This window comes from Aotus nancymaae, unplaced genomic scaffold (genome assembly GCF_030222135.1).
Source record: "Aotus nancymaae isolate 86718 unplaced genomic scaffold, 86718_ANA_hifiasm-v0.15.2.pri h1tg000117l, whole genome shotgun sequence".
Classification (NCBI taxonomy): Eukaryota; Metazoa; Chordata; class Mammalia; order Primates; family Aotidae; genus Aotus; species Aotus nancymaae.
Window position 1 is genome coordinate 995806 of NW_026988532.1, and position 72089 is coordinate 1067894.

Consider the following 72089-nt stretch of genomic DNA (forward strand, 5'->3'; position numbering starts at 1 on the left):
GCGAGAGAGCAAGACTCTGTTTCTAAAAATAAATAAATACATAAGAAACTTTATACGAATGGACCTCTTTTCCCAGAAAATTTCATTAAAAAGTGAGCAGCTTTTGCTTTCAGAGTGTGTAGAACCTTTGAAGCTTTTTGAAGGAAAGAAAATACATTTTAACCATTTCATCCTATTTTGGATTTCAGGTTATTAGTTTTACTATTTTTAACATACTGTATAATTTACTTGCTTATAGTATTCATTGTCTATTTCTACCTGCTAGAAAGTGTTTTGTTTACTGCTCAAGGTGTAGCATAATATTTCCCTATTAAAGATGGCTCTTAAAAAGATTATGTATGGTAGGACAATATTCTTAGTTATTTGCAGAGTTCCCAGAAGGTTTGAGCCCCATTGAAATCTTCCAAGACTAATTTCAAGGTGGGTTCTGGCTGAGCCTCTATATTCTCAAACTCACAGTTCAAAAAGTTGCTTAGAGTATTTAATAAAACTTTAAAGGTTTTCTTTTCTTTTCTTTTCTTTTGAGAAAGAGTTTCGTTGTCACCCAGGCTGGAGTGAAGTGGTGCGATCTCAGCTCACAGCAACTCTACCTCCCAGGATCAAGTGACTCTCCTGCCTCAGCCTCCCAAGTAGCTGGGATTACAGGTGTACACAAGCACGCCCAGCTAATTTTTGTATTTGTAGTAGAGACAGGTTTCACCATGTTAGCCAGGCTGGTCTCGAACTCTTGACCTCAAGTAATCTGCCCACCTTGTCTTCCCAAAGTGCTGGGGTTACAGATGTGAGCCATGGCACCCAATCTAAAGGTTTTCTTTAAAACTGCACTTTTGTATAATACCTACTTAAGTTTAATAATCCTTATTTAAAATGAATCAGTGGTGTGTGCATGTTCCAAAATCAGTTAGCTTGTTGAGGATTGTCTATAGAAAATACAAAAAAGTTTTAAAGAGTAAAGTAGAACTGAGCAAAGAAAATCATTCTCCACAATTAGTTTCCTTTTCTGCTTTCATAGGTAAAAAAAATACCACCTATGTAGCAGCTGGAGCCCTGCTTCTTATATAATTAATAAAGGTGTGGGTTCTTCATGATTTTTTTTCCAGGGGCCCTAAAAGTTCTAGCAATAGCATTTATAACTGCTTATAATTTTCTTCTTTGCAGAATGCCAATTTCAGAGAAAAGTAAAGGGATATTATCTGTCTTGTAACAGCTGTAGTTACAAGAAAATAAAAAAGTGTAAAATGTCTTTCTATGTTATCTAATTACTAGTCAAATATAATGACTCTTTATGTATGAATTCTGTTCTCGTGAATTAATTCTAGGATTCAAAAGACTTCCAGAAGTAATTTTGGACAGACTTACATTGTCCAAATGTAACTATGGGGTGTACAGGCTTCAATCTCTTGCTCCTTCAACTGGTACTTATTGACACCTTGTCATGGGCCAGGCATTTGCCAAGGAGATCACAGTAAAGAGGATGACAATTACCCTGGCCTCATACAGTTTATAATCTAGTAGGATCCTGATATGCAAAATAACTATACAAATAAACTAACTGTGAGTTAATATGTGCTACAAAAGAGAACAGAGAAGAAATGTCGCAAGTGACATTGGACTTGACACACTTAGGAGGATCAGGACAACCTCCCTGAGCAGTGATGTTTAAGGTAACATCCAAAGGATAAAAAAGGAATTGGCCTAGTGTGGGGAGACTGGTGGGCAGGGAGAGAGTGTTGGTAAGAATATTCTTGCAACAAAACAAGGTACACCAGAATGTGCACATTTAGAAAAGCAAAAGAAGTCTGCTACGACTAGGGAATAAAACATGAGGAAGTGAGAGGAGCAGGAGACAGAAGTGGAAAGTTGGCAGAGGGTCTTAGCGGCCTTGTTAAATGTTTTGGACTTTTAAAATTTTCGTTTATTTATTCATTCAGAGACAGAATCTCAGCTCTGTTGCCCAGGCTGGAGTGCAGTGGCATGATCTCAGTTCACTGAGACCTCTGCCTCCCTGGATCAAGCCATTTTCTCACCTAAGCTTCCCAAGGAGCTGGGACTACAGATGTGTGCTATCATGCCCAGCTAATTTCTATGTATAGATTTATTTGAGGGGGGAGGGCAGGTAAAGATCGGATTTTACCATGTTGTCCAGGCTGGTCTCAAACTCCTGGGCTCAAGCAATCCACTCACCTTGGTCTCCCAAAATGCTAAGATTATAGGCATGAACCACCGCATCCAGCTCAATATTTTGGACTTTATACTAAAGACAAGCAGGCTGTAAAGGATTTGTGGCTTTTTCTTCTTCTTCTCGGAAAGGAACACTTAATAGGGACCTACAAACAGAAGCCATGATGTCTGGGTAGCCACAAAATGAGATGGCAGATCCCCACACCATTACCCATCCCACCTCCCCTAGACAGAGGGCTTAATACCATAGGAGAAGATCTAGACACAGAGGGCATATATACCCTATGAGAAGAGAGCTTATATACCATATTCTTTTTTGTAGCACATTAGACATTTCTGCAATTGAAGCAGGATTCCTTTGAGATTTTCATTCATCAGAGATGGGTTCTTGCTATGTTGCCCTGACTGATCTTAGAGTCTTAGTACAATTGAAGTATACTTTTTAGGAAAGAATGCTATGTGAATCTGCCTAAGGGCAGGATTTACAGTAAGTAAGTACATGCTCTTACACAAGGAACAGTAGATAAAATAGAAATCTCAGAGGCCTTCCCAGAACAGGGGTTAATAGAAGTCAACATGGTGGATTAGCATCCAAGATGGAGTTGCTTTAGCCTCTACGCTCCATCTCACTAACACAGCTCTTGCAGTTTACATGCCCTCTTCTTCTGCAATGGTTCCTGAGCCCTTAGAAGGGTGCTTGATATTGTGTAGTTTTAGCAGCAGTATACTGGCAATGGAAAACAGATCTGGCCCAGTGGTATTTCAAATGAGGGAGATTCATGGGTTTGGTTGAATCATCTCTAGTCTTTGAAACTTTGGTTTTGTTAGAAGAAGTAAAGCAATGAAAGACACACTGCATTAATAATTTGATATAATACACACAAATATTATATTCAAAAAAGACTTTGTATGCAAGAACAACAATAAAAAAGAACCTATTCCATTAGAAAGCCAACTAAAAGCATTGTTAAATGAAAACCAATAACTAAAACCTGATTCTTCTTTAGAGATTTCTTATAGTAAGGAAATAATTCAGGATTTAGCCCACATTAGAGTCAAAAAATAGAAACTGAAAAACAATAGTCAGGGCTAGAATCTAAATTTTTCTCTGTCCAGTTTCCCCATTTATACCAAGGATAAATCATAGTAGGACCAATTTATTTGCAAAATAAATTTTAGTCTGTTATACTTGGCCTGATTATTTGTATAAAGCATAGCAAGAATAATTATGGGTCATATAGACTTTAAAGTTGGCCTTGCTGGAACTTTTATAAAAAATTTTGATTTCAACTTTTTAAAAACCCCAAGGCTAGAAGCCAAGTTAAGGACTCACATCAGACTGTGCTTATAATACCTGTATGAATTCCTGTTTTCTAGTGGTCCCAAAATATCTTGAGCTTCCTGGGCTGGAAGGTGACATTCTTTGCTTATCACAGGTCAGGAACTTTGTAGGGGAACCATGTAGACAAGGTACCAGGCCAGTCTTTCTATGGGGATTCTTATTGGCGCTTTAAAGACGATTGGAGCTTCTGGATAGGTGAACACACGGAGGTTCCTGGAGGGTGGCACACCCCAGAAGGAAGTGGAAGCTCCACATTCCTTCCCCCATACCTTGCTCTGCATGTCGCTTCATCTATATCTTTTGCAATGCCCTTTGTTATAAGCCAGCAAACATAAATGAGGTGTAGATAACTGTTCCAAGTTAAGAAACTTGTCCAAAGACCCACAGCTGCTAAGCAGCTGGGCTAGAACTCAGGATTAACTCTGCATGACTGCAAAGCCATGCACCTCCATAGACCACACTACTCATGTAGCTTCCCAAGGCTTTTGAAGTTCTGGAGTGTGACATTTCTGCAGTCGAAGCAGAATTCCTTTGAGATTTTCATCCATCAGAGACGGGTTCTTGCTATGTTGTCCTGACTGGTCTTGAAGTCTTGAGTGCAAGCGATCCTCCCACCTTGACCTCTCAAAGTGAAGGTGACTATTTTTCAAATGTCTAAATCTCAACAAGAATCACAAGGCATGCAATGAATCAGGGAGCCAAAGCCCAAATGAAGGAATAAAATAAGTCACTAGAAATGAAATCTAAATAAATAAAGTCAATCTCAGTTTCTCAAAGTAGTCTGACCATATATGAAATTATGCCATTCTAGTCAAAGCCTGAGTAATAATCAGTGCTTCCAATTGTGTCAGACAAAAGCCGTTATGGTCCATGAGAGGAGATGGCAGATCCCCACCAAATTTTGTTTTTTTTTTTAATATTATGTTTGAGATGGAGTCTTGCTCTGTCGCCCAGGCTGGAGTGCGGTGACACCAGGCTCACTGCAACCTCCACCTCCTGGATTACAGGGATTCTTGTGCCTCTGCCTCCTGAGTAGCTGGGATTACAGGTGTACGACACCATATCTGGCTAATCTTTGTATTTTTAGTAGAGGAGGTTTCACCATGTTGGCCAGGCTGGTCTCAAATTCTTGACCTCAAGTGATCGGCCCACCTCAGCCTCCCAAAGTGCTGGGATTACAGGTGTGCACCACTGTACCCAGCCCAAATTTTGCTTTTAAAAGCTCCTTCTGTTAGAGGATTGACACTACCAAACTTCAAGACTTACTGTAAAGTAGCAATAATTGAAATAGTAATATTGGTGAAAGAATAGATAAATACATCAATGGAACCAGACAAAGAGCCCAGAAATAGACCCACATAAACATAGTCAACTGATTTTTGACAAAGAAGCAAAGGAAATTCAATGGAGCAAAAATATTCCTTTCACCAAATAGTGCTGCAACATCTGCACATCTGCGTGCAATAGTATGAATCTGGACACAGAACTTACATCATTCAGAAAAGTTAGTTCAAAGTGAATTATAGGCTGAAATATAAAACACAAAACTATAACATTCCTAGAAGATAACAGAGGACAAAATCTAAGTGACCTTGGTTATGACAATGACTTTTCAGAAGCACCATCCAAGGTACAATTTATGAAAGAAATAATTGATAAACTGGACTTTTAAATCAAGAACCTCTACTATGGAAAATACGATGTCAATAGAATGAGAAGATAAGACACAGACTGGGAGAAACTATTTTTGGAAGACATGTCTAATAAAGAACTATTATCTGAGATATACATAGCTCTCTTAAAACTCAACAATAAAACAAACAAGCTAATTTTAAAATGGGCTAAAAGAGCTTCACAGACACCTCATCAAAGCAGACATACGGAATGCAAATGAGCATAAGAAAAGGTATCCAGCCTCATCTGTCATTAGAAAATTACAAATTAAACCAACAATAAAATGCCACTATACACCTATTAAAACGGCCAAAATCCAGAACACTGACAATGGTCAAATGCTGGCAAAGATATGAAGCACCAGGAACACATCCTGGTAGGGATGCAAAATGATACAGCTACTTTGAAAGATAGTTTGGCCATTTCTTACAAAACTAAACATATTCTTATCTTATAATCCAGCAATCACGCTCTTTGGTATTTACTCAAATGAGCTGAAAACTTAGGTCCACAGAAAAACCAGTACGTGGAAATTTATTTATAATTCCCAAAGCTTGGAAGCAACCAAGATGTCCTTCAGTGGGCGAATGAATAAATAAACTCCAGACAACGGAATATTATTCAGCAATAAAAAGAAAAGAGCTATCAAGCCATGAAAAGACATAGAGGAACCTTAAATGCATATTACTAAGTGGAAGAAGTCAATCTGAAAAGTTGACATTCTGTCTGATTCCAACTATATGACATTCTGGCAAAGGCAAAACTATGGAGATAGTAAAAAGACAAGTGGTTGCAAAGGGTTAGAGGACAGAGAGGGATGAATAGGCAGAGCACAGAGGATTTTTAAGGCAGTGAAACTGTTCCATACAAAACTAGTTGTTAGATACAAGTCATTATACATTTGTCCAAACCCATAGAATGTACAACACCAAGAGTGAACCCTAGGGCAAGCTACAGACTTTGGGTGACGAGTCAGCATAGGTTAGTAGTCATTTGTAGCAAGTGTGCCCCTCTGGTGTGGAGGTCAATAATGAGAGAGGCTATGCATGGTTGGGGATAATGGGATGTATGGGAATTCTGCGTACTTTTCACTCAATCTTGCTATGACTGTAAAACTGCTCTAAAAAATGAGGTTTATTATTTTTTTAATGGGATTACTAAGTTAAATAATTTTTTTTAAAGCTCTTTTCTGGCTCCTGAGTGGAGAATGAACCACTCAGCAGACATAAGCAGGAGTGGAAGGTGAGGAGGTCACTGCAGTAATTCAGTGAGAGGTGATCATGGCCTGGACCCAGGGTGGGAGTGGAAAAAGAGACAAATGGACAGACGTGAGATGTGTTTTGATGACAGGACTGATGGAACTTGCTGAAGGATCAGATCTGCCAGTACAGGAAAAGGGCAATCAATAATGACTGCAAATATGTGTTATTGAGAACAGAAGATGGGAGTGAGCGGTGGGTGGCTGTGAAGCCCAGGGGTTTTTGGAAGGGGAAATCATAAGTTCTGTTGTTGAGTTTGAGTTGTCAGATGTCAAGGGGCGATACCAAGTAGATTATTAGTGTTTGTCTGCTTTTACTGCATAGCAACAGCAAACTTACCTCTGTAAAGCTACCGACTTCTCAAAAGTGACCTTTCTTGATTTGGATTTAAGATTTTTCATTTGTATAACTGAAGGGCCCATTTAGAAAGTTATTCAAAGACAAAAGAGTAATTTGACTCAAAGAGTATTCAAGTGTCAAATTCTCGAGAAAACTGCTTGCAGTTTTGAAATGAATTTTTCCAGCTCCATTGCTATCCCCACTGAGGTTTCAATAATTTTGAAGCCAACTTTCAGACAGCTCAGCCTCAGATAAGAAATTCTCCCTCTAGGAGCCTGTGGAAGAACACTCTCAGAACCTGTGTGCCTGAGAATGCAAGCTCAGCTGGGGTGCAGAACTTTCTGCTGGGTGGTGCATATATATTTATTTCTCAGGCATGTCTTCTACACTGTAAACATGTTAGGGACGTAGGGACGGGAATTTTATGTCCTTAGTATCAGCATATGTGCAGTGCTAGATATTTGTGAATTGGATTATTATAAAGATATATCTTTTTTGATGTCATAAAACCTGTAACTCATTAGTGAAGCACAGAAATTTAAATGTGACAGGGAACTGGGTAGTCCAAGAAGAAAGCCAACTTTGAGCCACTGGGTTTTCAGTTAGAGATCCAATGCTGTCTTCTTACCCGAAGCCAAGTTATTGTTGAAAAAAAATCACCAAGCAACCAGTTAATTTCTCTATGCAATGGCAAACAACCAGTTTGACTGATTTCTTGCACTGAATCAACTGAATTTAATAACTTGGTACTAATTTAAGTAAGGCTCATACAGTATCAGTGTTAGGTATACCTTGAGTATATCCATAAATACTTTTATATAAGTTCTAGATTTTACATTGGTGATTCAGAGGCTTTGATGCTTTCTTTTTGGCTTTTACTGAGAGGTGTTTTTGTTCAAATTGGAGAATTTTCGCTTTCTAAATTTAAAAAAATCATGGGATTAGGAGAAAGAAATATCACTGATTTTTGTGATTTGAACTCACTCAGTCAACAAATATTTGAGTTACTGGACTCTTCTGGGTCACCAACAAAACAATTATCTTCTAGAATTTGCACTCTGTGGGAAATTGTTGACAAATTTCAAACAAATCGTTTGTCGGGTGATAATGTAAGTGTGCTAAAGAAAAATAAAGTACGCCTAAGAAGATGGAGTGTAGAGGGGATGTGTGCAATTTTAACTAGGAGTCAGGGATGGCCTCTCAGAGATGACATTTGATCTGAGACTTGCATGAAGTGAGGGTGTGAGCTATTTGAGAAAAAGAACATTCCAGGCAGAGAGAACAGCAAGTGCAAAGGCCTCATCTAAGATTGGCACACAATTATTTATTAGTGTATTTAAATCCACGAGCTTCAATTATTTTCCCTTTTATTACTTAAGGCAGACATTTGCATTTTGAATAAGCAGGACATCAGGAGAGTAATTACCATATAACCTTCTGAAATTCCTCAGTGTTTAGCAGTTCACATGCAGTGAGAGAGATAAAACTCCAGCAATTGGCAATGCTTGTCTGAATTGTGGGAACGTAAGCAAAGCACTTCATCTGTTTGTTTATCCCTTGGTTTTTCTCTTCAATTGTCAATGCCTCTCCTGCCACAGAAAAGAGATTTTAAAAATGCAGACAATGGAATATATAAGAATTAGGATGAACATGGGGACAGAATAACATGTGAAGACAAAATTTAGTAAGCCAGTTGAGTCTAAACAATACTTAAATGATACTTAAAAGACTTAAAGGGCTCTGAGTAAGCATGTTAAGATTCCTTAAGCACTCGAGAAGCATTTGTTTATTTTACATTTACGAGAGCTGGTTTTGACCCATTTCTTTCATTCGGTTAAGGCTATCTCCTCAACAATGCTTGATTACACTCATTCTTGTAATCCAGGGGATTGTAAAGAAATTAGGTCAATTTTACTTTGTAAATACTTTCCATTTTAGATGTCTCACTTATTTAATTTAGCGTTTGCCAGGTAATAAGATCTAATGTGATTTTTCGATGTTGATTTGAACAATTAAATTTTCAGGGACCATAACATTTATAATTTATGTAAATAAAATTTTCTATTACTTCATCATGCAGAATTTTCTGGCTAATTTTTTTTCAAACTGGGAGGATATAATTAGGATGGTTTGACTTAAAATACATAGAAGGACCTGAAGGGCCGCAGAAAGACTGGATAAGCCTCCTTCAGTGCAACTGGAACAATGAGACAAGGAGAGATAAAACTTCTGGCTACAGGAGAATAAACTATAGACTGAGGCAACAAATGATGCCTCTGTTGTTTGAGATTCAATCAAAAAGCAGAAAGACACTGTGATGTATCATCTAGCTGCTCTCAAATGGTCCACTCCATTGGACATACTTCAGGATGAGTATGAGAAACATTTATTTATTTATTCATTAATATCTACGTACCAGGGACTGCACTAAGTACTAATATATGTATAGGATACAGTAATAAAAGAGATAGACAACATATCAGCCTTTATGGAACTTACATTCTAGTCGGGGTCAGAGAATAAACAAATAGGTAAGGATTACAGAAGAATGAATATTTGTTGGGGATTCCTCCCTCCCTTCCTCCCTGCCTTCCCACCACTTTTTTAATTTGATCTGCTTTCTGAGTGCTGGTGAGAAGCCAGGAGCCTATAATTCGTTATCTGGCTCAGCTATAGATTCAGTATGTGACCTCTGACAACTCACCTTCCATCTTAAGGGGTATTCCCTGTAAAACATAACGACAGTCCCTACCTACTACTTACCTGAGAAGATGAAATAAATTTAAAGCTATGAACTTGCTTATAGTAATCCTTTCTATTTGCCAACGAAAGTTGTGATATTAAAATGCCTTTATATTTCTTACCAATTAAAAGCGCTTCTTTTTTATGTATGCACAATTCAGTCAATGTATTTATTTATTTATTTTCGAGATAGAATCTCATTCTGTTGTCCAGGCTGGAGTGCAGCAGCACAGTCTCGACTCACTGCAACCTTTGCCACCTGGGTTCAAGCAATTCTGCCTCAGCCTCCTGAGTAGCTGGAATAACAGGCATGTGCCACTATGCCGGGCTACTTTTTATATTTTTAGTAGAGACAGGGTTTCACCATGCTGGCCAGGCTGGTTTCAAACTCCTAACCTCAAGTGATCCGCCCGCCTCGGCCTCCCAAAGTTCTGTGACAACAGGCGTGAGCCCTGCACCCGGTCTCAGTCAATCTTTTTAAATACATACATGTGACAGCAATCACTGCTCTTTCCTGCACATGGGCTGGTTTGCTGGATGATGCAGAATGAGATGCTCTCTTTATGCTGATAGTCCCAAGGGGGCCTTAATTATATTAGCAATTAGTATGAATAATTGGATCATTTCAGAGACTTGTGAGGATGACATAATAAAATAGAATAAAAATGCAAAAGACACAAAATTTCAGGCCTGTAAGACAAGTTTGGGAACTTTAGAAAGAGGGAAGCTATAGAAGATAAGGCCTGTTGGGGAATAGGTCTCCAATCTGTTTCCAAAACAGCTAGAGAAGTGATTCCTTAGAAAAATCATCTATTGAGCAGATTTTCAAAGCTGACAAATTTGATTTATTTTGTATCTATACCAAAGTTTCTTCTGGTATTTGTATTCACCATGAATTTGTGTGTGTGTGTGTGTGTGTGTGTGTGTCTGTGTGTCTGTGTCTGTGTCTGTGTGTGTGTATAAAGAGTAATTTTTGTTCTTTTCCCTCATCCTCTATTTTAAAAAGTTCAGTCATGAATACTTAGGTTTCACCAACATGTTAGTTTAGACATGTAAATGTAATTCCACAATTGGGCAGAAATTACTTCCAAAATTTGCCCGAAGAGAAGGTGAAATTTAATGTTAGGGCTGCCCCCTGGGGTTCCACTGACTGACAGCTGTGGCTAGCAGGTGAAGGAGCCACAGCCAGCTCCAGGCATCTGCCACCCCGTGCTCTGGCTGCTTGGAACTCTTGCCCCACTGGCCAAGCAAGGCTCCATGATAAACAGAACAGAAGCCCAGCCAGGCCTTTTAATTTCAGGCTCTGAGATTGAAGGAAATCATAAATTGTGGGGAATTGAGGGAAGCAGGGCCCAGGAAGGCAAGTAACAGTGTGTTAGGGGCAGAAAGGGCTTTAGCAGCCCAGAGAAGGGGAGACTTGCCCTAGGCCACTAAATGATTTCCCACATAGGCCTCAGGGTGCTTGCCTCTAAGTTCCCCTCGCTAGGCCTGCTGCCTCTCAGGACAGGGCAGAGTCTTTCTCGGGCCTTTCTGATGCTGTGCCAGGAAGCCCTGAGCCCGTCGTGGTACCTCAGCATTCAATGCCATCTGCTTGGCAAGCCTGGTCACCCAGAGGAATGACTCAGGCAATCATCCTGTTCCAGCTCTCAGCATTGTACTCATTGTCATCTGATATTTTCTTACACATTTATTTGCTTATTCATTTGTCTTCTTTACAGGAATATAAACTCTGTGGCATCGGGAAACTTATCTGTCTTTTTCATGGCAGCAGGCCCAGTTCCTAGAGGAATGCCTGCTAGTTCACAGTAGGTGCTCAGTAAATAATTGTTAATAAATAAATGAGGCTGGGCGCGGTGGCTCACGCCTGTAATCCCAGCACTTTGGGAGGCCGAGGCGGGCGGATCACGAGGTCAAGAGATAGAGAACATCCTGGCCAACATGGTGAAACCCTGTCTCTACTAAAAATACAAAAAAAATTAACTGGGCGTGGTAGTGTGCCCCTGTAGTCCCAGCTACTCGGGAGGCTGAGGCAGGAGAATTGCTTGAACCCAGGAGGTGGAGGTTGCAGTGAGCCAAGGTCGCTCCACTGCGCTCCAGCCTGGCGCCTGGTGATGGAGTGAGACTCTGTCTCAAATAAATAAATAAATAAATGTCCAGCTCATCACTAGAATTTCAGAATTGCTTTATCTTAGTTTCTCATTGCTCCTTAATCACCAATGCTTTGTAATATTACAGCTTTTACCTTTTCCTGTCATATGTGTATTGATCTGCAAACATATACATGAGATGTTGTTTAAGGAACCTTGCTATTTTTTTGTATGTGAGGAGCCCCTTCCTTCCTAAGACTTGGTTGTTTAGAGTCACCACCTGTCAATCCTAAATAAGTAGAATGAACAGATCTTAAAAAGGTATTTAGAAAGACAACTCTGAAGGTGACGTGGCAGATTAGAGCTGAGACTAGTTAGAAGGAAGCTGTTATGAAGAGCGGGTAAGGGCCTAACAAGGATAGTGGGAAGGTGATGAGGAAATAAAATCAGAAGGCCCTTCATAGAACAACAGTCTTGGCAGTGAGTTTCAAATAGGAGGTGAGAGACAGTGAGCAGTCAGCACAAACCCTGAGTGCTCTAACTTTCCTGTGGAGGTGAGTGGTGATGCCATGAACTGACATATACGTAAAACAAAGCAGGCTGTTTTGAGAAGAAAGAGTGGTGAAAATGACATAGTTGGACATCAGATATTTTGATTTTGAGGTATTTGTGGGATATGCAGATGAAGGTTTCCAATAAATATTTGGACATCGAGTTTTGGAGCTTAGAAGAAAGGTAGGACTGAATATGGATAGTTCAGAGTTGTCTCAATATCGGTATATGTGAGAAATTAAGCCCTGGGAGTAGATGAGAAAATCCAACAACGTGAAAACAAATAAGAGGAAAAACTAAAAATGTGGCATTTGTAGAGGCCATGGGCACAGTTGCAACAAGCTGTGAGACTTTGGACAAATTACTTAGTTTCCTGTGTCCCTGGTCTCTTCATTTGTGAAATGGGTTATTTAATAATACCTACCTGAGAACTGCCTGGTCTTTTCATTGCTTCTGTCATGTGAGGACATAGTGTTCTCCCCTTCCACCATGTGAATACTTAGCCATAAGGTACCATCTTGTAAGTACACTTAGATTGAGATACCCATCTTGGAAGCAGAGAGTAGCCTTCACCAGACACAATCTGCCAACACTTTGATCTTGGATTTATCAGTCTCCAGAACTGTAATCAATACAATTCTTCTGTTTATAAATATCCAGTCTGAGATATTTTATTGTAGCAGCAGGAATAGACTAAGACAATCATGACATGAGCTCACAAGGTGCTCACATGCACAGAAATGAGAGTGAGGGGGCAGCGGAGCGGGGGAGGGGTGTCATATAAGCCTTTTTTTTTTATCTAGCCTTGGAAGCCAGGTAACATCATTAATAATCATTAACATCTCACTCTGGTTACAAAGGTCCACCAGGTTCAAGTAGAGGCAACATAGATTCCAGCTTTGACGGAGGAATATTAATGTTATCTTGTAAGAAGAGCATGTAGAAAAGGGACAGAAAAAAGCAATTAAAGCAGCCTACATAGAAAGAATAAAGAATCAGAATGGCATCAAAGTTCTTAACAGCAACACTGGATGCCGGAAGACAATGGAAAATGCCTTTTAAATCCTCAAGAGAAGTAACTTCTAACCTAAAATTCTATATTCAGTCAAACTATGAATAAAGAGTAAAGGCAGAATAAATATATTTTTATACATTCAACTTCTCAGGTAATTTATTTTCCATATTATATTAACCAGGAAATTTACAGAAGCTGTGCTTCATCAGTAGAAAGACTTAAACGAAGAATGAAGGAGATCCAGGAAATGAAACCCCAACCAGGAGACAGGTGAAAGCAACCCCCAGGATGGAAATTGTGTAGCAGCTGGGACTGGAGAGGAAGACAGAAAACCCAGGAGTGATGTGTCCCTGAATTTGTTGTATTTTCTCATGTGTTTGAATGCTCCAAGAAGGTGTGGATGAATTGTAATAAGTACATAGAAGACTGAGCAAACAAAGAAAAAAATAACAAAAAATACACATGAAAGTAAATACATCATAGTACACACATGGCCAAACTGATAGTAAAATCTGCAGAGTCACAAGAATATATAAATTGATATTTAACCTATATTTAAAGAGTGGGAAATTATTGTGTTTGGAGGAAGGGTCAGAAGTATGAGTTTTTTTGTTTTTTGTTTGTTTGTTTTGATTTTTCTTCATCTCCTACAGGAAAGAAGTGGTGTGTTTAAGAGAGCTAAACCCTAATATTCAAAGGACAAAGTCAACACATAATATCTAAAATTGAAAAAATTTAAAAAGTGTCAACATAATTAGAAACAAGGGAATTAATACATGAAGGAAAAGTGAAAGAGGTAAAAGTAGTCATCACTGGGGAGCACACGTGGTGGGGCGGGAATCATTCTTTCATAAGTTTTATAGAAATATTTCATTTAAAATCACTATTTCAGGAAGTTATAAATGCATATTTCTGCCAAAACATGGAGGTAGGAGAGCTAGATAGAAGTTTATGCAATTGGTGATAGAGAAACTTCACTTAGAAAAACAGTACAAAATTAGGTACGAAAGTGAATATAGTTAGAATAAGAAAAGATCACAACAGATGACTAATTTTAAAAAGTGAACAAAATCATGAATCATACAAATAACAATATTTTAATTAATTGCCTTAAACATTTAACGACTTTTTTCCCTTACATCCTTGGCTACATATCCTTCAGTCTCCTCTTCAGAAAATAAAATAAAATGTAATTTTTTTAGAGAGAGAATGGAAAGGTAATTTGGTCTTCCTTCTCTCATGTTTGGTTAAAACTTGTTTTTTTAAAAAATTGATGGCTTAAAAAAGTTTCTTTTAGCTTCAAAACTCATTGTTGATAGCATCATGGTAAGTTTTTAGGACTGTTGCAAGATTTAGGAAAATCCCTGACTTTTTTTCGTGGATAAATGATAACATTTCGATGCATTTCAAGTTTTCTCATGCTCTAATCGTAAATACACTTAGATTGAGATAATTATTAACCTATCTGTTACTGATGTCTTTATGTCATACTGAGATATTTTGAGCTTTACAGTGATTTTGCTCATGTCAGGGTTTTTCTTTGTGTCAGATCAGCAGATATTTATCTTTTCCTTCTTATGATTACTTGTTCTTCATCGTATAGGTTATTAACAAGCCAATCACATATGTTTGCTGTTTCTATTCAAAACATGCATCTTCCTTTCAATAATGTGTCATGCTCTGGATGTGATCTAAAGTCAGAACAATTACTATTTATTTATTTAATTGCTCATTGTTATTGTTTTTGTTTCACATTCTATGAAATTTTAATATAAATTTTCTCTCAATCCTTCAATAACTGTATAGATAAAATATTCTTCATATAAGGCTAAATGAGGAGTCTGTAATTTCTCACATATTTCATTGAAATAATCCTAAATTTATACCCAAATTATAATAGTTATAGCATACAACTATAAGAAAATTTCAATTAATCTTTTTTTATGTGATTCCATTAAAAATGGGGGGAAGAAAGGCCGAGTGCAGTGGCTCACGCCTGTAATTTCAGCACTTTGGGAGGTCAAAGTGGGCAGATGACTTGAGATCAGGAGTTCCAGACCAGCCTGGCCAACATGGTGAAACCTTATCTCTATTAAAAGTACAAAAATTATCCAGCTGGTGGTGAATGCCTGTAATCCCAGCACTTTGGGAGGCCGAAGAGGGTGAATCACTTGAGGTCAGGAGTTTGGGACCAGCCTGGGCAACAATGGTGAAACCCCATCTCTACTAAAAATACAAAAATTAACCAGGCGTGGTGGTGTGCACCTGTAGTCCTAGCTACTTGGGAGGCTAAGGCAGGAGGATCACTTGAACCTGGTAGGTAGAGATTGCAGTGAGCCGAGATCATACCACTGCACTCCAGCCTGGACAACGGAGTGAGACTCTGTCTCCAGGAAAAAAAAAAGGAAAACCAAGTGTGATGTGTTTATAATTACATATACTGAGTTAGTAAATATATTCTAAGAAGAAGAGAACTTCTGTTTTATTTATGTGTCAATGAGAATCAAATCCTCAAATTATTATTTGCATATGGTATTTTGGATGAATTTACCCCAGACTAGCTCCTGGCTCAGTTATGTGAAATTAGCTCTGCACTTTTGTATCATGACAGCCATAGAGGGTAGGTGAAGTAATCTTATAAACCAAAAATACCTTCAGCAACTCCAAAAGCACTCCTACACAAGGGAAAATGAGATGGAGGGGATGTCCTAATGGAAGAAGGTAGTGGTCTGTGTCAGTCGTAGCCAATTTTGGTTAAAATACGTTGCTTTTAATATTTTACGAAAACATATAACCTTGGGGACTTATTGCTGGGTTCCTTCCAGGACTTGGAAGGGAAGGACTCGAGTTTAAACTATGTTAGTTTCAAAGTTAATTTGCCTCTAACAATAGCAACAAAGTTTTAGAAAACAAATTGTGTGTAAGTAGCTTGACCAACCAGAGGAAGTTGAGACCTAAGCCCACAGCAGGATCCTAGAAGCAAATCGAATTCCCACTACAGATCCTCAAATAAGAGGGCTTAGAAATTCCAGGTATTTATGAAAATGGCAATAAATGCTGATCTGAAAATAGGAAGCCTGATTATAGAGTATCCACTATAGTAGTGAGAAAATGTTTAACACCCACCCCACCACCTCTCTCTAGCTCTATTGTACTCATTGGCTTCATTAGTTTACTTTCTGTCTATTTTCCTGTTTGATATTTTTTCCTTCATGTCAGATGGGTAATGTGCTGACATCGTAACAAGGTTCAAGGGTGGCACATCTCACAAATGTGTGTGAACACCCAGTATTCACACTCATGAACTACAAAAGGATTCCTTTTTAATTTTTAAATATAATTATTCTAATTAAAATAAGCAGCCAAATATCCAGCCCTTCATCTCCAACCTGTACAATAGGATAAATGTCAGTCCCCCCATTCCAGCAGAAGACTGGAGGTTTCTTCTCTGAATGAGTTAAATCAGAGGGTCACTGGACTCCGAGACAGCTGATGGAGCTGAGTGTACAGTGGGGGTTCCCATCATGGTGATTCAGTTCAAATCCAGATATCAAATGGTGAGGTGTTCCCTCCTTCTCTCTCCCACTTTTCTTTCTTGGTTCACTCTGGAAAATGCTAGAAGGTAGACAAGAGATTTTAGAATTCCTGTCTGGTGAAACTGACCTGTCCAGAACTTAAGAACTCCAGATATTGACAATCGGCATCCTCAACAAAAGTGTTTATCCTCATCATCTACCACCTGTCCATTGACAAGTCCCTATACAAAGTTTTAAATTAACTTTTTGATTTGCCTCTATTTTAGCCTCTGTTTGAAATATAAATGGACAGCCAGAGATCATCTGACAACTGGGAAAGCCAATGACACAAAGAACTGAGAGCAAAACGATGAAGAAAATGTGACAACAAAGAAAATAGGAGAAAATGTCAACAATAACAATGCTCTGATATCCTCAGAGATAAGTAAAGATGTGCTATCCCTAACATAAGACCAGAGTTCTGTACAAATGTAACATTCAGAAAAGAAAAGGAGAGCACTTAGAAATTAAAGTGTGGCAGTGAAAAGAGAGCTATTAGCTGAAGGATTGAAAGCACCAAAAGGAATATCAAATAGAAGGAAATTTAAAAATCAGCCTAGATAGTCCACAATCTGAAGAGTAGGATTTCCAAAAAGGGAAAACAGAGAAACCAGAGAATATGAAGTGATTAAAGAAATAATTTCAGATACTTTTCAGAACTGCAAATGACTTAGAAAATCAAAGCATATCATCATGTCACTCTGGAACACTGAAGAGATAGAGAAATTTCTAAAAACATCCAGAGACAAAGAATAGTCAGATGTGAAGTTTTGAAATCAGAATAGCTTTATACTCTTTATCAGTGGCCCTAGAAATTAAAAGACAAGAGAGTAGTGCCTTCAAAATTCTCAGGGGAAATTATTTAAAACTTTTAACTTGATACCCAGTCAAAATATTATTCAAGTATAGAATAGAATATTTAAAATGCCAGACATGCAAGAATTCAGAAAGTTTATAACATAAGCATCCTTCTTCAAGTTAATTAATACTCCTTCAACATGGCAGAAAATCTATATTGTTATAAGATTCATAATGAAGAAATAGAAGTATAAAACATGAGATTTTGAGTTTTGCAAGTTGCCACCAGAAGAAAATCAACAAGACTTCACAGTGATTGGAAAGATTGGAGAACCGGGGAACCTCTGAGCACTAATGCTCCTCTTTGCAAATTTTGTACTGTTTGATCTTTTTAAAAATGATGTGCACATATTATTTTGACTTTAAAATTTCATTGGAAAATTTAAAAGGAAAGTGAATAAAAAGATGGAAAGTGGGTTGATGAAAGCAATGATTATACTTAAAGATAGTTAAAGATTGAGTTGGTGGGTGGGTGAAGCATCTTCTCTGTAGTGTAGGAAATTCTCACAGGTATGTAGCTCCTTAATCCTCACAATGACTGAAAGAGGCAAATATCATATCATTTTAGAGATGAGGAAACTGAGGTTCAAGGAAGTTAAAAGAACTTGCCTAAAGTCACACAGCTGAGAACTGTCAATATCAAAGCTGAACCTAAGTGTCTGTTCCAAGGCTCAGTCATATTTCACTAATTTTGAATGTTGGCAAATAAGAGGAGAAAGAGATATCGGGACCTAGGATGAAGGGAAGAAAGAGTTTTTGGTAGAGAAAACACATAAACATTCATGTAAGTTGAAAAAAGAGTCCTCAGAAGCTAAGAATTGAATACTTGAGCCAAGTCTCAGAAAGTTTGGAGGAAGCAGCATGGTGACATGGGCAAGAGTTTGCCTTGGAAAGGAGTAAAGTTGCTTCTACTTCTGAAACAGGTGGGACCGACATAAGGGTGAGTGAAGATGCTATTAAGCTGGAGCTTGGAGAGGAGGGAAATTGAGATGGTCATACTGTTTCTTCCATGACATAAGAGGCTAGTTATTCTCCTATGAATAGACAAGTAAGGGAAAGCCTGGATCTTTACCAGTGATTGGGTTGGGGAAGGGAAGAAGGGAGAAAAAAAGAGTTGGAAAGCGACTGGGACAATTAGGAAAGAGAGTAACGCTCAGGCTTGTAATTCCAGCACTTTGAGAAGCCAAGGTGGAGGAGCACTTGAGCACGGGAGTTCGAGATCAGCCTGGGCTACAAAGTGAGACTGCTGTCTATACAAAAAATAAAAATAATTATTATTCGGACGTGGTGACTGTGGGAGATCAAGGCTGCAGTGAGCTACGATTTCACCACTGCACTCCAGCCTGGATGAGCCAGATCCTGTCTCAATTGAAAAGAAGAAAATAAAAAAGAAAAGGAAAGAGAGTAGGGTTGTCATATGAGCAAATATAAAATGCAGCTCACAGCCGAGCGCAGTGGCTCACACCTGTAATTCCAGCACTTTGGGAGGTCAAGGCAGGTGGATCTCCTGAGGTCAGGAGTTCGAGACCAGCCTTACCAACATGGTAAAACCCTGTCTCTACTAAAAATACAAAATTGCAAAATTAGCCAGGCGAGGTGGTGCATGCCTATAATCCCAGCTACTTGGGAGGCTAAGGCAGGAGAATCACTTGAACCCAGGAGGCTGAGATTGTGGTGAGCTGAGATCACGCCACTGCACTCCAGCCTGGGGAATAGAGTGAGACTCCATCTCAAAAAAAAAAAAAAAAAAAAATAGCTCACCCAGTTACATTTGAATGGCAGATTAATGACAAATTTTTGTTTAGTGTATGCTCCAAAGATTGTGTGGTATTTTATCTGGAAACTCTTAAAGAGAAACACTAAAGCATGCGTAAAGAACAACACAGCCACTTTGGAATCAGAAATTGGAAATGAAGCAAACTTAAGGTAGGAACATTGGGCTTGGCTTCTAGGCAGCAGCAGAGAGGGAGTTGTACTAGCAGTCAGGAGATAGCTTGAGAATGCAATTCTTAGGGCCTCTCTGGAGAGCAATGGAAAGAGACTTATATGGGAACTAGAGACTTGGAATTGGCCAGGATGCCATTGCTGGAAACAGTTTTGCCTACTTCCTAATTTTACCTGAGTAGATCGTCTACAAGTTATATCTCATAGGTGTGTACTAAAGATGAATATTATTAAATAATAATCTGCAAAGTATTTGGACTCTGTAAAACACTGTATCAATATTGAATGTTTAAAAAACAGTGGTCTTCACAAGAAAACGACTGATATCCCCAAGGAAATTCTTGGACCTGTTTGAGGTTTAACATAGTGGTCTGGAGTAGTGGTTAAGAGCCTGCAGCCTGTCCCACATTGACCAAGCTGCTTAATATGTCTGGGAGTCAGTTTCCTTGTTTGTAAAATTAGAATAATTATAGTACGTAACTTGTAGCATTAAATGAATTAATATGCATAACACTGTGCAAATATTAAAAGTACAATCTTACATTAGCTATCATAGACAATGAGAGGTTTTGGACAACATGTATTCGTATACATATGTGTACACTGTATGCATATGTACAAAATGAGTAGTTTTAAAAGGACATTCATTAGCATACTTTTATATGCATTTTGTAGACATGTACAGTCAGGAATGCATGCAAATTTAAAACTTTAAATCTAAAAGTCTGTTTCCCTCTAGAAACATATATTTCAATACCTTAACTGTTTATTGACTGTTAGCATTGGAGCCACAAGACAAGGCATTTGCAGTATTTAGGTTTTGGAACCCAGCTCTGCCACTCACTAGCTGGGAAATCTACCTAGTTGATAGATTTCTACCTAGTTGATAGATAGAAATCTACCCAGTTGAAGTCATTCTAGTTGTCTGAGTGACACTTCTTGCAACAATAAAATGGCCAGCAATGCATTTGCTTACTTCACAGAGCAGTAAGGTTAACTAACCTAGCACATGCTTGATACAGACCACGTGTGAAATTTCACTTTGATTCCTTTGGCTTTAAAGAATGCATAAGTTAATGTGAGTGGGGGCGGGTGAAGGGGGGATGTCAAGTCACGCGTTTTGTTTTGCTTGGTAGACACAACGTATCTCTTCCCCTTTAAGTGAAATAAGTTCTCAAATCCAACTAGGATCTATTCTGGAGTCTTCGAGGACCGTTATCTTAGTTTCCACATTGTACGCACTGTCCTGTTGTTGAAGTTGTGGCTACGTATTGGGGGCGTCGCCGTTGATGAGGGCTTTAAAGCAGCTGTGAATTAACTGTCACTTCATTTTTTTTTTTTTTTTTTTTTTTGGCAAACAGAAAATCCCAGAAGCCAGGGGTCTGTTGTTTATTCATTCTGCCTCCTTCTGAGTCATTCAGGTACAGGGTGTGTCTGCCAATTGAAACTGCAGAGCGGAGGAAGTTTTTGAGTTCACATCTGCCGGGATGGGAAGGCAGTGCGACCAGGGACTGGGTGGAAACCTTTACAACGGTAGGACAAGGGCAGAAGAGTCCTGAGCTTGTCACGCAGGCAGATCTTACCAAGGCCGCTTCTCAGCCTCGCGTTCTTAAGTAGCATCTAAGCAAAAGAAAAGGGTGGGTGGGCAAGGTGCTAGTCATGAGATTTGAGGTCTCTGAGTTGACTTCCATGTAGAATAGGAGAGAAGGGTGCCGGCCCCTGCTGGGCAGCTGCAGTCGCTCCGCAGCGCCGGGCCAAGAATCTCCACCTTTGGAAATTCTGGAGCTGCTCCAGCTTTTTTAATCTCTCAGGACTCGGCAGCAGCCCACTTCCTCCAAGACCTCTCCATTGGCCAGGATCTGGGACACACAGTCTGACTTTGTGCCCAGCTGAGTGAGGGAAACCCCTAGCCCAACACCCAAATCGGCGCTGGTTCATTTCTCTGCGCACTCCGGGAAAGCCACTTTCTGCCCCCCAAGACGGAAGTTTCGAGGAGCACCAGGATCTGGGGTGGCTGGGGGAGTACAGGAACTTCCCGGTCCATTCTCCCTCCCGGCTGCTTGTCTCCTCCATACCTCTCGCAGCCCCTTCCCAGCCTCTCCTCCCCAGAGCGCCGCGGAGACTCGCTGGGCCACGGCTCTGGTTTTCCGCTGCCCGCGCGAAAGTGGCCCCGGAGAGTTCCCGGCCAGCAGCTCAGCACACCGATCCTCCTGAGGCTGCGGGGAGTGTGGGACCAGGGCGGTGCGCTACGAGACGCCGGGCAGTCCTCTGCCCGCTCAGACTTTTTGGGAGAAAAGTTTCCAAAGTCTCTCCACCTCCGTTTTTGTTTTCCAGGGGCTCAGGAGAATCCACCGCCTGGGATCAGCGAGTGTCTGGGCGAGGGCAGTGATTTATACATTAGAATCCAGGGGTGATCAAGCTCCGCCCCTTCTCTCTCTCTCTCTTTCTTTTTAATTCTTTCATTTGTTGTTTGGGGAGGAGGGATTCTTTTTTTTTTTTTTTTGCTTCTGCCCCTGATCTTTCCTGGACAGCGCGTCTCAACCTTTCAAATCCGGGGGCCCCCAGCTGGCAAGAGGGCGTGGGGGGTTAAGGCATTAACCCCTCCCAGCCTCTTCCTGAAGCAGCCACCCAGCCTTGGCGCGGCGCTGGGCGACTTCGCCTAGCAGGCAGGGCGCTGGGCGACTTCGCCTAGCAAGCAGGGAATTGGCCGCGGCGAGCGGGACTGGCCATTGGAGTGCTCTACTGCGGAGGGAGGAGACCCCGACTCGAGTAAGTTTGCTAGAGCACGACGCAGTCAGTCGGGGCCGCAGCAAGATGCAGAGCGAGCCGCGCCGATCCGGGGCTCTCCGAACGCAACTTCGCCCTGCTTGAGCGAGGTAGGGGGCGGCAAGTGGCGCGGGACGCGGGCGCCGGGAGCCCAGCTGCGGGAGGGCTTAGGTGTAGAAACGAATTTTTAAGCCGAACGAGGCAAACAAAAACTTTGAAAACATGCATCTCTGGACGCTGAAAATGTGCTTCTATGGGCTACTAGGAGCCCAACTCGATCGGATTGTTCTTGGGCACTGCTGATTTATGGAGTTTGGAAAAAAGGTTAATTCCCAACTGTGGAACCTACGGGGGTAGGGGCAGTGAAAGCTGCAGTTGGTCGGAGGAGTAGAAGGGAAGGAGCTAAATTTTGGAAATCCTATAGACAAAGATTATGGTGGGTGATGTGGGGGGTGGGTAATGGCTTAAACTTGCACTGCCTAGGAGCAGGGTATAAAATTAGTTGGGGGAAATGCGGAGCTTCTTGGTGTGAGCAGCCTCTGCTGTTCGCGGAGTTGCTGGGTTGGCCGTCATCTCTATTACCTCATCTTTATTGCACTGCTGCGTTACCTTGAAATATTCAAGCAACTTAGAAGTAGACTTCTGCTGACCAGCGTCGTCTTAGAAAGTTAGTTTCTTTGTAACTTTCTAGTCCTAGGAGAGGAGGCAACGGGTTGGGGGACGGGAATGAATAAAACGGCCCACGCGAATTTAGCAATGCACCAGGGAGCAGTTTAATGTGAGTTTCTGAAGAGTAGTTTTGCACTCGAAATTAGAAATGTGGTAGCATGTATTGTTGCTGTCATGAGTAGTACGCTTTCTCTCTTTTGTGTGTGTTTTGGTTAAACTAAACAAAGTGAAAAATATTTACGCAATCAACTAATGTACGAAACTTCTGGGATTTGCTGCGATCTCTTATGAATGGTTTTAACCGAATACCTTTAAATTTACTTGCCCTGGCGTGGGGGCGGGGGAGGCGGGGAGAAGAAGAAGCAGAAGAAAGAAAGGGCTGTCGCTTCACAGAGGCGCTAAGCTTTCCTGTTTACTGCAAGGCGGGGCGGGCCTGGCTGCCCACACCTCACTGCGCCCTTGGACCCCAAGCACACCTGCTCCTAGAGAGTTATTAATAGAGCCCCCAAATGACTTACGCTTTCAAATGATTTTCCTGCAAATCTAACTTCTTGCATGGCAATTAGGAGGTGGTGCTCGTCTCTTTGAACTGGGGGGTTGGGGGTGGGCATGGGGGTACAGAGGTGTGTGTCTCCGCCCTCAGACTGGCAGTTGAGTCTTTTCCGAGGAGAGACGTGGGCTGGTATTGAGAGTGCAGCTGAGCTGGTGACTGCTTCAGAGAATCTCATGGCTGGAAATCCGGGTGTGGGGTGGTGAGAGGGCAGGAGTGGAGTTAAAGTGGGGTGTGCTCCTCTAGGTTTTCCATTTCCCCACTTCCTGTTTTCCTTTTCTTTTCTTTTTTTTTCCTTTTTTTTTTTTTTTGTTAACCCACAGCCAACATCATAATTCCCATTTCCCTTTGAGTGAATGTGGCCGTAGAGTTTCTCCCTTTCTTTTTATTCCCCCTCTTCCCTTTTTGCCAAAAAAGGAAGAAAAAAAGATAATTTGATTAAAAAAAATCCCTCTCCCTGACCCAAATTTCTTTGAAACAAATCAACAGTAACACAATTGGAGCAGTGCTTTAGCTAGAATGAATTATGCCAGTATGCTGTGGCTCTTTCTCTGATTCTGTCCTCTGACTTGTTTAAGGTTGCGGTTTCCGAGGCCCTGTCCAGCCAAGGAAAAGCTGCACAAAAAGCCTGGATCACTCATCGAACCACCCCTGCAGCTAGTGAAGAAGGCTCTCTCGCCTCGCCCTCTAGCGTTCGTCTGGAGTAGCGCCACCTCGGCTTCCTGGGGACACAGGGTGGCACCATGGGGTCCACCAGCGTCCCGCAGGTCAAGGCCCTCCGTAGCCCGATCTCTGACTACGTCAACTATGATATCATCGTCCTGCATTACAACTACACGGGAAAGCTGAATACCAGTGCGGACAAGGACATTAAACTGACCTCGGTGGTGTTCATTCTCATCTGCTGCTTTATCATCCTAGAGAACATCTTTGTCTTGCTGACCATTTGGAAAACCAAGAAATTCCACCGTCCCATGTACTATTTCATTGGCAATCTGGCCCTCTCAGACCTGTTGGCAGGCGTGGCCTACACAGCTAACCTGCTCTTGTCTGGGGCCACCACCTACAAGCTCACCCCTGCCCAGTGGTTTCTGCGGGAAGGGAGTATGTTTGTGGCCCTGTCTGCCTCCGTGTTCAGTCTCCTCGCCATCGCCATTGAGCGCTATATTACGATGCTGAAGATGAAACTCCACAACGGGAGCAATAATTTCCGCCTCTTCCTTCTGATCAGCGCCTGCTGGGTCATCTCCCTCATCCTGGGCGGCCTGCCCATCATGGGCTGGAACTGCATCAGCACGCTGCCCAGCTGCTCCACCGTGCTGCCGCTCTACCACAAGCACTATATCCTTTTCTGCACCACGGTCTTCACTCTGCTCCTGCTTTCCATCGTCATTCTGTACTGCAGGATCTACTCCTTGGTCAGGACTCGGAGCCGCCGCCTGACCTTCCGCAAGAACATTTCCAAGGCCAGCCGCAGCTCCGAGAAGTCGCTGGCGCTGCTCAAGACCGTGATCATCGTCCTGAGCGTCTTCATCGCCTGCTGGGCACCGCTCTTCATCCTGCTCCTGCTGGATGTGGGCTGCAAGGTGAAGACCTGCGACATCCTCTTCAGAGCGGAGTACTTCCTGGTGTTAGCTGTGCTCAACTCCGGCAGCAACCCCATCATTTACACTCTGACCAACAAGGAGATGCGCCGGGCCTTCATCCGGATCATGTCCTGCTGCAAGTGCCCGAGCGGAGACTCTGCTGGCAAAATCAAGCGACCCATCATCGCCGGCATGGAATTCAGCCGCAGCAAATCGGACAACTCCTCCCACCCCCAGAAGGACGATGGGGACAACCCAGAGACCATTATGTCTTCTGGAAACGTCAACTCTTCTTCCTAGAACTGGAAGCTGCCCACCCACCGGAAGCGCTCTTTGCTTGGTCGCTCGCCACCCGTGTTTGGAAAGAAAATCTCTGGGCTTCGACTGCTGCCGGGGAGGAGCCCCTGCAAGCCAGAGGGAGGAAGGGGCAGAATACGAACAGCCTAGTGGTGCTGGGTGTTGGTGGGTAGAGTTAGTTCCTGTGAACAATGCACTGGGAAGGGTGGAGATCAGGTCCCGGCCTGGAATATATTTCCTCCCCCCATGGAGCTTTGATTTTGCACTGAGCCAAAGGTCTAGCATTGTCAAGCTCCTAAAGGGTTCATCTGGCCCCTCCTCAAAGACTAATGTCTCCATGTGAAAGCGTCTCTTTGTCTGGAGCTTTGAGGAGATGTTTTCTTTCACTTCAGTTTCAAACCCAAGTGAGTGTCTGCACTTCTGCTTCTTTAGGGATGCCCCGCGCATCCCACATCGCACCCTCCCTTCCCCTCATACCCCTCCTCACAGTTCTGTTACTTTATACTTTAACTACCTGACAGTTACCAGAGCTGGGGTTGTGGAGTGATCGGTCATGTATAGCAAATAGGCTGTGTTGAGTACGTAGGCTGTGGGAAGACAAAGATGGTTTGGATATGTAAAACAATGTCCTTCGCTGAGGCCAAAGTTTCCATGTAAGCGAGATCCGTTTTTTGGAATTTGGTTGAAGTCACTTTGATTTCTTTAAAAAAAATCTTTTCAATGAAATGTGTTACTGTTTCATAGCCATCGCAGCAGAAATCTGCATAAGGAAGTCCACTTTATCTAAATGATATTAGCCAGGATTCTTAGTGTCCTAGGAGAAACGGACAAGCAAAACAAGGTGAAAACTGATGGAATTAACTTTCACAAACCAAGGGAGATTTATTAGCAAATGAGTCTAACAAATATGACATCTGTCTTTGGCACTTTTGTTGATGTTTATTTCTGAATGTTGTGTGATTCATTTCAAGCAACAGCATGGTTGTATTTTGTTGTGTTAAAAGTACTTTTCATGATTTTTGAATGTATTTGTTTCAGCAGAGGTCATTTTATTGGATTTTTCTAACCTGTGTTAACACCATTGAATGTGTATTTCTTAAGAAAACACCACTCTCTTGTGCCCTTAAAAGCATTACTTTAACTGGTAGGGAACTCCAGAAACTTTTCAGTCCAGATATTCATTAGATAGTAATTGAAGATATGTATAAATATTACAAAGAATAAAAATATATTACTGCCTCTTTAGTATGGTTTTCAGTGCAATTAAACCAAGAGATGTCTTTTTTAAAAAAAAAAATAGTATTTAATAGGTTTCTGACTTTTGTGGATCATTTTGCACATAGCTTTATCAACTTTTAAACATTAATAAACTGATTTTTTTAAAGATCCCTTTGTGAAGAGCGTTCTTGAAAATAATTATTGAGTCACTCTATCGGATTGTGTAGTTATTTGGAATCAAAGTTAAGGACAGATTTCTGTTATTCTTTAAAGGATTATTACCTTAACTAGGGTGCGAAAAAAATGTGGTTTGTTTAGAAACCACTCTATCTTTTTCAGGAAGAGAAACTTCAATAAGTTAACACTGAAGAGTAGTAAAGAGTGAGATAAAAACCACCATCTTTCTGAATACCACATGGACTAGTAAGTAGAATTGTTTGAGTTTTAAATAGTATTTAAGCCAAATAAATTAAGTACAATATTTCTGTCATCAAATATGTGTGTTTAAAGAAATTACACACAAAAATGTGGTTGTAAATCTAAATTATGAGACTAAATCATGATTGAAACCAATCAAAAAAGCATATATTCTTGGCTTTCACCAGTGTGCTAGGGAAGTGGGGATATGGATATGGATATTAAATCACTTTTTTTTAAGGACACTGTCTTGGCTTCTCCCAGCCTATCTTCTGAACCATATGAAGTATACAGTATCAGTGAAATAGCTGGCTGTAAAATGTGGGCTGAGTGGTATCACACTTTCATCTGAAAACCTTCAATTCATAGTATCTGAAAGCATTAACATTCTCAGTCATTAATTTTTCCAATTACAAAGTGAAAGGAAGGCACTTTGCAAGCATCATAGACTTACTGTAATAGTTAACTCTTGTTTGAGATTATTGTCATCCTTGGGGAGATTAAAGTATTTTCGTGTGTTTGGCGCTCTAATCCTATTGCTACTTTCAGAATTTGTGCTTTCAAGTGTCATTGAGTATGCACAGGACACAGTTGGGACATGAAGATAAACCTCACCTAATAGAGTTGCTGTCATTTCTGGGTAAGGTTAACTGTGGGAAACAGAAATGTGTTCACTAAGGAAACCTTAGGTCACAACCTCCAGTTTCCTGAAGGAAATGCCAAAAACGCTCCAAAGACAAAAGGCTGGAAACGAACTGGAAAGTCTCTCTCCATCTGTCTGCTAAGGCGGAAGGAATGATTTCATGTTACATTCATTTCCTAGAGCTTTCGTTACAGAGTCAAGCATAATGGAAAAGTATGTCCATTTTGTGTTTCTGTGGAAGATAAAATGTTCATATTCTCGGACTTATCTTCATAAGCACAGCGGTGATTCATGACATGGGGAAAGATGGGCTAGGGTGGCTGGCCTCGGGAAATGGGGAGCTCTTTGGTGACATTTTCCCCCCATGAGCACATTATCCAGTGATTAGATGTGCTTTCTTGCTGGAAACTCCAGACTGGGCATTTCATTCCAAGAAAGCTGGGTAGTCATGGACTGTGGTTTTCCTGGGCACATGTGTGGTAGAACCCCAGATCTGACCAAGAAGCAAAGACTTAAGATGAAGTAATCCTTGGTTGTTTCCCAGCATGAATATCTAGTTTTAATTCAGTATATTCTGAGAAGTGAGAATGAGAAAACAATCTTAGTATTGTAAACATATAAACTTACATATATGTAAGTTTATGTATATGTAACTTACATATATGTAAGTTTACATATAGTTTATATGTTTATAAACAGTATTTATAAACATATAAACTATATGTTTATACTAAAATATACACCTATAAGGCTTTGATTTAAAAATTCTAGTTTTTTTCAAGAGATATAAAACAGCCTGGACAATACTTGACATATTCTTGTAAAAAGTACAATGGACTCAAAATAGGAAAATTATGAAATAACATCATACAATACTTCATCCCCAACAACATTCAATGTGATTACAATTTTACAGAATATTCAAATCAAAATGTTATGTAAGACAAATTATTATTCTGCTTTTATATCTCCTTAGAAGAAGAAAAAATTGTTTTAAAAAGTTTCATTTTATTTTTTAGAAATGAGGTCTTGCCCTCTTGCCCAGGCTAGAGTGCAGTGAATCATAGCTCACTGCAGCCTCGAATTCTTGGGCTCAAGTGATCTTCCTGCCTCAAGCCTTCCAAGTAGCTGGGACCACAGGCATGTGTCACCAGGCCTGGCTAACTTCTTGTTTTTTGTTTTTTTATTTTATAGAGACAGGATCTCAGTATGTTGCCCACGCTGGTCTCTAATTCCTGGGCTCAGGTGATCATCCCACAGATTCGTCTATGTCTTCTCTAAATAGGTTATAAATACCTTGAGGGAGGGATCACAAATAACTAAAAGAAACTTTTGTGGAGATTATCAAGAGTATTATTTCCCTGTGCACACAGTAAATGTATGATGAAGAGAAATTGTAATAAACTGCAACATTTTCTCCAACCTTCCTTCCTGCTTTTTTGATATGTACTTCCCGTGGTCCAAGAAAAGGGAGTCAAAATACTTTTTAATAAACACTATTGCCTTCACTGCCATACTAATTGGAACTAGAGTTGTCTTTCAGAGCATTCAAACAAGAAACGTTTACTTAAATACCTAAAGGCCTTACGTGGATTGTCTATAAAGAAAACGGATTTTAAACCTGTGGTGTAAAAAGCTAGGAGAGAGAGGAGGAAGAGCACAGTGACGGGGAGACCTGCGTTTATTTCAGTCTTTCACCATCTTTGAAAGGAGCCAAGACCCAGAGTAGTTTGGGTTCACGTTGAAGATATCTCTCCTAATACATCCTCTCTCTTGTCCCCTGCACTTTCTTCTTGGATTCAGACTCTCAAGCACGGTCTGTTTTTCCTGTGCTCTCTTTGTAATCCCTTTGAGGACTAAAGGATTAAAAATTAGACTTAGCTCTGGTTATAGTCATAGACTACATAGTCATGGACTTGGCAAGAGCCAAGTGTGGACTGCGGACCTCAGTCAACAGGAATTGCTACATTTTATCTATATCCAACCTTGATATATGGAAATATGAAGTATCTTCATATATCCAACCAGAAGCTTCCATATTAGTAATGTATACATACACTGTGGTAAATTAATACAATGGAATATTATTCAGCAATGAAAAAGGACCTACTACTAATCTTGCAACCATTTTTATGACTCTTAAACCCCTTATGCAACCACAAAAGAGAACGTACAGCACGATTCTGTTTATGTAAAATTCCCAGAATAGGCAAAACTAATATACAGAGGTAGAAATCTCAACAGTGGTTGCCTAAGGTAAGAAGATAAACTGGAAAGGAACATGAGGGAAATTTCTAGGTTGTTAGCAAAGCTCAATATCTTAATTTTTAGAACATTGGTCACTCAGATGTGTATATTTGTCTAAACTTATGTAATCATATTCTTACGACCAATGAAATTTAAAAATATCATTATGTTAGACTTTCACTTCTGAGTATAAGGGCTTTATGAGACTTTCTCTGTGAAATTGTGGGAAGGTTCCATGACGTTCAATAGAAAGTGGCAGCCAGGCACAGTGGCTCACACCTGTAGTCCCAGCACTTTGGGAGGCTGGGGCAGGAGGATAACTTTGAGGTCGGGAGTTCAAGATCAGCCTGGGCAACATGGCAACACCCTTTTTCTACAAAAAAATACAAAAAAAAAAAAAAATCACTGGGTATGATGGCTCACACCTGTAGTCCCAGCTACTTGGAAGGCTGAGTCTGGAGAATCATTTGAGTCCGAGAAGTAGAGGTTGCAGTGAGCCAAGATCAGGCCACTGCACCCCAGTGCACTCACTCCAGAGTGAGACTCTGTTTCAAAAAAAAAAAAAAAGAAAGAAAAGAAAAGAAAAGAAAAAAAAAAAAGAATGTGGAAAAGGTCCCAAAGCGTTTCATAAAAGGGAAATACGCTTTTTAAGTATTATCCCATGACTCAGAACTAAAACTTTAGAATGCTAAATAATGGTGTCCTGATGATACTCTTTGCTTCCATAGGATGAGAATTTGGCTTAGTATTGGTATTTATAATCCCTGAAGAATTTCTGTGTCTTGAGTCTAGAGATGTAATGAAACTGTCGCAATAAAAGTTTACTGACATTCAGATTTCAGTTTTAGGAATATATGATGGGTTGTAAATAACCTCATGAAGCATGGACCTTGTATACGTTGTAAGGATATGTCAACATGTTAGTATTGGAGACACACAAATTGGAGTGTGCCCATTTCTTACCATGGCCACCTGACCAAACCTACAAAAGGCATTCAGTCAGATAATAACATTCACCCTGGGTGTAAGCACAGCATTGTTAGAAGAAAAAGGCAGAGACACAAAGGATATGGAAAACAGGCTTATGTTCCTGTGGGTTTTATTATTTTATTTTTTAATAATTTCAGCTTTTATATTAGATTCAGGGGGTACACGTGTAGGTTTGTTACGTGGGCATATTGCTGTCATGTTGAGGTTTGGGGTATGAATGATCCCGTCACTGAGGTAGTGAGCATGCTGCCCAACAAATAGTTTATCAGCCATTGTCCCCCTCCCTCTCTCACCCTTCTAGTAGTCACCAGTGCCTATGGTTCCCGTATTTATTTTTGAGGGTCTCACTCTGTTGCCCAGGCTGGAGGGCAGTAGTATGATCATAGCTCACTGCAATCTGGAACTTCTGGGCTAAAGCGATTCTCCCACCTCGGCTTCCGGAGTAGCTGAGACTATAGGTGCATGCCACCACACCTGGCTAATTATTTATTTTTGGAGAGACAGGGTCTCACTTTATTGCCTAGACCGTTCTCAAACTCCTTGCCTCAAGCAATCCTTCCAGCTCAGCTACCCAGTGTGCTAGAATTACAGGCGTTAGCCATCATGACCAGCCCATTTCCACCTCTATGTCCATGGGTACCCATCCTGTGAGTTTTACAAGCTTGCAGCCAGGTACACTGTTGACTGCACTCCCCTGTCTAAGGGTTCTTTCTTCCTGCCAGTTATGGGAATAACTAGACAGAGAAGAAATGCCTCAGGTGCTGCACTGGTCCTTGGACAGGCTGATCAAATACAAAGCAGAAATAGAAACAGGAAAGAAGGGGCATTGCTACCCGAGCTAACGAGGAGCAGGGAGAGGTAGGAAGCTGTTTATCCATTTCCCTAGAGCTCTGCTACTATTATTACTCCACTTTTCTGGTGCTTTGCTGATACCCGGGCAGAAAGAAAAACCTTGGAATAAATTACTGGTGTGGGTCATGCTTCCTACTCCCATTCCTCTTGATAGGTCCACACACTTACCCACTCATCCACTCGACAAGAATGCTTGCCCTGTGCTGTGTGCTGTGGATCTAGGGGCAAATATAAACAAGGGCCCTGCCTTCCTAGAGCTTGCAGGAGTCCCTCCTTCAGCTCTGGCACTCCTGCGGCTCCCTCCCTTTGGGGTCCAGGGACCTTGATATGGCAAGAAACAGTTCTTTCTTTCTTTTTTTTTCCCCTTTTTTTTGAGACAGAATCTCACTCTGTCGCCCAGGCTGAAGTGCAGTGATGCAATCTTGGCTCACCTCAACCTCTGCCTCCCAGGTTCAAGCGATTCTCCTGCCTCAGCCTCCTGAGTAGCTGGGATTATGGGCGTGTGCCACCATGCCACACTAATTTTTCTGTTTTTAGTAGAGATGGGGTTTCACCATGTTGACCAGGCTGGTCTCAAACTCCTGGGCTCAAGTGATCCACCTTCCTTGGCCTCCCAAAGTCCTGGGATTACAGATGTGCACCACAGCACCCAGTCAAGAAACAGTTCTTTCTTTCCCATGAGTTTGTTCATTGTTGTACACTTCCTCTAATATATTGAGTTCTTTAGTGGTGTAAAATAATTGCATTTAACAAATACAATTAATATTGGCAGCTTTTCACCATTGACTTTTATTTAATTCCTATCTCTAAATTACTTAAAATTAAATAATGAAGAATAAACTCATATTCTGAATGGAGGTTCCTTATGTTATTGGTTGTTGTTACAAATATCAGTATTTGTATTCTATTTTTCAGCTTCTAGGCCCCATGTGATAATGAAGCAACTTTGTGAAATAAAAGCATTCAACATCATCTTTAGTTTCTCTCTCTCCTTAATTTGTGTTTTTCTTCCTAGATCCCTACTGTGAACTGTCTTAGGTGGAGCTGCTTGGTTTATAATGTGCAAATGAAGTGACCATTTGAATAAGTCGTAGGTGGTGTCTTTATTCAACTTGGAAGAAAAAGAAAGGAGAGAAAAATTCACAACTCAAGAGGAAATATGACACATGCCCTTAACTATCAATATTGTTACAAGCAGACTCATCTACTAGTGAGCCATTGCAAGTCATCTGGAGGACAGACAGAGGGGCCTAGGTAGGTCTTTTGTGTGCACTGCATGTTCAATGATTGCTTGAGGCCAGGGAGCTGGGGCTAACTCCTTGAGCAGCCCAGGAACTCTGCACCTGTCTTATACACCAGCTCTACTGAATCCAAACTAACCTGTTCACATTTGTGTGCCATTTCTCTGAGGAAGTCTCTTGAGAATGCCAACAGCTCAGATACCTCCTCACCATTACCAGGTCTACCCCTCAAAGCATAATGTCTGTTGGTGGGAGGATGAGTAGCTTCATTGTTTTGTACAGAAGAGAGTATTTTTTTTTTCTAATTTCAGAATTTCTGTTGTTCCTGTCTAGGCACTTCAGAGAAAAACAAATTCAGGTCACCAGTAAAGTTATGTTCTATAATAAGAGAAGACTTGTGCTAAATCACTTGTAAAGACATTATCTATCGTCTGCCTGAAGAGCCTTCTCTCACCAAACTTCTGCAGGTCTTCTGTGGTACCAGAAATAGTGGTTAGCTCTCACATGCTGTTCCGCTTCAGTTAGCTCAGTGTGGCCACCTGCAGAAATAGTTCTAGGGTTCTCTTCCTTGTCTCGATGCTGGTTAGGGCAGCTTTGAGAAAAACACAGATTTTTCATATTCACATTCACACGTGCAAAGTGAATTCGGGTACCAAAGAATTACCTAGATTATTCAATCTGTAAAATACTTTGCCTCAATGAACTGAATATTTTATGTCAACACTTTTCTAGCCATATATTTATACTACAATAGGAACCTAGTAGGGGTTGCAGAATCATAAGAAATTTAGAAGACACGACCACAAGAACTTTCTTTTACGTATTTATTAAAGAGACAGGGTCTTGCTCTGTCAGCTAGTCTGGAGTAGTGTCATGATGCTAGCTCACTGCAGCCTCAAACTAAGTGATCCTCCAGCCTCAGCCTCCTGAGTAGCTGGGACTGCAAGGTGCATGCCATGTTGGCTACCTTTTTTTTTTTTTCAGTAGAGATGGTTGGGAGGAGGGGAGTCTACTTTGTTGTCCAGGCTGGTCTTGAACTACTGGCTTCAAGCGATCCTCCTGCCTTGTCACCTAAAATGCTGGGATTACAGGCATGAACCCCTGTGCCCAGCCTTGGACCTTCTAATTGTAAAGAAGTAAAAAGACCCATATAATATACATCATATACATCATAATATATATAATATATACATTATCTTATATATCCACTGTATTAATTTTTCTGTTAAAAAACTACGTTCATTTAGTGTTTTATGTTGTTTTTTCAAAAAATTAGCAAAAATTTTGACTAATTAGCAAAAATTGAAATGCATTATAGTAATTTAAACATCTGTAGGAGATTTGTATCAAATGGAGTCTGCTCTCAGTTCTTTTTTTTATTATTTTTATTTATTTATTTTTGGTAGAGACAGGGTCTCACTATTTTGTCAAGGCTGGTCTCGAACTCCTGAGCTCAAGCAATCCTCCTATCTAGGCCCCCCAAGTGCTAGGATTATAGGCATGAGCCACCATGCCTGGCCTCTACTCTCAGTTCATTTTCTAAGAAATTTGATGCAAGCCAGTGTTGTTGCTGAACTTGATACCAGCATAATGAATATCTGGATTGCATTGTCCTCTCCTAAGGGGTACTGTAGGGACAAAAGCTGTGTCCAGGTTTATGTGGTCTTCAAAGATGAAGAAATGTTTCATTCCTAGAATCATTCGGCATCTTTCTACACTCATCTGGGTTTTCTCTTAGGTTTATAAAAAGGCCAGTGTTGGGCATTCTGACAAAGTCTAGGTTAAATGCTAACCAAGGCACTAGAATATGTATTTAAAGTTTGTGTGTTAACATCTATGAGTTCAGAGCAACGAACTACTGGTATCAGTAGTTAGCTACTGGAATTTAGCTGTTCTGAACACTTAGGATACCTAAATGCACATCAGATTTCTCACTAGAGAAAACAAAAATCAGTCTTTTGTTTGTCTTCTCCAAAAAGTAACCAATTAACGAACTAGTTCTGCCCTAAACTAAAAGTGTAGAATAAACATATCAATTCAATGCAATGTTCAAGATTGCTTGAAAATGTAATGCATTTTTTAATTTTATTTTTTACCTTTTCTTTTTTACCTTTCACACACTTGAATCTAAACTATTTTTAACTTAAAGAATGGACAGTTATTTTTCTTTGTGTTTTGAAATACAACATTTAAGAGGAAAGGGAGATGGAAGTAAAAATAAATAAAATACAACACGATCTTCAGATAGGTGGCTTTTAGAAAGCAATCAATGATTTTCTGATTCTCTAGTGATCAGAGTCTCCTCTAAAACCCAATTCCTTTACATAATTTTTGCCTAATGGATAGAAAAACCTGCCGGGAATTTGGAGGGCTTAAATAGACATTGAAGATATAAAAGCACACAAGGGATGATTTTATTGTAAAGTCATGCTGTCATCAAATGGTGTGATTTCTTCCCTGGTGAGGGCAGTTTTCAGACTACCACAGTTGTCATGGTTGAGTTGTGGCCCTGACAGCTGATGTTACTGGTGGTTTACTGAATTTTGACTGATAGAGAATTAAATGCTTGTTTTACCACAGTAATTTCACATTAGTCTTTGTATTTCATTATCAAGAATGCACTGGGAACTGGCAAGAAATTTCTATTTGGTGCATAGTAACTGGAACATTTTCTCATTGTTAAAAGGGACCTGTTGGGGAGTGTGGAGCTAACGGAGGGATAGCATTAGGAGAAATACCTAATACAGATGACAGGTTGATGGATGCAGTAAACCACCATGGCATGTATATACCTATGTAATAAACCAATAAACCTGTACGTTCTGCACATGTATCTCAGAACATAAAGTATTAAAAAAAAATACATGTAAAGGAAAGCAAATAAACATTTACGAAAAAATTTAAAAAAAGTACTCTTACTTTCATTTAAATCTATCTAAAGGAAAAAGAGGATTTTGTATTCCATACAAAGAAGCAGGGATTACTATAGTTTCTCTCTGTTATAAACTATCCCCGTTCTTTACATGTCGCTCCATGAACTTTTATTTAATTTGGAGGAAATTCATAGCATTCACTCTCATATGAGAGGCTGTGACATCCTGGCTAGAGCTATTGAAGTTGGCAGCATCATTTCCTCTTCCCAAATTTCTTTTTGGTAAGTTTAAGGAGGAGCACAAATTGAGGGTGCAACTTTGTTTCCCGTAGTTTTGAACTGGCAAGGTGTCCTTGGGATTTGTGGCTGCCTACTTGAACAATCCCTTAGGACAAACACCATTCACATTTCATGGCTCTCATTAGGAATCATTAACAGCTCAGTGCAGAGTTTTGCTTTTCACTTAACTTGTAAGAGAATGAAGAGGCCCTGCCAAGGTTCAGAAAAGGATAACAAAGCATAAGCCCCTTAATGGGATGAACTAATATAAAAGTCTAAGTATATGGAGCTCTTTCCCACAAGTAGGACCTGATTCAGGGACTGGCATTCAGGCTGACAACCACCATATACAGGAAACAGCAATAGAAATGAAAGCAATTTCACTGAAATGAGCCAAGTTATGGGCTTTGGGAAAATAAGGATCTATCCGTTGGCTTTGCTAAGATCAGGATCCTTGATTATAGTGCTTTCCATGAAACGGTGTATTTTTACTGAAGAGAATTAGGATCTAGAAAGCATTGATTTTAGTGAAGCACTATTTGAATTCAGCTTTAAATAGACTGAAATAGTTCTTTGTATTATTGAAATGTCTCCATATATTTGTTGGTTCATTAGCATATCTCATAAAATGGCATTTTATATACCATGCATGGCAGAGCAGTTGACAAGCAATTGTAATATTAAAACAGGACTTCCGGCCTGGCCCCAATTCCTTTGTTAGAGTGTTGAAATGATCTTCAGCCTGTTTGCCACAGCACTGAGCTAGCCAGTGTAGTTCCATCATTTGGTTTTCAGGAGTCTCCAGGATAGATCTCAGCTTCAAGACTAGATAAGGGTAGCCACTTAAATCTTGAGGCATCATCTAAGCAGTTGAGGAGCCTTGAGAAGCTTTCCTCGTATTCTCAGATGTAGTTTTTCTTGTCTGCTTAGATATTCAGATATTCTGAATCAGTGATTGCCCTCAAATGTCTCCAGGAACCAGGCAGAGAAGTTACTGGAGTGACGTGGCCTGGGGAGAGACTGATGAGCTTGAGAATGACGTCCATTCAGTAGAGAAGTCTTTATCCCACTCCAGCTCTTTGTTGCTAGCTGAGATGTTGGCCCAGTGTTGTCAGCGTTCCAAAGCGTGCTGAACATATGGGCTTTGATGTATAATCTCCCAATTTTTAAATGATGCTAATTCAATTAAAAACAATTCTTATACAGGCAAAATATGACACAATAGTGTCCACACCTGACCTCAGGACTCCTCTTTGGCATCTAATATAAATGAAAACAACTGAGCTGTCAGAGTTGAGTTATTCACCTGAAGGTTCACTGCAGTGCTAAGTCAATTCCACACTGGAACAGTTTCCGTCTGGTGACCTGGGGTGTGACAAGCATGGGTGGAGCTGGGGAACAGGCTAGCTCAGGTTTTAGGACTATGGAGAGACGTCTTAGTTGGCATATCTGATCATGTGAGGCTACCTCATATCTGCTTGAAACGTCTCCAGCTCCTGATTTCCATTGTATGGTAGTGATGGGCATAGAAACAGTGGCATCTCAACCTCTCTAAAAGGTGACATCTTGTACACTGTAGTAGCATAATGGGAAATTCAGATAGGCACATCATATGCTGCATACCAGACCCGTTCCAAATGCTGGTTCCGTCTGCATCTTCCCATTCTAAATTTTCTTCAAAAATTAAAAGTTTAAGGTGGGTGCAGTGGCATGTGCTTGTAATCCCGGTTGCTCTGGAGGCTGAGATGGGAGGATTGCTTGAGGCCAGAAGTTTGAAAAAATTAGCCAGGCATGGTAGTCTCAGCTACTCAGGAGGCTGAAGTGGGAAGATTCACTTGAGCCCAGACGTTTTAAGCTTCAGTGAGCTATGATTGAGCCACTGCACTCTAGCCTGAGCAACAGAGCAAGACCATTTCAAAAAAAAAAAAAAAAAAGCTTGGGCGACATAGTGAGAAGCTCCCCAACCCATCTCAAAATATATATATATATACATATATATATATATATATAAATGAAAGCTTATAAAATATATTGGCAAGTCTGACTTTCCCACTTTTCAATTAGCTGTACACAATACCATTGGTGCCCAGAGGATGCAGTGTCTCAGGCTAATGAGAGGTTAAACAACTTCTCCACATAACGAGTCACCAGTAAAGCAGGCTTTGCCTTTCCATTACACAGGGAAGCCTGGAAAACTTCCTCAGGCTTATCCAGACTTATGATCATAGACTCACTGAGTTGGAAGGAACCTTAGAGATTAACCTGCTCAACTGTCTCATTTCAGAGATGAGTGACTCGCTCTCGACTCCTAGTCATTTCTCTTGTCCTTGTCAATTTTGAAATCGTAGTGTTCAAAAGTGAAAGGTTTGTGTTGCTGGTTGTATTTCCATTGTTATGCCTCCAGCTTTATTTCTCCCAGATCCAGCCAGATCGTCTTTAGACCCTTAGGCTATTGGCCCTTGCTAATTTTTAGAACTGAGATAAATTCAATGCAAATCTTTGAAATTACAACGATTTTGCTTCTGCAGTAGTGTGCATCTCTGTTGAATTTAGGGAAAGTGGCAGATCAAAGCAGAAGGGCATGGCAAATGTTAATGAAAATGGTGGCGTTTGACCAAACACAACTCACCAGAGGATAAAATCACAGGCTATCATTTCGGTGGATGGTGCAGTTTTGTGTGGTCAGTAACGTCACTGGAAACCCAAGGAAGAACTTACTTTGTGCAATTTGGCCCGTTTTGTTGTTTATTTTGATTACACAAAGCTCAAGGGCTCTTTTGATGTTCAAAATGCTTATTTCAGCTAAAGGACTGATTAGGGTTATGATTTCCCTTTTAAAAATTTCTTTTCCTTTTTCTGGGATTGCATTGTGGTCTCCTACACAGTTCTTTCTACATTCCTGTGATTTCTTTCTATCCAGAAAAATATTAGCATTTCAACATAGATAAAACAAATGCTATTATATCAGTGCTACCTTGGTGGTGTGATGCAACAGGAAGAATCATGGGTTTTTTTTCTGTTGTTGTTGTTGCGGTTTTTGAGACAGGGTCTGGCTCTCTCGCCCAGGCTGGAGTGCAGTGGCATGATCTCTGCTCACTGCAACTCCGCTTCCTGGGCTCAAGCGATCTTCCCATTTCTGTCTCCCAGGTAGCTGGGGCTTAGTGGGCACACCATACCCAGCTAGTTTTTGTATTTATTTTATTTTTTCATTGGAGATGTGGTCTTGCCATGTTGTCTATGCTGGTTTTGAAATTTTGAGCTCATGCCTGCCTGCCTCCCAAAGTGCTGGGATTACAGGTGTGAGCCTCAGTGCCCAGCCAGGAAGAATCATTTTTGCAGTGGGACTCTGGCCACCCAGCGAACATCAGGCTTTTTCTTTAATATAAAGCAGATGGCAGAAATATTAATGGAATGTCTAGTATATGAAGATTTTTCCTCGCATAACAGGAAATAATATAAGTCAGAGTAGTCAGTTTGGCCTATGTATGAACTGTGTTGCTACCACATACTAGGTATGTGCCCTGGAGAAGTTATTCAACCTAGCTGAAATGCAGCTCATTTCTTCATAAAATAGTGATAATAATACTAACTTCAAAGACTGTTATGAGATTTAAATAGGATTATATTTTTTAATGTCTGGTCCAAGATAGTTGATAGTCAACAAACGTTCATTTACTCATTCATTTAACATGATTTATGGAGCATCTGCTATGCTCCATATACTGCCAATACGGCAGTGAACAAAATAGACAAAACCTTTGCCATGGCTAGGTCCCTCTCTTCTTTTTCCTACTTTTCACTGACCCTCACTATTAAAGCCAGACCTCATTAGATGAATATTCCAGCTTTTTCACAGAATTCATTCCTTTGGAAATTCTGCTAGTTGACAACTATGTTTTGTGCTCAGATTCCCTTTTTGCATGAGACCAAAAAAAAATGTATGATGGAATTGCAAAATTTAACCTACATTACAACTTGGATGTGCAGAAGAATGAACTTTATTTAGTCTATCCTATTCTGTCTTCCCTCCGGAGCCATTTACGTTCTAGTTAGAAGGAGAAATAACGTTAACTAAATGACTGGTTTAAAATGAAATCCCAGTCAGTAATTTAATCCATTTGAATGCCGTTCTGCTTCCTTTGGATGAAAATGCTGAGGCTAAAACCAAACAATACAAAAAAAAAAAGTGGAGGGTAGGCCAGGCATGGTGGCTCATGCCTGAAATCCCAGCACTCTGGGACAAGGTGGGCAGATTGCCTGAGCCCAGGAATTGGAGACGAGCCTGGGCAACATGGTGAAACCTCATCTCTACAAAAAATACAAAAATTAGCTGGGAGTGGTGGAGTGCACTTGTAGTCCCAGATACTTGGGGGGACTGAGGCAGGAGGATTGCTTGAACCCAGGAGGTCAAGCCTGCAGTGAACTGAGATTGCACCACTGCACTCCAACCTGGGTGACAAAGTGAGACTTTCTCAAAAAAAAAATTGCTGAGGCTCTCAGGCTCTTCCTCCTCTGCTTGCCCAGAGTCCTGGGGAAGGGATGAGGTCTATGCAACCTCATGGTGGTGAGGAGGAGGTGGTGTTCTCAGCCACAGTTCCCTGCTTGCCCTGGCCGTCCTCCAGCCACTTATCTGTTTCCCATTTGATGCTGCTTGCCCTGGGGTGATTGCTTGAGTGGGTGTGACCTGTGGTTGGTCTCACTGGCTAAAGTCCTGTTGTGTGCTCTGGGTGACCTGCCCTCATTTCAGTTTCCCCTGGTGCTAGAGAACTCTTTGAAGTCTGGTTGGCCTTTCATCCAGCCCTGGCTTTGTCTGCCTCTGATAAGCAGAGAGGCTTGCTCTTTCTGGGTCCTCTCTACTGCGCTCTGTCTGACCATGTCTGACCTACCTAGGGGTGGGCTTGGTCCCTAGGTTTGTATGGGAGCATGCCAACCACAGATCCTCCTCTTTCAAGTTTATGAGGAGTCTTTTAAATACTGGCCCTCACTCTGCCTTTGGAGTTAACCTTGCTTTCCTAGTTCCCCTTTCCCTACCTAGGCCAAACTCAGAAGAGTTGGAGGAGGGGAGATTAGGGCAACCTTCACCATTTCACTTCTTTCTCTCTCTGCTTTCCACAGTTCTCCACACTAAAAAAGGACAAGTCTTTCTTTCTCTCTCTCTCTCTTTCTTTCTTTCTTTTTTTTTATTTTTGAAACGGAGTCTTGCTCTGTTGCCAGGCTGGACTGCAATGGTGCAATCTCGGCTCACTGCAACCTCCACCTCCTGGGTTCAAGCGATTCTTCCACCTCAGCCTCCCGAGTAGCTGGGACCACAGGCGCGTGCCAAACGCCCAGCTAATTTTTGTATTTTTAGTAGAGATGGGGTTTCACCATGTTGGCCAGGATGGTCTCGATCTCTTGACCTTGTGATCCGCCCACCTCGGCCTCCCAAAGTGTTGGGATTACAGGCGTGAGCCACCGCACCCGGCCTCTTTCTTTCTATTCTGTCTTCTTCCTGACTCTATCTAGCTAAATCTTAATGACAAGCAGGTTACCTTCTTTTTATTTTTGTTTTTAAACCACATTGTAGTAGAACACTGTGATCTGAAGTCCCCATGCTTGGTTGTTAAAATACTAGGGTCTCACAAGGGAGTTCAGCAAATCCTTTTTTAAGAGGCTTCTATAAATCTACTTTCTGAAAGACAGAAACAGAATGTTACTCTTTCTCTTGTTCTTCCATAATAAATGTAGACCTTCCAACTGGGCAAATCATTGGCTAGGGCAGATTAATGCAAAGATTTCTACCCAAGGAGAAATCTTTAATATTTTAACATTTTAAATGCACTTTATGTGTACATTTACAGCATGGCTGTAAATAAATTTACATTTATTGGCTTTATGGTTCTCTGACTATCCAGTGACTGGGTTGCACCCAGATGTTGGTGGCCCTGGGACTTGTCTTTCTGACTGTTGATTTGGAATTGACAGTGGCAGCAGACCTTTAAGTCAGATCTTTCCTCTTCATCCCAATGTGCCTTTTGCTTTCTCTAAAAGGGTCTCCCTTCCTCTTATTTTTCCTTATCGTCTTCTGCAGCTTTGCTGTCAGATCTCTCTCTTTCCTTCTTTCTGCTCCTGCACTTGCACTTTGCTCCCTCACTGAACACACATATAAGCATGTGCGTACACACAAAAACACACATCGTCACCTCCTCTTTGTTCGTATATGTACATTTACAGTCCTCTGTTGCTTTAGCTCTTTTTCCAGGACTTTCTCTTTTGTCCTTTTATGTGTGTGAATATTGATTCTTTACTATTATGATAATCATTGCTGTAATTTATTGAACACCTGTTATCTACTAGTGATGAGAAAGGTCCTTTAATATTGTCTCTTTCATTTAATCCTTAGAATCACCATTGCATGTAGCAAGAAACCGAGGCTCAGTGAAGTTTTCAAAATCTGTGTTCAAGGATATAGAGCTCGTCATTGGCAGAACAGGGACTCGAACCCAGGTTTCATTGGCCCTAAAGACATTCCACTAAAGAACATGGTTCTGAACAAAAATGTAAACTTTTGAGTAAAGATTTTATGTAAATTGAATTATCTTATAACAACTCTGAACATGAAACTCAAAACTTATGATGACTGGTCTAAAAACTATCACTTTGAAGGGAAGAATGGGGAACTCCGTTTCAGAGATGATTAATGCTTGATGCAATTCTACTAGAAGTGCTGACTAATGGTCTGATGACTACTTATTTTGATCTTGGTGTTGGTAGAGAGAACTTGACAAGCCAGGAAATGAAAAAAAAAAATACAGATTTTAGCCACTTAAAATTGCTAGCAGTGAAGGTCTCCATATGATTTCGGTTCCAGCTTCTTTTCTTTTTTTTCTAGGCTAATTTAACCACTTCCTCCTCCATTCTTGAGAGTTTTAGAAATGTCTTTTGAGAGACGGAGTCTTACCATGTTGGCTAGACTGGTCTCAGACTCCTGGCTTCAGTGATCCTCCTGCATCAGCCTCCCAAAGCACTCCGATTACAGGCATGACCTATGCCTAGTCTCTGTTTTGTTCTTGCAGGCTAAATCATTTTCCCCTATTCTGGTTAGGTTATTATTAATTTAAAACATAATATTTAATTTTCCATTTTAAAACCTCTTTTCCCATCTATCCTTATTTTTCCTTTTTCTTATTCATATTTTTTACCTCCCTCTGGCTTTGTTTGGTGCATTCTTGCTCATAGTGATCTGCTCCATTAGGTTACTGAAAATAAAAAGTGCTGGAATCCTAATCTCTAAAAGCCTGACCATCACAACTAGGGTCCTTTGAAGTTTGCTTTCAACTTTTGTGCAAAGAGGCACAATTCATTCACCAGTCACAATTTGCCATTGTGGCATTTGGAGGTGGTGTACAGAGCCCTGCTGGGGTTTTTTATTTTCTGAGGTTTTGCTAAAAGATATTGGCTGGATCAAGGAAAAAACCTGATTAAGCACTCACTACAGAAAAAAAAAAAATGTGAGTGATTGAGTGTGTGGGCATGCACACGCACATGTGTTTTCATGTGTGTGAATGGTGGGGGGTGTCTTCGAGAATGTTAGGGAGATGAATTCTCCCTAAAGAATGTTTAGTTATTTGATACAAAGTACTCCTTAGCATCCTCTGGAATCAAAGTGAACTTTCTATCAGATTAAAATGATGATTCAGAGTGGTCATGGGGCTGGCATTTTAAGAATTAGAGAGGAGAAAGAAATAAAAGAAGGAGCGTCTTCAAAGGATTGCATAAACTAAACTAAAGCATATTTAATCTCTTTCCTCTCATACTGACCTCTCCTTCTTCCTTCTGATTTCCTTGATTGGTTTGTCTTTAAGGGAGAATGAAGAGGATTCTTTTAGAGCTTCCTATCTCATAATAAAGAAAGATTTCACAGGTTTCTGTTTCAGAGGAAGGGGATAGATCCTTTTATCTTAAAAGAGAACAATATTAGTTCCTAGCGTGTCTGTCATTTTGAAATAGATTTTTTTTTTTTTTTTTTTTGCCCTGGGGCTGCTGTGACTTTCAGGAAACTTTTCACTGGTGATATCAGAGGTATTTTGAAGAAATGATCCTTGCTAATCCATTTTGATCCATGTATAATACTGCAGTTATTGATGGGCATAAGGTATTAATAATAACCAATTTCTATATGGCATATTTATTAACTGTTAAATTTTAAGAAAGTATTTGTATAAACATAGGGATATCCTTGACTCACATAGCCTCTTGTATCTATGAGTTTTTATTTGTGTACATGTCGTTCGACTCATGGGTCCCATGAAGAACAAATGTGCAGGTGATCCTTAAGCGTTTAAAGCAACCATATCAGCGTGAGGTGACAGGCAGTGGTGCGTGTATCTCAGATGTGGCTGAGACTATTGACTCTCAAGATTCACCAAGCAGAAACGTGAGATGTCCAGGCAGATCGGCTTCTGGTCCTTTCCCCAAGTATTCTGCTTTATACTCTTTGGAAGAAATGCCATTTGCCCCCACCACAGTTGCCTAGAAAAAAAAAAAAAAAAAGAAAGCGAGAGAGAGAAAAGGAAAAAGAATGCAGTGAATATGCCGACCTTTGTAGACAAAGAAGTGGTCACCAACCCACTTGGAAAAGGGCATGCATTCTGAGTCATTTTTCTAGTTGTGATCAAGGCCTGGCTTTAACCATTGTGCCTCCCATTCCCCAGGCCCAGCCCTGCCCTTAATCAATAATAAGCCTTGGATTGAAATCGAGGAAAACCAATTAGCTGGTGGAGGTAATTGCATCCAAATAACTTCAGGGAAAATCAGTAATCAGGAACAGGGATGCCAAGCAGATAAAAAAGCTGGGAAATAAAAGACAACAATTTAGTTTCTGATTGAGTCATCTTGTACTTTTACTTTTTTTTTCTTTTTAATTCAAATTAGGGTCTTATTCAAAGGGTTTAAGTAGCTTTCAAAAAGAAAAGTTTAGAATTATAAAAAGAGCATTCTTTTCCTGTTAAGTAAAACAAGCATAATTAGTTGTTCAGGAAAATACTCCCTAGGAAACTATGTTGAAATAGCACAATATCCAAATGCTCAGCCAATAGGGTGGTCAGAAAATCTCCCTGATGAATCAGGAAACATGACAATAGTGGGTTTCTGTCCCATTTTGTCTGCATGGATTACTCTCTTTAAAATATCACCTTTGGGGATGTGTGGGCAGCTCCCTTCCTTCAGCTGTGATCTCCAAAGGAAACAGGGAGGTTTAATAGGAACTGTGGGATGCCAACATTCAGATCATTTTCAACTTCAAGAGAGGGAAACCAGGACAAAGATTTCCAACAATTTCAACAACATGCCTGTCATTGTCAGCAGGCTTAAAAACGAATCACGTGGCTTTCAGAGTTTAGGAGGCAGACTAACTCCCTAAGAAGAAACTAAGTTTATAGAAGGCAAAGAGTAGGGTTAAAAAAAACCCAGTTATTTGGTTGTCAGGGTAACTTTCCCTGATTGGAATAAGATAGACATGTTGCGAAAACACACGTGGTTCCTCTGAGCACACTTTTAAAATCTCTCTTCGGTTCAGACTTCGTAAGGGAGAAAAGGCGAAGTTTTATTTCTTGTACACGGAGCGGTTGTAGAGTGGAAAATGAGACAATTAAGAGTGTGGAGGAGGCATTTATTGCCTTCTTTCTGACAGATTGCAGCAAGCAGTCACAGGGTGGAACTGCTTCTGGCATTCAAACAGTTAAGAGACTTCTAAGGTCAAAGCCACAAACCCTGAAGTAATGGGAAGCCATGCATATGCTTTCTGAAGTCAGGGAGCTTCTTTTAGAAGAGAATAGGAATTAGATTAAGCTACTGTTGCTTAACACATGAAATTTGTTGTTAGCCAATTACGGAGTTCAGGATATTCTCAGCTTCTGCAGGGCATTCCAAACTTAGCACCAAAGCCTGGCGAGTATTAAAAAGCAGAGAAAAGCTTCAGTCAGGCTAGAGCAAAGAACTCCCAAAGCTCGTGTTAGATACAATTATAGGCTGCAAATGAGGAGGAGAAACCATGGAATCTGCATGTAAATGGCAAAGTCTACCAGCAACCTGATATTGACTCTAAATTTAACTTTTATTTACGTAAGCGATGCATATAGAAAAGTTAATAACTACTGCTAAAATCTAAAAAATGTAACCCTCATTTTCAATATCCAGACCTAACATTATAACTGGTGTATAATAATCACTTAAGAAATGTTAGCCATTTAAAAGTGTATATATGTATACAGATGTACAACTCCTTTTTTCTTTAGAGACAGGGTCTCGCTCTGTTGACTAGGCTGGAGTGTGGTGGTGCAATCACAGCTCATAGCAACCTTGAACTTCTCGGCTCAAGTGAGCTTCCTGCCTCAGTCTCCTGAGTAGCAGGGGCTACAGGTGCATGCCACCAAGCCTGGATAATTTTTAAATTTTTTGTAGAGAAGAGATCTTGCTATATTACCCAGGCTGGTCACAAACTCCTGACCTCAAGCTATCCTCCTGCCTCAGCCTCCTAAAGTGCTGGGATTACAGGCATGAACCACCATACCCAGCCTTATTCAGTTAAAAAAAATCTACTTTTATTGCTAAGCAATATATTGGGAATATTTTTTCATGTCAAGAAATGTATCTTGTGCCTGCGCATGGTGGCTCATGCCTATAATCCCAGCAATTTAAGAGGCCAATGCAAGAGGATCACTTGAGGCCAGGGGTTCAAGACCAGCCTGGGCAATACAGTAAGATCCTGTCTCAAAAAAAAAGTATATATATAGTTATAGCTATAGATATAGATATATATAGGAGGCTGAGGCAGGAAGCTTTCTTGAGCACAGGAAGTCTAGGCAGCAGTGAGCCATGTTCACACCACTGTACTCCAGCCTGGGTGACAGAGCAAGACCCTGTCTCAAGAAACAAACAGAAAATAAAAAAGAAATATATCTTGCTTTATTTTCTTTGTTTTACCACTAATATCTGTATGCTTTATAACATAAGACAGAATATTGACTTTCTTTCCTCTATCTGTATATCAACAGATCTTATTTATAAATTCCGTGAAATCTCTTCTAGTGGGGAAGGAGATCATAAAAACAACAGAGACTTAAAGGGCAAAAAAAAAAAAAATACGACCGAGATTGAATATGCACATATTTATAGGAACATATGCAAAGATATGAATGAAAGAAATGAGGATTCATTCTTAGCCTAGAAAAGAGAGATGAGCCCTTCCTTCCTCACCATGCCCCCTTCCCCCTCTCTCCAGATGTGCTCTTGCTGGATTGGTCACTCCAGGATTTCCTGATTAGAATGAGGAAGCACAGCTGATCACGCCAGTAAGTTCAGATTGCGATCTCATCACCTTTTGACCTTCAGCCCCACCCTCTGTTTACCAGTCTGAAAGCTGGCACCGATGTCTCTAAATGGAAGTAAAAAGAAAGAAGGCAAAAAACCAAAGTGACATGTGCCAAGTGGCTGTCAGCTCTGCAAAGCCACACCTTGTTTCTGTCTTCCTGTGTAATGATGAGAACCAGAGCTTTGGGCCTTCATAGCTTAGGATGGAAACAGATCTGCAATGCATGAAAACAGAGACCTGCCCAAGGCTATTATATTTCATTGAGAAAATAAAAGGCATCAGGTGGGACCTTCTTCATTCTCCACCAACAAATCAACAATCCTGCCTGCATCTTTCCCCATCTTCTTTTCTTATAGTTTTGTGCTTACCAAAGTCTATCCTCTCCAATTCTGTCCTGGGACTCATCTGCTTTATCTACCAAATATTGTCCCTGTTTCTTCTCTTACTTTTTCTCCACCATCATTCATCTCTTTCCCCAACTACAAACATACTCTAATAGATACCAAATTAAGAAGCAAGAGTAAATAAACAAAAAGACCTAGAATCCTCCATAAGCCCTTATTTCCCTTCAGCTACCACCTCCCCCCATTTTTATGTTCCCTTGTACAGTAAAACTAAAGAAGTTTTATGACTACGTATGCTGTCTTCACTGCCTGAACTCCATCTCTTCCTTCAGCACACTGTAGTCTGGCTTTTGTGTATTGCATGTGCTAAAATGATTTTTGCTCAAAGTTATCAATTGACTTCATGTTGACAAAACAATGGACGTGTTTTTTGTCTTTTGTCAGCCTCTCAGTATTATCCCACGTGGTAGATAATTCTATCTTTTCTGACTTCAGTGACGCCGACTGCTCTTTCTCCATCTTTTTTTGCCAGCTCTCCTCCTCTAACTGGCTTCTACTTGTTTGATTTAGGGCTAGGTTCTGGATCCTCTTCTCTTTACTCTCCACATTTTCTCCCTAGTGATCTCATCCATATTCATGGCCCAAATTAGCATCTATATGCAGCTGATTCCTATTATGGAGATTGTGGTACACCGCCCAGAGACTCCCTTTAAGACTAAGGCATTCATTTTCCCGACTGTTGAGAGTATTGGCTGTTGGCAGCTCACAAGGATTTCCTCTTTGAGCCTTGTCCTCGGTTTAAGATTATATCCCTTTTTCTTTCTCTATTTCTATTTTTTTTCTGTTTTTTGAGACAGGGTCTCACTCTGTCACCAAGGCTGGAGTGCATTGGCACCATCTCAGCTCAGCTCAGTGCAACCTCTGCCTCCAGGGTTCGCATGATTCTTGTGCCTCAGCCTTTCGGGTAGCTGGGACTACAGATGTGTGGCACCACGCCCAGTTTATTTTTGTATTTTTAGTAGAGATGGGGTTTTACCACGTTGGCTATGCTGGTCTCGAACTCCTGGCCTCAAGTGATCTGTTCACTTTGGCCTCCCGATCTGCTGGGATTATAGGCATAAGCCATGGCAACCTGTTATGTATCCCTTTTGGACGAGCAGCTTGCATTCAATGCTGGTTCAAGCAAGAGTACAAAGCCTTGAGTTCAGGACAACTCTGAAGGATGATGCCAGTTCCAGGCTCCCTGGATTGGCTGAGGTCTCTGTTACAACTGCATCACAGTTGGACTTCTCCCTCTGCCCAATCATGCTTCTTTCACTCTCTTACAGACATTGTTTCTAAGGACATTCTTGTAGTAGCTACTGTGATGAACCACCTAAATGTCACTTTAGGAATAAGGAACTAATTGCTGTGGTGCTGGAAATCCTGGGCAAACATACTCAGAGATAAGGCCTCTTCAGGGCAGCTGACACCCAATGACTGATCCAGTAGGGGCACCAAGGCTCCACTCTCGCACCTCAACTTGAGATAGCACTGAAGGGTCATCTTAATTCAGAAGTCCCCGCCCCAAAGAAGGGATACATAGTCTAATTTAATTCATCTCCAGAGACCTAGTGTCATCATGACCCTCCTCTGCCCCCATGAGACTGGAGATTTACGAGGCCAGGTGACAAATGAATGGGTGCATAAATTCCAGCTACAGTGGGTCCACAGCCTCCAGTGATCATTTCTTAAATCTCCAAGTGAGAACTGACATACTGGCAGTCAGAAGAACTGCACTTTGTATCATTGACCTGTGGGGAACACCATATCATAGTGGAGGAGGCCAAGTGGAAACCTCTGGAAACTGTCCATACATCCCTTCCCCCAGCTAAGGGAACAAGTAGAGAAAAATTGCATCCTGGAGTAGAGGAATAGCAGAAATTGATGCTACTGTTAAAGATCTAAAAACGTAGGGGTGGTGGTCACTACTCACTCTCATATCCTTATTTAGCAGCACCAGTCTGGCTCCTGCAGAAACTGGGTGATTCTGGAGAATAACTGCAGAACCACAGCTCAAACAAGTAATAGCCCTGATTGTAGCTACTGTGCTGGATGTGGTTTTATTGCTAGATAAATAAGATAAAATAGGTTAATGAGATTTTGGGTACATAGTGTGTGCTTGTTGATTTGGGAAATGGATCCTTTTCTATTCCAGTTAGAAAGAAGTTCAGAGATAGTTTGCATTCATATGACGTAATATTCAATTGCAGCCCTGACCCAGGGCTTTGTTGACCCTCTTCCTTTTATCATAATATAATCTGAACATATTTGCATCATCTTGAAATTTCACTACAAGTCATGCTGATTAATTCCATCAACAACATTATGCGGACTGGATTGTACTCTGGAAGACTTCATTAACGCACATGCAAGATAAACACTATGAAGATTTATTGACCTCTCACTTTCATGAAGTTTTTATGGATCTAGTGGTCTGGGGAACCCCTCCAAATTAAAAGACACATCTTGCATCCCTTATGAGAAAGAAGCGAACTCAGTGTGTGGTAGGCATCTTTCAGTTATAGGTATATAAGATAACACATTATACACCTAGAAATACCACTAGCTTTGAGTGGGGCACAGGGCAGGAAAAAGCTGTACACTAAAGCAACGCTGTGGTGCGAGCAGTTCTGTCATTTGGGCCAAATGACTGACACTGAATTTGCTGGAAATGTCAGAGGTGGGACTTACCAAATCACAAATTATAGCAGGTCCAGCTGCAGTTCATCATAATGGATTTTCTGAGGTCAAACCCAAGTATGATCAGAGGGCATGAGTATACAGTACCTCATTCTCCATAGTTGCACAAGTGTTCATTTCCCAGCTCACACCTATGGCCACATAAAGGGTCTCATACAACCAGCTGATGGAGGAGGAAAAAGCATGAGCTTGGTTTGTCAATGACGGGTGTCCGTATGTGTGTGCAAGCTCAATATAAACAGTGACTGTATTATAAGTGCAATCTGAGTTTGCCTTGAAAGTGGAGAGAGAAAAATTCCCAATGGGCAGAACTGTTGTAAGTATACCAAGTCATCTACTTTGTGTCAAAGAAGTGGCCTGAAGCAAAAATATATGAAAAATCCTGAATAAGTGGAAAGTGGCCTAGCTATCAGTTAAGGATGCTGGAAGGAAAAGGACCAGAAGACTGAAGTCTCAGGTAGATATACGGAGGCAGAGGAAATATGAAAGCGGGCATAAAGTGTAAAGATTTTTGTATCACACATTAACCCTCACTTGCAAACATCCACCAGCAAAGAGGCACTGAACAACCAATTATTTAAAATTATTTGGCCAGTTGATGTTAGCTGGTGTTTGTCATTGACCGTCTTGTAACCAGCACAAGAAGTGCCATAGTGGCAGAGGTGGAAGCTACGTATAGATCAGCAGCATGGACTTCTTACCGGGTTCAATATAGCTATTGCCTCTTTTGAATAGTCAAACTTTCAGTGGCATAGACCAATGTGCTTTACCCCTAATACGGCAATATGGCACTGTTCCTCAAGGAGGACAGCCAGTGACTTGGTGGCAAGTCAACTACTCTGGGCCCCTTCCATCCAAGTAGTTGATTTGCCACCAAATCAACTATTAAATTCTGGAATGGCCAGAATTGCATTCACACAGCGATAGATACTGGTTCTGGGAGTGCAAAATCTCAGTCCGTACCACTCTCCAGGGGGCTTACAGAGTTACTGATTCTGTATCTAGGCCCGCACTCCCACAAACACAGCATTTGAGCAGGAAACCCACTTCAAAGAAGGAGACACAGGAATGAGCCCATGAATCTTTATTTTTTTCTCTCATACCACATCATCCAGAAGTAGCTGATCTCATAGGCCCAGAGAGTTTCAATAATGAATTGTATCAAATATTTAAGGTTGAAATAATTATATGTATATAATCATGTACTTGGGAGGCTGCCTCAGTCTCCCAAGTACCGAGTACTATAGACATGTGCTACCACACTGGGCTAACTTTAAAAAAATTATTATTATTATTGAGACAGAGTCTTACTCTGTCGCCCAGGCTGGAATGCAGGGGTTCGATCCCAGCTCACTGCAACATCTGCCTATGAGGTTCAAGTGATTCTCATGCCTCTCCCGAGTAGTTGTGATTACATACGTGCCCCACCATGCCTCACAAATTTTTGTATTTCTAGAGATGGGGTTTTGCCATGTTGGCCAGGCTGGTCTTGAACTCCTGGCCTCAAGTGATGGCCTGCCTCAGCCTCCTAAAGTGCTGGGATTACAGGTGTGAGCCACCATGTCTAGCCTTAAAAATTATTTTGTATAGACAGGGTCTCACTATGTTACTCAGGCTGGTGTCAAACTCCTGAGCTGTGATCCTCCCACCTCGGCCTCCAAAAGTGCTGGTATTATAGGTGTGAGCCAGCATACTCAGCTGAAATAATACAAATCTAACACAAACTTTTTATCTTTCTTTTGAGACAGGGTATTGCTTTGTTGCCCAGGCTGCAGTGCAGTGGCACAATCATAGCTCACTGCAGCCTCAAACTCCTGGGCTCAAGGAATCCTTCCACCTCAGCCTCCTGAGTAACTGGGACTACAGGTGCATTGCACCATGTCTGGCTAATTTTCAAATTTTTTGTAGGGACAGAAAAAAATTTGTCTATGTTGACCAGGCTGGTCTCAAGCTCAAGTGATCCTCCTGCCTCAGATTCCCAAAGCGCTGGGATTAAAGACATGAGCTACCACATCCAGCCTGCAAACTTCTTAAAAAAGATGGGAGAAGGGAACTGCCCCAGATTTCTTTCATGAGGCCAGAATTATATTGACATCAAAACCTGTCAAAGATATTTTAAAAACAGATAATAAAACAAATAAAAAATTACAGATGAGTATTCCTCATGAACACAGATGCAAAAACTCTGAACAAAATATTAGTACATCAAATTGAGCCATGCCTAAAATGGATAATACGTAATTACCAAGTGGAGTTTATCTTAGGAATGCAAGCTTAGTTCAGGGTCTTCTTCAAACCAATCGATGTCACTCATGTATAAAAGAAAAAAGGAGAAAACTATGATAGTTATAATCAATATGTGCAGAAAAAGCATTTGACAAAATAAAACATCCACTCATGATTAGAAATTTCTGCTAAAGGAAGAATAGAATAGAAATGAAACTCTTTAATTTCATAAAGGGCATCTATGAAAAACTTACAGATAACATTATGCACTTTTTGTTATTTAGTTTTTATTTCATAATCATAAATTGAACTCTGCAATCCAGGTGGGCATAGAAAGGGAATAAGGAAAAAAGAGAACTCAAAGGGAACTGTAGTGAGAGTACAAAGATTCCAGGACACTGAAGCATATGGGGTAGAATGGTGCTCGCCTGAGGATTGGTCTGGTGGTGAAGATAAAACACGAGTCAACCTTATTAGAGTTGTCCACGGTCAGCCATGGTGCTCTTCTTGCTGGTCTGGCCATTCCTGGACCCAGAACACTCCATGACCTCCACAATATTCATGCCTTCTTTCACCTTGCCCAAGACTACATGCTTGCCATCCAACCACTCAGTCTCAGCAGTGCAGATGAAAAACTGGGAACGGTTTGTGTTGGGTCCAGCATTTGCCATAGACAAGATGCCAGGACCTGTATGCTTCAGGAAGAAATTCTCATTATCGACCGGGCACAGTGGCTCACACCTGTAATCCCAGCACTTTGGGAGGCCGAGGCGGGTGGACCATGAGGTCAAGAGATCGAGACCATCCTGGCCAACATGGTGAAACCCCGTCTCTACTAAAAATACAAAAATTAGCCAGGCGTTTGGCATGCGTCTGTCGTCCCAGCTACTCGGGAGGCTGAGGGGGAAGAATCGCTTGAATCTGGGAGGTGGAGGTTGCAGTGAGCCGAGACTGTGCCACTGTGCTCCAGCCTGGTGACAAAGCAAGACTCAGTCTCAAAAATAAAGAAATTCTCATCATCAAATTTCTCCCCGTAGATGGACCTGCCATCAGTGCCATTATGGCGTGTGAAGTCACTACCCTGACACGTAAGCCCTGGAATAATTCTGTGAAAGCAGGAGCCTTTATAACCAAATTCTTCTCTACAGTGCTCAGAGCATGAATGTTTTCTGCTGTTTTTGGAAACTTGTCTGCAAACAGCTTGAAGGAGATGAGACCCAAGGGCTGGCTGTTGACGACGATGTCAAAGCACACAGTGGAGTTGACCATGGTTGGTAGTACCGGGCTCCCAGCAGTGGTGGTGTCTGCAAAGCTAACATTATACTTAGTGATGAAGTATTGAATGCAGACTGGGCTCAGTGGCTAATACTTGTAAACCCAACACTTTGGGAGGCCAATGCAGGAGGATCACTTAAGGCCAGGGATTCAAGCCCAGCCTGTGCAACATAGGAAGACTCCTATCTCTACAAAAAAAATACAAAAATTAGCCAAGTGTAGTGATATGTGCCTGTAGTCCAAGCTACTCAGGAGGCAGAGGAAGGAGGATCACTTGAGCCTAGGAGTTTGATGTTACAGTGAGCTATATTGTGCCACTGCACTCCAGCCTGGGCAACAGAGCAAGATCTTGTCTTAAGAAATAATAATAAAAAAGAAATATTAAATGCTTTCACTCTAAACCTTGAAACAAGGCAAGAAAGTTTGCTTTTTTTACTTATTATTTTACACTGCACTGGAGGCACTATACCATAAAGCAAGAAAAAGAAAGAAAATGCATGTGATTGCAAAGGGAGAAATGAAAAGGTCTTTACCTGGAGACGACATGATTCCTTACATAAAAACAAAAAGAAAACCCTTGTTTATAAAAACCTATGAAATCCGAGTGAATTTAGCTAGATCGTAGGAGATAAAGTCAAAACACACAAATTAACTTTATTTCGACATACTTGCAGCAAATAGTTGGAAAGCATACAGAAAAGAACAACTCAAATTTTTTTTTTTTAAATTTTCTACCCTGTTAACTGAAAGATTTTCAATAGTACAAAAAAAGCATAAAATACTTGAGAATAAATTTAGCAAAAGATATGCCAAACCTCTGCACTAAAACTACGTATTTCTGAGAGCTATTTAAAAAGACATAAATAATTGGGTCGGAATAGTAAATATTGTCAAGATGTCAATTCTGCCTAAGTTGATTAATAGATTCAATGCAATTCCGGTCAAAATAAAAACAGATTTTATTTGTAGAAATTGACATGTTTACTTTAACATTTACATGGAAATACATAATGCATATTGAATAACCCAAACAAATCTTCATTAGAATAAAAAAGAACAAATACTCTATCGATTTCAAGACCGACTACACAACTACAGTAATAGACGTGACATGGTATTGCCGTAAGGATAGGCAAACAGGATCAATAGACTAGAGAGTCCAGAAATATTTGCATATATATATATGCTCAATTGAATTTTAATAAAAGACACTGCAGCAGTTTTAAGTGGGAAAGAAAAGTTTTTCACCAAATCATTTTGCAAAAACTATATTAATATGGGGAAAATGACTTTAGATTCCTACCTTATACCATACACAAACATTAATTCAGGATGAATAAAAAACCTAAATGTAGAACTAAAAGTATAATACTTCTAGGAATAAACATAGCAAGCACAGAAATAAGCATATCTTTGTGAACTTGGGACAGGCAAATATTTAGGAAAAAAGCACTACATAAAAGGAAAAACCTCTGTTCATTAAAAGACATAAATAAGAGGCCGGGCTCAGTGGCTCACACCTGTAATCCCAGCACTTTGGGAGGCCGAGGTGGGCGGATCACCTGAGGTCACGAGTTCGAGACTAACCTGGCCAACATGGTGAAACCCTGTCTCTACTAAAAGAATACAAAAATTAGTCAGACATGATGCAGGCACCTGTAATCCCAGCTACTCGAGAGGCTGAGGCTTGAACCCGAGAGGTGGAGTTTGCAGTGAACTGAGATCGTGCAACTTCATTCCAGCCTGGGCAACAGAATGAGACTCTATCTCAAAAAAAAAAAGACATGAATAAGAAAATGGAAGCGCGAACGCTGACCAGGAGAAAATACTCATAATTTTCTCTCTCTTTCTCTCTCTACGTGCTCATATATATGAATATGAATATGAATATATATATATGAATATGAAGACTTATTTCTGGAATATACAAAGAGATCGTATAACTCACCAAATGCTGAGGAAGATGTAGAGCAACTGAAACTCATATATTTGTGGTAGGAGTACAAAATGTTACATTTGGAAATCTGCTTATCACTTTCTTACAAATTTATACATCAAACTGTGATCTGACAATCATAATCCCAGGTATTTATATAAAAGAAATAAAAATACATGTCCATAAAAAGACTTGCACAAGAAAGTTGATGGCAGCCTTATACAGAATATCTAAAGAAATGAGAAATGTCCAGCAACAGGAAACTGGATAAACAAATTGTGCTAATCAGTAATACAAAGGAATGAACTACCATTAACTGAATCAACACAAATGAATTTTTTAAAAAGCACTATGTTTAGTGACAGAAACCAGATATGAAGAATATATACTCTATGATTCCATTTGTATAAAGCTCTAGAATAGACTCTGGAGGGAGTAAGGTGGCATGGGAGTTAACCACAAAGGGCCAGGAGAGCCTGAGATTATGGAAATATTTGGCATGGTGGTTAAAGGGGTGTATGCAATTGTCAAAACTCAGTGGAACATATGGAATCTGTACATTTTGTTCTATTTAAATTATAACTAAAAAAGAAAAGCCCCTATTGATTATCTGTTTTGATTTTTAACCTCTAACTCCTGGCTTCAAGTGATCCTCTCAAGTAGCTGGGATTATAGGTGCAAGCCACCATGCCCAGCCCTGATTATCTACTGTTTACTTATTGAAACATGCAATGACATGGATGTATCTCAAAAACTTTACGTTGAGCAAAAGAAGCCAGGCACCAAAAAGTACATTACGTGATTTTATTTATAGGAGTTTTAATTACACATAAAACTAATCTATGCTGATAGAAATCAAAACAGCGGTTGTCTACAAAGGGTGGGGTTTGGCCTCAAGGGAGATTATCTAAGGTGCTGGAAATATTCTCTAGCTTGATCGTGGTATTGGTGATAAGGTATAACATGGCATAAACAATTGTCAAAACTCGTCATACTGTATACTTATACTCTGTGTGTTTTTACTACGTGTTAATTTTCACTGAATGCAAAAATTTTTACGAAAAGAGTAACGTAAGTTTGCACCCATCCGAAAATGCCCTGTTGTGGCAAGGATGTCGGCAAATGAGCATTCACATACCTTCCTGCAGGAAATGAAAACAGTCTTTTAAAAATAACAGTTATGTCATCTAGTCTTGCAATCTTCTAGAAATCTACTCACTTTTAGAAATCTACCTCATAGAGGTGAAGTGACTAGAATATAAGGACGTTTGAACAATGATGTTTACTGAGACAGCGTTAGTAACAACAAAAGAACTGGGGACAAATGAATGTTCATCGGCTGAGGAACAGCTGAAAAAATTATGGTACATCTGTCCCCATGGGCCAGGATACACCCATTTAAATGATGAAATGGAGTTGTACCAGTTTGAGTGAGAAAAATATACACAGTTGACACCAGAGTAACTAGATTTGAACTGTGTGGGTCCACTTATATGTGTTTATTTTTTTTTTCAATAGAAGTTACACCAAGGCAGTGCCTTCCTCTGCTGCCTCCCCTTCCACCTCCTCCACCTTCTCCATCTCTGCTACCTCTGAGACAGCAAGGCCAACACCTCTTCTTCTCCTCAGCCCACTCAATATGAAGACACTGAGGGATGAAGACCTTTATGGTGGTCGACTTCTACTTAATGAATAGTAAATATATTTCTCTTCCTTATGACTTTCTTAATAACGTTTTCTTTTCTCTAGCTTACTTTATTGTAAGAATATGTATATAATTCATATACAAAAGGTATGTTAGTCAACTGCTTATGTTACCAGTAAGGCTTCTGGTCAACAGTAGGTTAGTGGTAGTTCAGTTTTGGGGTAGTCAAAAGTTATCCATGGATTTTTTTCTTTTTCCTTTTTCTGGTGGTGGTTATATACATGGATTTTTGACTGTGTAGAGGGTGTGCATCCCGAGCTCCTGGGCTGTTTAAGGGTCAACTGTACATAATAACTTAATTTTTGCAAAACAAAGATAAAAGAATGCCACATATGTGCCTGCATGTGATCTCATGTGTGCCTATTTGGAATTCTGTGGTAAGAAACATATGGTGTTCTTGACATGAATTACCTTAAGGGGAGCAGTTGCTGATGCAGTGGAGGGGGAGAAAGAGGAAGGAGAAAGAACAAAGCAAAAAGTTTTCATTAAAAGAAAAGCATGCTTTTGATATTACACTTCTGTATGTATGCAAAACAAATTTATATGTTACATTTGTAAAGACAACTATTAATTATCTATTTATTCAGGTATTTTATAAGCATGTTTATTACCAGGTACCAAACAGTATTCTATGTGGTTTCAAATAATAATTAATTTAATCATTCCAACAGCCCTCTGAGGCAGGTCTGGTTAGTGTATTTCAAAGATAAGGAAACTGAGGCACAGAAGAGGTTGTCATAGTTACAGAGTTAGTAAGCAGTGACTCAGGGATTTGAGCGCAGGCATTCTGGGTCCAGAGTCTATGCCCTTAGCTACTACATTATGCCCCTTCTCTTTTTAATAAAAAGTAAGCCAGCCATCTCCACGCGCCACTGCTTAACACTACCCCGTGGCTTGCCATTGCACTTGGAATACAGTTCTAACTCCTCTGGTGGTCCTTAAGGCCCTGCGACATCCGGCCCCTGCCAAGCCCTCTAGACACCCCGCCTCACTGACCTCTACCTCTTCTTTGCATCTTTTTCCTTTGCCTTTTCCTCGGGTCACTTCATCACTGGCTCTGTCACATCCTTCAGACCTCAGTGCAATGTCCCTTCTTTGAGAGGGCTTCCCTAACCACCTATCTAAGTAAGTCTCCCTACACCTCTCCTTTCTTTCTCTTTTTTTCTTTTTCTTTTGAGATGGATTCTTGCTCTGTTACCCAGGCTGGAGTGCAGTGGCATGATCTCAGCTCACTGCAACCTCCACCTCTTGGCCTCAAGCGATCCTTGAGCTTTAGCCTCCCGAGTAGCAGGGATTACAGGCATGCACCACCACACCCAGCTAATATTTTTACTTTTTACTTTAAGTTCTGGGGTACATGTGCAGATCTTTCAGGATTGTTACATAGGTATACACATGCCATGGTGTTTTGCTGCCTCCATCCCCCTGTCACCTACATTAGGTATTTCTCCCAATGTTATCCCTCCCCAATCTCCCCACCCCTGCTATCCCTCCCTTAATCCTCCACCCCCCAACAGACCCCAGTGTTCGATGTTCCCCTCCCTGTGCCCATGTGTTCTCATTGTTCAACACCCATTTATGAGTGAGAACATGCAGTATTTGGTTTTCTGTTCTTGTGTCAGTTTGCTGAGAATGATGGTTTCCAGATTCATTCATGTCCATGCGAAGGACATGAACTCATCATTTTTTATGGCTGTATAGTATTCCATGCTGTATATGTGCCACATTTTCTTTATCCAGTCTATCATTGATGGGCATTTGGGTTGGTTCCAAGTCTTTGCTATTGTAAACAGTGCTGCAATGAACACACATGTGCATGAATCTTTATAATAGATCAATTTATCATACTTGGGGTATATACCCAGTAATGGGATTGCTGGGTTAAATGGTATTCCTAGTTCTAGATCCTTGAGGAATTGCCACACTGTCTTCCACAATGGCTGAACTAATTTATACTCTCACCAACAGTGTGAAAGCGTTCCTATTTCTCCACATCCTCCCCAGCATCTGCTGTCTCCAGATTTTTTAATGACTGCTACCCTAACTGGCATGAGATGGTATCTCAATGTGGTTTTGATGTGCATTTCTTTAATGACCAGTGATGATGAGCATTTTTTCATGCTTGTTGGCCACATAAATGTCTTCTTTTGAAAAGTGCCTGTTCATATCCTTCTCCCACTTTATGACAGGGTTCTTTGTTTTTTTCTTGTATATTTGTTTTAGTTCTTTGTAGATTCTGGATATTAGCCCTTTGTCAGATGGGGGTTTGAAAAATTTTTTCCCATTCTGTTGGTTGCCGGTTCACTCTAATGATTGTTTCTTTTGCTGTGCAGAAGCTCTAGAGTTTAATTAGATCTCATTTGTCTATTTTGGCTTTTGTTGCCATTGCTTTTGGTGTTTTAGTCATGAAGTCCTTGCCTATGTCCTGAATGTTTTTGCCTAGGTTTTCTTCTAGGGTTTTATGGTGTTAGGTCTTATGTTTAAATCTTTAATCCATCTTGAGTTAATTTTTGTATAAGGTGTAAGGAAGGGGGTCCAGTTTCAGCTTTCTGCACATGGCTAGCCAGTTTTCCCAGCACCATTTATTAAACAGGGAATCCTTTCCCCATTGCTTGTTTTTGTCCAGTTTGTCAAAGATCAGATGGTTGTAGATGTGTGGTGTTACTTCTGAGATCTCTGTTCTGTTCCATTGGTCTATATCTCTGTTTTGGTACCAGTACCATGCTGTTTTGAATACTATAGCCTTGTAGTATAGTTTGAAGTCAGGTAGCATGATGTTTCCAGCTTTTTTTCTTTTTGCTTAGGATTGTCTTGGCCATGTGGGCTCTTTTGGTTCCATATGAGGTTTAAGGTGGTTTTTTCCAGTTCTGTGAAGAAGGTCAATGGTAGTTTGATGGGGATAGCATTGAATCTATAAATTACTTTGGGCAGTATGGCCATTTTCATGATATTGAATCTCCCTAACCATGAGCATGGAATGTTTTTTCATATGTTTGTGTCCTCTCATTTTCTTGAGCAGTGGTTTGTAGTTCTCCTTGAAGAGGTCCTTCACATCTTTTGTTAGTTGTATTCCTAGGTAATTTATTCTCTTTGTAGCAATTGTGAATGGGAGTTTACTCATTATTTTGCTCTCTGTTTGTCTGTTATTGGTATATAGGAATGCTTGTGATTTTTGCACATTGATTTTGTATCCAGAGACTTTGCTGAAGTTGCTTATCATCTTACGGAGATTTTGGGCTGAGATGATGGGGTCTTCTCAATATACAACATGTCGTCTGCAAATAGAATTTGACTTCCTCTTTTCCTAATTGAATGCCTTTTATTTCTTTTTCTTGCCTGTTTGCTCTGGCTAGAACTTCCAATACTATGTTGACTAGGAATGGTGAGAGAGAGAACCCTTGTCTAGTGCCAGTTTTCAAAGGGAATGCTTCCAGTTTTTGCCCATTCAGTATATTGGCTGTGGGTTTGTCATAAATAGCTTTTATTATTTTGAGATATGTTCCATTGATGTCTAGTTTATTAAGAGTTCTTAGCATAAAGGGCTGTTGAATTTTGTCAAAGGCCTTCTCTGCATCTATTGAGATAATCAGGTGGTTTTTGTCTTTGGTTCTGTTTATGTGGTGAATTACATTTATAAACTTGCGTATGTTGAACCAGCCTTGCATCTCTGGGATGAAGCCTACTTGATCGTAATGCATAAGCTTTTTGATGTGCTATTGCTTTTGGTTTGCCAGTATTTTATTGAAGATTTTTGCATCTATGTTCATCATGGAGATTTGCCTGAAGTTTTCTGTTTTCGTTGAGTTTCTGCCGGGTTTTGGTATCAGGATGATGTTGGTCTCATAAAATGAGTTGTGGGGGGATTCCCTCTTTTGTATTTGTTTGGAATAATTTCAGAAGGAATGATACCAGCTCCTCTTTGTATGTCTGGTACAATTCAGTTGTGAACCTGTCTGGACCTGGACTTTTTTTGGTTGATTGGCTACTAATTGCCGCCTCTACTTTAGACCTTGTTATTGGTTTATTCAGGGATTCCACTTCTTCCTTATTTAGTCTTGGTAGGGTGCAAGTGTCCAGGAATTTATCCATTTCTTTCAGATTTACTGGTTTATGTGCATAGAGTTGTTTGTAGTAATCTCTGATGGTAGTTTGTATTTCTGTGGAATCAGTGGTGATATCCCTTTTATCGTTTTTTATTGCATCTATTTGATTATTCTCTCTTTTCTTTTTTATTAATCTGACTAGCAGTCTATTTTGTTGATCTTTTCAAAAAACCATCTTCTGAATTTATTGATTTTTGAAGGGTTTTTATGTCTCTATATCCTTCAGCTCTGCTCTGATCTTAGTTATTTCTTGTCTTCTGCTAGTTTTTGAATGTGTTTGATCTTGCTCCTCTAGCTCTTTTAATTTTGATGACAGGGTGTTGATTTTAGATCTTTCCTTGCTTCTCATATGGACATTTAGTGCTATAAGTTTCCCTCTAGACGCTGCTTTACATGTATCCTAGAGATTCTGGTATGGTGTATCTTCATTCTCATTGGTTTTGAAGAACATCTTTATTTCTACCTTCATTTCATTATTGATCCAGTAGTCATTCAGGAGCAGGTTGTTCGGTTTCCATGTAGCTGTGCAGTTTTGAGTGAGTTTCTTAATCCTGAATTCTAAATTGATTGCATTGTGGTCTGAGAGACTGGCTGTTATGATTTCTGATCTTCTGCATTTGCTGAGGAGTGATTTACTTCCAATTATGTGGTCAATTTTAGAGTAAATGTGATGTGGTGCTGAGAAGAATGTATATTTGATGGATTTGGGGTGGAGAGTTATGTAGATGTCTATTAGGTCCACTTGGTCCAGATCTGAGTTCAAGTTCTGGATGCCCTTGTTAATTTTCTGTCTCGTTGATCTGTCTAATATTGACAGTGGAGTATTAAAGTCTCTCACTATTATTGTGTGGGAGTCTAAGTCTCTTTGTTGGTCATTAAGAACTTGTTTTATGTATCTGGGTGCTCCTGTATTGGGTGCATATATATTTAGGATAATTAGCTCTTCTTGTAGCACTGATCCTTTCACCATTATGTAATGCCCTTCTTTGTCTCTTTGATCTTGGTGGTTTAAAGTCTGTTTTACCAGAATAGAATTGCAATCCCTGCCTTTTTTTGCTCGCCATTTGCTTGGTTAATCTTCCTCCACCCCTTTATTTTGAGTCTGTGTGTGTCTTTGCACATGAGATGGGTCTCCTGAATACAGCACACTGATGGTTCTTGACTTTTTATTCAATTTGGCAGTCTGTGTCTTTCGATTGGGGCATTTAGCCCCCTTACATTTAAGTTAATATTGTTATGTGTAAATTTTTTCCTGCCATTTTGATGCTAGCTGGTTGTTTTGCCCATTAATTGATGCCGTTTCTTCATTGTTTCAATGGTCTTTACCGTTTTTGCAGTGGCTGTTACTGGGTGATCCTTTCTATGTTTAGTGCTTCCTTCAGGAGCTCTTGCAAGGCAGGCCTGGTGGTGATGAAATCTCTCAGCAGTTGCTTGTCCATAAAGGATTTTATTTTTCCTTCACTTATGAAGCCTAGTTTGGCTGGATATGAAATTCTGGGTTGAAAGTTCTTTTCTTTAAGGATGTTGAATATTGGTCCCCACTCTCTTCTGGTTTGTAGGGTTTCTGCTGAGAGATTTGCTGTGGGGTCTGTGGGCTTCCCTTTGTGGGTAACCCAGCCTTTCTCTCTGGCTGTCCTTAGCATTTTTTCCTTCATTTCAACTCTGGTGAATCTAACAATTATATGCCTGGGGGTCGCTCTTCTTGAGGAATGTCTTTGTTGTGTTCTCTGTATTTCCTAGATTTGAATGTTGGCCTGCCTTGCTAGGTTGGGGAAGTTCTCCTGGATAATATCCTGAAGTGTGTTTTCCAGCTTGGATTTATTCTTCCCATCACATTTGGGTATACCGACCAAGCGTAGATTAGGTCTTTTCACATAATCCCATATTTCTTGGAGGCTTTATTCATTTCTTCTCACTCTTTTTCCTCTAATCTTGCCTTCTCATTTTATTTCATTGAGTTGATCTTCAATCTCTGATATCTTTTCTTCCACTTGATCGATTAGGCTACTGAAACTTGTGTATGCTTCATGAAGTTCTCGTGCTGTGTTTTTCAGCTCCATCAAGTTGTTTATGTTCTTCTCTAAGCTGGTTATTCTAGTTAGCATTTCATCTAACCTTTTTTCAAGGTTCTTAGTTTCTTTTCATTGGGTTAGAAAATGTTCCTTTAGCTCAGCGAAGTTTATTATTACTCACTTTCTGAAACCTACTTCTGTCAATTCGTCAAATTCATTCTCCATCCAGTTTTGTTCCCTTGCCAGTGAGGAGTTGTGATCCCTGGGAAGAGGAGAGGTGTTCTGGTTTTTGGTGATTTCATCTATTTTCACTGGTTTCTTCCCATCTTTGTGGATTTATCTACCTTTGGTCTTTGATGTTGGTGATTTTGGGTGGGATCTGTGAGTGGACATCCTTTCTGTTGATGTTGAAGCTATTTCTTTCTGATTTTTAGTTTTACTTCTAACAGTCAGGTCCCTCTGCTACAGGACCGCTGCCTGAGAATCACCTGTGGGGGCTGCAGAACAGTAAGGGTTGCTGCCTGTTCCTTCTTCTGGTATCTTCATCCCAGAAGAGTACCTGCCAGATGTCAGCCAGGTCTCTCCTTTATGAGGTGCCTTTTTGGATATACAGGGGTCAGACAGCTGTTTGAAGAGGTAGCCTGTCCCTTATCAGAGCTCAAGTGCTGTGCTGGGAGCTCTGTCATTCCATTCAGAGCTGCTGGGCACGGACATTTAAGTCTGCTGCCGCAGAACTCAACAACCGCTTCTTTTCCCAGGTGCTCTGTCCTGAGAAGTTGGGGCTTTATTTATAAGTCCCTGATGTGTTGCTGCCTTTTTTCAGAGATGTCCTGCCCAGCAAGGAGGAAGTCCAGTCACAGTCTGCCTAGAGAGGCGTTGCTGAGCTGCCACGGGCTCTGTCCAGCTGCTGTGTAAATGTCCTTGCAGTTTTGTTTACACAGGTAAGCTTAGAACTGCCTCGGTAATGGCAGATTGCCTCAGTAATGGTGGATGCCCTTCCCACCACAGAACTCGACCGTCCTGGGTTGAACTCAAATGCTGCGAAACTCTCAAGCCAGTGTGTTTCAGATTGCTGGTCTTTGTTGGGATGGGACCCCCGAGCCAGATCACCTGGCTCCCTGCCTTTAGCCCCCTCTTTTTCAGGGGAGTCCAGCTCTGTCTTGCAGGTGTTCTAGGTGCTGGTTAAAACGGCTGCCCAGATTTGTGCTGGTTTTTGTGCTGGAAATCAGTGGCACTTGTCGGCTTTTGGGAATCTCCTGGTCTGTGGGCCGTAAATACCGTGGGAGAAGTGCAGTATCTGAACTGTAGTGCCAGAGTGGCCGGAAAAGCCCCCGATGGCCTCTTCTGGGTAGAAGCAGGGATCCTCCAGTCCAATGCACTTCCCAGGTGAGGCAGAGCCCCACCCTGCCTCGGCTCGCCCTCCTTGGGCTACACCCACTGTCCAACCAGTCCCATTGAGATGCACCTGGTACCTCATTTGGAAATGCGGCGATCACTCACCCTCTGTGTCACTCTCCCTGGGAACTGTGCTACAGAGCTGCTCCTATTCAGCCATCTTATCGGTGCTCCCACACCCAGCTAATTTTTGTGGAGACGGGGTTTTACCTTGTTGCTCAGGCTGATCTCGAACTCCTGAGTTCAAGCGATCTGCCCATCTCAGCTTCCCAAAGTGTTGGGATTACAGGTATGAGCTACCGCTCCTGGCCTCCCCTACACCTGTCCTAACAAACCCTTTGTCTTCTTCATGGTACTGAATGCAGCCTGTACTTGTGTTATTTGCTTGCTGTATATCCACATCCTCTGTGCAGTATAAGTCCCAGGGGGCAGGGTCATTTTAAGTCTTGGTCTCCGCTGTATCTCTAGCACTTGCCACAGGGCTTGGTTAACAGCAGGCACAGAAGAATTTTTTAAATAAATAAATAAATGAAAGTAGCAAAAGGTGAGGAAGGGTTTGGCTCTAAAATCAGACACACCTGAGTTTGGCTCAATCCTCTGACCTTGGCAGACTTGTGAAACCTCTTGAAACATGCATTGTCATCTGTGAAAGGAAGATAATAATAGTATCTACCTCACAGAGTGGTTGCAAGGATTAAATGAAATGAATTATCTACCTTGCACATCGTAACCCCCCAATGCATCATAGCTGCTATTATTACAGACATCAGTATCACCATGCTCAGGCTGCACCACCCGGCCTGTGTGGTGACAGACATGGGATTAGATCCTACCACTTCTCCAATCCGCTCAGGCTTGGCAGGTAGCACTTGGGGAAGGCCTTCTAGCTGAGCCCCTGTGTGGAGCAGGCACATGACTGTCATGCCCATAATAGTGTTGAAAGCCAGTGACATTTTCCAGAGAGCCACTTTCTCCTCGTCCCTTGCTTTTTCTAGCCTTCTCCCAGTTCCCTTCCCTTTCTTGGTATTGCTCTTAATACTGTGTGAATTAAGCCAGTCCTCTGCTTATCTCCCTTTCGGCCCTTGGAAAGCATCTCTGGGAGTGTAAGGGATTCTGTTCCTTCAGTTGACAGAGTATGCTTCGCAGAGACAGGTATTTGAGGTTATGTTAAGATAGGTTAACCAGACTTTGAAGGAAACACACGGTGGCTTAATCATAGCACAGAGATGATAACCTCAGGTTTTCTCTTCTTCCTGGGTCTCAGGAAGCGACGGCTACTCCACCCTTTCCAGTGGTTGCTGGCAGAAAACACTGATGTCGATCAGCATATAGAGTATAGACAGAGAGACAGATGGAAAAGAAAATGCAAATAGGAGCTAAGATATTTTCACAGTGGGAAAAAAATGGAAACTAGAAAATAAGAGAGGATAGTCTTAGGAGACCTTGAATGCTTTATGTGTGTTCAAGGCGAGGGGCAGAAGCTATTGCTTCTCTAGAGATCAGCCAGAGAAGACTTCCTGGAAAAGTATGGAATTATCCAGCTGGCCGTGGGTGCCAGCTCCTAGAGACTTCCTGCCTCCCACTTTTTTGAACTCATTTGAAGTTGTCTGAGCATATTGCCCTGTATATGTGATGCTGTCCTCTGTTCCAGGAACGGCTTTTCTATTCTGTGTTCCCTTAACTGCCTTAGGAACTCCTATAATTTTTCTACTACTAACCTCAGTACCTAGCACAGTGCCGGACGCGTTATAGAATTTTCCTAAATGTTTGCTGAATGAATGATGGATATCCAGAAAGAAAAACAAAGTTAAATGTTGGGTGCATACAAATCTTCGGAATTAATTATCCCCAAAGATGCTGGGTGTGTTGGCTCTCATGTGTAATCCCAGCACTTTGGGAAGAAGCTGTGGTGGGAGGACTGCTTGAGGCCAGGACTTCCAGAACAGCTCCGGCAACAGCTAGACCTTGTCTTTACAAACAATAAAATAATTAGCTGGGTTTGGTGGCATGCACCTGTGATCCCAGATACTTGGGGAGCTGAAAGAGGAAGGATTACTTAAGAGAGTTTGAGGCTGCAATGAACTATGAATATGCCACTGCACTCTAGGCTGTGCAACAGAGGAGACTCTGTCTCTTAAAAAAAGCTGTCCCAAAAGATGATAAAAGTTAACAAAGGAAATGTGTCAAAAGAAAGGCTCGACAGAGTTTTGGGGGATAGTGGCATCCTGGGTGACAGAGGAGAGCTTGAGCTGGCAGGGGTTTGAGGGTGTATGTAACTGGAGGCTGTGTCCTGCACACAGAGTGCGGTAGAGGGAACGTAAACAGGCTCTGATATCCGGCACTCCTTTTACTAGCTGCAAGGTTAAGCTGTGCTCATCATTCCGTGACGGCTGAAAGTGGCACAGAAAGAAGCTCTTGGGCTTGCCTCATTTAAAAGGTGCACCAATTGTTATCTTTTCTTTCTTTATTTTTTTTCCCAGGAACAAATGCACTTTATTGAACGCCATGGTAGAAAAGCGTATGACAATAAAGGGCTGACACAGGCCTCGGCTCGGGGGACAGGGTGAGGAAGGACAGAGCCCCCTGGCCTGGATGATTCCTCTTGATCTATTGATAGGCTTGCAGAATCAGTATTGGGATGATGATCAGCAGGATGGTCATGATGATGCCTGAAATCAGGGCCCAGATGTTCAGGCACTTGGCGGTGGAGGCATCAGCCTGGGCCCTGGTCAGGTCGCCAACCATCTTCCTGTTCCTAGACTTCACAGAGTAGGCGAACGCCATGAAGCCCAGGCAGCAGGAGTTTATGAAGAGGGTGTTGAACACGGAGGTCTTGCTGCGGATGTGGATCACGGTGGATGTTGGGGGAGCAGGTCATGGGCGCCCCCAGCGCAGCCACCTCGTGCTCCTCCTTCAGCATCTCATAGCTGGGGTGACGATCGGTGACGGCAGGAGTGAAGCAGGTTTGGACAGTGTGGTTCATGGTGTCCAGGGAAAACCAGCTGTGGTGGGGTTGCTTTTGTTACCTTTTCTAAATGGTTTCGGTGAAGTCAAGGTTGAATTGAAGGACATTACTGACCACTAAATCTCCTACAGCCCTTTGTTGTTATCTGATGGTAGGATTTAAAATTTACATGTACTGAATATTCACATATGCAATCAGTCTCAGATTATCCCAGGGCAGAGTACATATATTGATTGGGTTAGTGGCCCATCACAATCATTTTTGATTTCAAGCTCTTGTTAAGGTAATTACAGACTCTGTTAATTAATCCCTTTGTTGAAATTATTACTGTCAGTGATTATTCCCACGTGGAGTTAATGCAAGGATGCTTTTCTCTTGCAAAGCAGCGTTTCCCTGCTCCTTTCCACTGATTGCCATTTCAAGAAGAAAGAAGGCAAACAACACCTTTACGTATTAGTCTGAAGAGAATGCTGTTTAGGAGAAGCACATGGCACAGTGGAAACGGGACAGACTAAGTGTCTGCCATTCATTTAACAGTTACCGAGGTCAATAACAATAACTGTTAAATAATATTAGCAATAATAATTATTGAGTTCCATAACTCAGGAAGTACGGGCTAGGTGCCTTGGGTTCAAATCCTAGCTCAGTCGCTTACTAGCTCTGTGACCTAGGGTGACTGACCATCCCAGTTTGCCCAGGACTGTCCTGGTTTTAGCACTGAAAAACCTGCTGTCTGGGAACCCCCTCGATCCTGTGGTCTGGGAACCCCCTCAATCCTGGACAAACTTGGACAATTGATTGCTCCAGTAAGTCACTTACATTTATCTGTAAAGCAGGGAAATTGCTTCTTTTTTGTGTCATGTGTTTGGTGTGAGGGTCAGATGAGATAGTGTGAAAGAACTTTGTCATTATAAACTGCTATTTAGACATAAAACGCCTATCGTTTGTCTTGTTTCCTTGTCTCAGGTACGTGTGGCAAAAAGCTTGGCTATAGAACTGAACTGACACCAGGGCTGAGGCAGGTACTGAGGGATGGGGGAACCCAGACTCATTAGGCTCTGGGAAAGTTTCCATCTGACTGCAAAGTTTGGTGCCTGAGGGGATGGCCTATTGCATCAGAATCCAGCAGGCAAATTGTAAAGAGATCCAGACAAGCTGGCAGTGGGTTTCTGGTGTGTTCTCAAGCACATTTGTCTGCAGGTAGGCACCAGGGCAACAGCCATAGGCTGAGAACTTAGGAATCTCTGTGGGAGGGGATTGGCAAGAGCAGTCCAGGTGTTCTAGCAGAGGGACCTGGAGTATTGGGACGATAGCTGTAACAGCATGAACAGGACCAAAACAGGCACCAAGGCAGAGCCCTGTTAGCAGACCAAGACCCAAGGCTGAGGATGGGTCCTTAGTCGGGATGACTCAAAGCTGGGCCCCAGAATGCAAGGCTGAAGCTGGAGATAGGAAGAAGTCTGTGAGAGGGACGCAGGGTAAGAAAAGTGGACTTTACGACTCTGCAGCGGACAGATCTCAGCTGCGTGGTTTTACTATCTCTTTACAGTTCGATATTCCAGAAGAGCTGATTACATACTCCCAACTCTGCCTTTGTATCACTTTTAAAAAACTGTCTTCTTATTACTTTTCTACTTATTTTGAAAAGTGATATTCAGCACATTGTTTCAAAGAGTTCTTACCGTGTGCTGCATCTGGGGAACATTTAACAAAACCTGCCATATGCTAGGCCGTGAGGTCATATCTCTGTGAGACAGGTATTGTTTCCCCCATTTTATACACAGGGAAATAAGGTTCGGAGAAGTCAGCTAACTAATGTAAGTTTACACAGTAGGTCACGAAGTTGGGATTTGAACTCAGTTCTAACTTATGCATAAACCCATGGTCATTCCATTCTGGGATCCAGCTTCTCAACTGGAGCCCTCACAGATGTACGTAATGTGTCATTCATTCAGGTTATCACCCTGTCCACACTTGGGTTACTTGTTTTTCTTATAAGCATGTATTGTCTCCCTCATTTACCTAACCCATCACGATTATAAACTTCTCATTCTGATCCAAATCATCATCAATCCAGAGAGTCCTTGGAGTCAGTGCCACGAACAGTGCTGGTCTGCAGACTGTCTGTTACGGGTTCACGAAGATAAGGGACTTGGGCCAGAATGTAAATCAGATACTTCACTAAGCACACTGTTTAGTTCCACTGACTTTCCTCTCCCTCCCCGAAAGCAAGACGTTTTCTGATGAAGCAAAAAGTACCTTAACTTTACATTCTGGCACAAGCTCTGTATCTCGTAGCAGATCAGGAAGAACAGTTGGAGGACAGGCATTGGCCCAGAAGCTGGCATTTGCCCAAGGACAACACGCTGCTGAAGTTAACAGCCCCTCTCCTTAGCCCTTGCTGCCGTCAACTGTGGATAATCGCAGCAGCTTCTCAGACGGTCTCTCTGCTTCCAGTATTTCTCCTCCAATGCATTCTCCACTCCGTTGCCAGAGAAATCTTTCTAACATGCAAACTTGTTTGTGACATTTGCCTACTTAAAATCCTTCAATGGCCCCCACTTTCTTTTAGATAAAGTCCAAACTCCTTTACCAGGGGTCTGGCTCTGCCGACCCTCGCCAACTTTATTTCCCTCTCGCCCTTGCTCCTCGGGTTCCAGTTTTGCTGAGTCCTGAGTAGCTGCATACATGAGCCATGTTCTCACATCACGACTTCGGATGTCCTGTTCTGCGGTTCCTGCTGCTCTCCGGCCTTCTTCACTCCCTCCTCATCCCTCTCACACGCAGGAATTCTCTTTGCCTGGCTAATCGCTACTGACCCTTTAAACAAGGAACTTCCAAGGGATATGAGAATAGAGGTGGGATTTGAAAGAGTTTACTGTTTCAAATTTAGAAGTTGAATAGGTGGAGAGGAGCAGGCAAGACCGTGCAGCGGGGATTAGGGAGCAGAATCAGGGAGATCATTTAGAAGGCTGTTGCCAGACCTGTGACCAATATTGCCTGGGATTGAGGCAAGGAAAACAAGGATGTGGAGTGGAGAAATGCTTTCCAGTGAAACAGTATTGGTGGCGCCTGGCAATCAATCACAGGTGGAGCAGAGAGATTGTAATGTAACATAGTCAACAGAGACAGTTCCTACAGAGACACTCTCCTGGGGTGCTTTGGCAGCGTCCAAAGGCCTTGGAAGACTTGGAAGAAGGACTTCTCACTTTGGCTGTTGAAGTGCTCCGCTCTCTGAAGGGCTTTAGAGCACTGCTGTGAAGCAAGGAATGGCTAGTGCTAGCCTGGGAAAAGGGTGGTGGCTTCGTAAGTTGCAGGAAGCAGTTACATTGTATCCATCCCCTCCTCCCGCACACTCTGCATTTGGAGGCTGTGGACCCCAAGGATGTCAGCTTTAAACCTATTTGACAGCCCTGGGGAGAGTCTCTGGTTCTTCCTTATCCGTGACAGGCAAGGCACACCACAGGTCACAGTTTCTCCCTGGCCTCTGTTAGCCTCTGATAAGCAAAACCTTCAGTGGGAAGAGATTGTTCTACTTTTTAACTTACTGAGATATAGTGAAATGTGTGCCTTTTTCCCACTTCTGGGAAGCTAAGATTTATTAGAATCTGCAAATTGCCTCCTTCAAGTAAACGTTATATAAAAGGGTCCTAGTTTCCCAGTGGGAGTTTAGTTTGTAGGCTAGTTCTACAAAGAGATAAACGGGGGTTTGCCCATTTTGTGTTCTCCAAATGCTCTATAAAGATTAACTCATTAATCCTCAGCCTCCTTGTGAGGATTGTTATCCTTCTTTTTCAGCCGTGGAATTGGGACGAATCGCTGCACAGAGGGGCCTTGCCCA

General features: G+C 41.1%; 1 protein-coding gene, 1 long non-coding RNA gene, 1 other non-coding gene and 1 pseudogene across 10 annotated transcripts in view; 2 read left to right on the forward strand and 2 right to left on the reverse strand.

Moving 5' to 3' along the window:
* Positions 1 to 16404: 16404 nt before the first annotated feature.
* Positions 16405 to 16508, reverse strand: LOC135272619 (small nucleolar RNA U13). Its single transcript, XR_010340636.1, has one exon. It is a non-coding gene; the product is annotated as a small nucleolar RNA U13 (small nucleolar RNA).
* A 4575-nt stretch (positions 16509 to 21083) lies between these two features.
* S1PR1 (sphingosine-1-phosphate receptor 1) lies at positions 21084 to 26822 on the forward strand. 8 transcript variants are annotated; one of them, XM_012466452.3, is made up of 2 exons: positions 21084 to 21101; positions 24132 to 26822. In XM_012466452.3, the coding sequence occupies exon 2, from the start codon at positions 24297 to 24299 to the stop codon at positions 25437 to 25439; it is 1143 nt and encodes a 380-aa protein (XP_012321875.1). In that variant the 5' UTR covers positions 21084 to 21101; positions 24132 to 24296; the 3' UTR covers positions 25440 to 26822. The 8 variants fall into 8 exon arrangements, with proteins under 8 accessions (XP_012321875.1, XP_021522635.1, XP_064227132.1 ...); XM_021666960.2 differs by lacking the exon at positions 21084 to 21101 and adding an exon at positions 22066 to 22444; XM_064371062.1 differs by lacking the exon at positions 21084 to 21101 and adding an exon at positions 22066 to 22337.
* Positions 26823 to 53330: 26508 nt separating this feature from the next.
* Positions 53331 to 54126, reverse strand: LOC105726881 (peptidyl-prolyl cis-trans isomerase A-like; annotated as a pseudogene).
* Positions 54127 to 64336: 10210 nt separating this feature from the next.
* Positions 64337 to 72089, forward strand: part of LOC135272607 (uncharacterized) — an 8107-nt gene continuing 354 nt past the window's right edge. Inside the window, exons 1-3 of the long non-coding RNA XR_010340627.1 lie at positions 64337 to 64481; positions 64712 to 64829; positions 72047 to 72089. The exon at positions 72047 to 72089 is cut by the window's right edge and continues 354 nt beyond it. This is a non-coding gene — a long non-coding RNA (uncharacterized LOC135272607). The remainder of the gene's footprint in view (positions 64482 to 64711; positions 64830 to 72046) is intronic.

Coding starts and splice junctions, on each gene's coding strand:
- S1PR1 (XM_012466452.3), top strand. CDS start 24,297: ATGGGGTCCACCAGCGTCCCGCAGGTCAAGGCCCTCCGTAGCCCGATC.